This window comes from Notolepis coatsorum (genome assembly GCF_963971535.1).
Source record: "Notolepis coatsorum genome assembly, chromosome: 17".
NCBI classification, from domain to species: Eukaryota; Metazoa; Chordata; class Actinopteri; order Aulopiformes; family Paralepididae; genus Notolepis; species Notolepis coatsorum.
The window spans coordinates 110,027,920-110,100,008 of record NC_140181.1 but is presented as its reverse complement, the minus strand read 5'-3'; the positions used below and the strand labels follow the sequence as shown (position 1 = coordinate 110,100,008).

The 72,089-nt window shown below is 42.9% G+C and overlaps 1 protein-coding gene across 2 annotated transcripts; it reads right to left on the bottom strand.

The window, feature by feature from the left end:
• Positions 1 to 51,562: 51,562 nt before the first annotated feature.
• uqcrc2b (ubiquinol-cytochrome c reductase core protein 2b) lies at positions 51,563 to 70,945 on the bottom strand. Of its 2 annotated transcripts, none has more exons than XM_084332801.1 (14): positions 70,853 to 70,945; positions 68,613 to 68,705; positions 67,787 to 67,936; positions 64,927 to 64,991; positions 64,753 to 64,809; positions 62,123 to 62,247; positions 61,895 to 61,992; positions 61,708 to 61,765; positions 58,824 to 58,919; positions 58,363 to 58,562; positions 57,451 to 57,531; positions 57,215 to 57,291; positions 55,613 to 55,766; positions 51,563 to 51,954 (listed from the first exon to the last, which is right to left on the bottom strand). In XM_084332801.1, exons 1-14 carry the CDS (start codon positions 70,883 to 70,885, stop codon positions 51,871 to 51,873), a joined length of 1,371 nt encoding a protein of 456 aa, XP_084188927.1. In that variant the 5' UTR covers positions 70,886 to 70,945; the 3' UTR covers positions 51,563 to 51,870. The 2 variants fall into 2 exon arrangements, with proteins under 2 accessions (XP_084188927.1, XP_084188926.1); XM_084332800.1 differs by lacking the exon at positions 68,613 to 68,705 and adding an exon at positions 68,474 to 68,575 and having other exon boundaries at positions 70,853 to 70,907.
• Positions 70,946 to 72,089: the final 1,144 nt, after the last annotated feature.

Below are 72,089 nucleotides of genomic sequence, written 5' to 3'. Positions count from 1 at the left end.
CTAATTAGCACCATTACTCAGTAGTACTAATTTATATATTTTATACCCAGTTGAACCCTTTCACTGCCACACGACAGAAGGTTAACCCTTTACTATCACACAACCGACGGTCGCCGTGTTATTGCCGATCAACCAACACATTGTCGGAAAGCTAAAATCACCGCCGTTTGATTGACACCCTACTCAACCTATTATGTGCTTCCAATCTCGGGTTACAAGACCAAACAAACCAACGAGCGTCAGTTTCGGACAAGTGACCACGTCCGGTTTCGCCCGGCCCTGTGAACGGACCGGTCACCTCCGACGGTGAAAACGATTGACCGTTTGTACTTTAGCCAATGAAATTCTGGAGCCGACGGTATCTTACACAAGGGATGATTACTACGATAAAGGGAGAGGAGAAGAAGACGAAGAAAGGAGAATTACTCGCTCGCCCGTCACGCTCCGTGACAATGTATTGCACCCGACGGCCATTTTGGATAAGCGTACAGAATTATTACCGATACAATCATGAGAAGAACATGTGTAAAACACAGATTCTCTGTGGGATTGTTATCAGCTTTGCACTTGTACTAGATAAGACTTCAGGCTATGGACCCGTTGTGTTTTCCAGCTCATACCGCTCAGCTGGAACTCTTTTGCAGGCATCTGTTTGCAGACTAATTCAGACGTAGGTAAACAAAACTTTTATTTCAGTGTGTTGTTCAAACCTCTGTAACTCTTATTACATTAGCACTGTGTGGTTCTTCCTGTTGTGAAAGAAGGTTCAGAATGTTTCCTTTCGAAAGAGACCAGTACCTCACGCACAGTCACCCGCTCTGTTAAAATAGTCAACAACCCCTCTCACCCAGCAGCACACCACTTATTCCAGCGCATGCCCTCAGGTCGCTACAGGTCCATTCTAACCAGACACACACACGCTTCACAAACAGTTTTTTCCCCACAGCAGTCCGAACACTGAACACCCTGGCCCGCTCCCCACTTTGCACAGACGGGCAAGCATCTGTCACTGACTGACACTGTTACTGTGACTGTCCTATATGTATTTATGTATATATGTATCTATTGTGGGATTGGGAGGTGGGAGGGGGGCGTTTTGACGTTTTTGATGTTTGATGTCCGTTTCATGTTTGATGTAACCAGTGCTCAACAATCTGTACCGAAAACAATTACCACCAACCATTGTTGTGTGGCATTAAAGTATCTTGTATCTTGTAGACTCATGCATGTGCTATAAAGTGGTTCAAGAATAAAATCGCAAATTACTTTGGGTATGCAATCGACAGGGAGGAGTTTTATTTGAATCTAATCAAACTAATATGATGACTGAAACACCAGGGCTATTCATAGCCAGTCTGTTAAAGTCACATGCACGTCTTCCAGAATGTCTTCGTGGTCCAATTTGCAGCTGAAAAAGGCTTCAAAACGCCACGTCTTCAACAAAGGAAACGTTGCCTGATAAATAAACACCTATATTCTCAGTAAGTTGATGGGTTCTTCTTAGTAGGGGTGTGTAACGACGCGACCTCACAACGATTCGATTCGATTACGATTATTCAGGCAACGATTCAATGCATCATGAAATCTCTTCATTTGACACTACCCCCACTTTCAAAACCACTCTCAAAGAACACCTACTGGAGACTGCAATTCGAAACTGGCCCCTGTAAATGTCCTAACCCAACCCCCTCCAATGTACAGTAATTTACCTAGTATGGTTGTCAATATTCCAATGTACAGTTTTGCTTGTTTGTACAGTGTTTCCCCCACCCCCCCCCCCCGCCAACCCCCTACAATGTAAATTACCTAGTATGGTTGTCAATATTCCAATGTACAGTTTTGCTTGTACAGTTGTACAGTGTTTCCCCCCCCAACCCCTCCCTACCCAACCCCCCCCCCCACACAACCCCACCCAACCCCCTCCAATGTACAGTTTTTACGTCAAATGTATATACTCCCTTTTCTGGACTCTTTTTGTATCACAAACAATACTGTATTTGCAAATCTGGTATGTCATAAATGGATAGATGTAGCAGTACTGTCTATCTGTATGTCATGTATGTCATATATGTCCTGATGAATTGAAAATGGGGGACCCTGATGTAAACAAGACGAAAGTCTTTCTCTGGTCTGCATCCCCTTAACAATTGTGTGTATTGAGCTGTACTGTACTGTACCCATTCTGCAATCTGTTAATAAAGTTTTCAATCAATCAATCAAAACCACGATTCGATTCGATTAATTCAGTTAATTCCCCCAAAAAATTTGAATACACAAATGTGGCCGGTGGAAACTGATTCACTCGGCATGAATGGACTATAGGTCAATAAAAGCAATACACAAAATAAATAAAAAAAAATAAAAAAAAAATATTTTAGATTATAATCGATTCTAACACATTAGAATCGATGCCTTTCGATTAATCGATGCACCGTTACACCCCTAGTTCTTTGAGTTGTAGTTTTATTGCTTCTCTTCACACAACGTCGTGTTGCTGCTCGGAGGAGGACAGAAGAACGCCTCTACGCTGCTGCAGCGACAGGAACAGAAGACAAAGCCCACTCTGATGATGATCCTGAGATTTCAATAACCCACGGTTGCCACCGTCGTTCCTACTGTACGGTCGTTCACACACGCTGGTCTGTGTGCACTGCTGCACAGTAGTACTACGCGGCGCTCGCATCAAGACGTTGAAACACGTCTAATAATAAAGGTGTAATAATAATAATGTTCTTCTGACGTGGTCATAAAGACTAGACTCCACTCCTCTGATATGTCATAAATGTATAGATGTAGCAGTACGTCTATCTGTATGTCGTGTATGTCATATATGTTATGATGAATTGAAAATGGGGGACCCTGGGCATAAAAAAATATATTGTTTGGTTCCTGTTGGTCGTCAGTTAAGGCCATGGGTAGAGGTAAGGAATTCCTTTATTTAATTAAAATGTTCACAACAACATGGATGCATGTGTACTCTGCCAGCATGTTTAATATCCATAATACTAAAGGTTTGACTTAAGATTTTTATGAAACTTTATTGTAAAAAAAAAAAAAAAATTTAAACTCATAAAATAAATCGGGTCGCACCTAAATCGGCGGCAGGGTCGGTCGGCAACCGGAACCACAACCCATTTTTTCTTTTAGGACCCTGATGTAAACAAGACGAAAGTCTTTCTCTGGTCTGCATCCCCTTAACAATTGTGTGTATTGAGCCGTACTGTATTGTACCCATTCTGCATTCTGTTAAATAAAGTTTTCAATCAATCAATCAAGCCTCTCGCTGCCGCCGCTTCATAACGACATCATCACTTATGAAACATGTTGTTGTGTCAGAGCTTTCCGTCTCGAGTTCCCGTCATGTTTCACAGCGTGAGAGAGAGAGAGAGAGAGAGAGAGAGAGAGAGAGAGAGAGAGACCCAACGGCCTCCCGGATGACGGAGCGCCTCCCCTCCCTTCCCCTCCCCTCCCCCACGGGGGACCCGGCCGGGTCAGAATGCCAGGGGCCGCGGAGAGCAACACCCCCCCCCCCCCCCCCTTGGAGAGTCAAGGACTGACGTAAGAGCATAGGAGGAGGAGGGTTCTGGGCCCAGAGAGAGATGGCACCACATAGGGATGGGGGAGGGAGGGAGGGAGGGAGGGAGGGAGGGAGGGAGGGAGGGAGGGAGGGAGGGAGGGAGGGAGGGAGAGGGAGGGAGAGCGAGAGGGAGGAAGTGAAGCAGAAGGAGACAGAGAGAAAGAGGGACGGAGAGAGGGGGGGAGGAGAAAGAGAGGGAGAGAGAGAGAGAGGGAGAGAGACAGAGGGGGGTGGGAGAGAGAGAAAAAGAGAAATGAGGAGGTAGAGAAAGGAGAGCGATGGCACCACAGAGGGACAGACGGAGGGAGGGGGAGAGAGAGAGAGAGAGAGAGAGAGGGGGGGATGAGGAGGTAGAGAAAGGAGAACTGGTCCCACATCAGATGGTGAGTCACTCGTAGAAAAAATGACTCCGCTCTCAATCTGCCTAATGCCTGGTGGTACTGGGTCCAATTATGTCGGCTAACACACACATTCGCACATCCGCGCACACACACACACAGACACACACACAGACACACACACACACACACAGACACAGACACACACCCCCTGAGCCCCACCCTCCGGCACCGACAGAGAAAGCATCTGCTCTGCACTCAGCAGCTCAAGCCATTGTCTCGTCCAGTTCCTCCTGACAACCACAGAACGTACAGTACTGTATGGAGAGAATGGGGGGAAATAAATGAAACGCTTGCATGCCTTTCTCTCTCTCTTTTCTCTCTCTCTCTCTCTCCGTCTTTCACAAGGCATCACCCTGAGCGAGCCAGGAGCTTGTGTCACCCGATAGCAAGGGACCAGGGAGCGCAGTTAGCCCACAATCCTGTGCTGCGTCACACTGTCACAACACACACACACACACACACACACACACACACACACACACACACACACACAGCTGGATATATATATATTTATTGTATTATAATATTTTTTTTTAATGTATATTCCTGTAGTTTTGACCTAACCAGATTTATCATGACATGAGTGTTACTACTATGAACTAAAAACAAAGCCAAGAGAACACTTTTGACTCTTCAAAATAAAGTGACTATATTTATTTTTCCAAATAAATATAATTTGAGTCAATCACAAAATTCACAATCCGTCAAAGTCATTAACAATGCGTTTCCCTGAACAATGAGTGAACTAAAAACCAACAGGTATTGTGCTTTGTCAGTAGGGACGGGTACCGGTACCTGTGAATCGATACCGGTACCCAACGGTACCTTTTTTTTCGGTACTTTAGTCTCTAAAAAATCTACCTACCGCAGGTTGTAAAAAAAAATCCAAACTTCAAATAACCACATTTGCAACCGTTTTCGGCTTGCCATTCCCCCGACTGCTTTGTTGTTGAATCAAGTCAAATCCTAAGTAAGCATATAAATGGCTGCTTTTTTATATAGCGCTTTTATCCAAAGCGCTTTACAATTTGTTACTCACATTTTTACCCATTCACTCACCGACGGCAGAGGAAACCATGCAAGGTGCCAACCTGCTCATCGGGAGCAATTAGGGATTAAGTGTCTCGCTCAAGGACACATCGACACGCTGCCCGGGAATCGAACCGGGAACCTCCGGATTGCCAGACGACTGCTCTACCCCCCGAGCCACTGTCGCCCCTTTATATATTGTGCGTGTGAATGTTGACATGAAAAGAAAAAAGTTTAAAAAATTTAAAATTATCGGAGCTATCAATAATTGTATCGGGTTTATCGGGATGACGTCATAATAGCTGATATCGACCCAATAATTATCGTGCATCCCTAATAGTGACGGACTAGAAGCACTGCTATAGTGACGGACTAGAAGCACTGCTACTGTACAGTGACGGACTAGAGTAGAGCACCATTGACACCACTATGCTTTTGACTTTTAACTAGGAGGGAGGCATTAGCCTGTAACCACATACTGCTGGAAACTGATGCCACCATGGCTCCTCCTCCTATACACAGGATATCCTGTTCTTTCTTTCTCAACACATTCTTTCACGGCGGAGCAACAAAGTAGATGAGGCCGTTCCATACCTACCCCCTTAGGGATATTGTATGTATTGTATGTCTCTCTTAGTCATGATTCCTTTATAATGAAGATGGGTGATAATAAATTACGTCTTGTCCCCGTCTCGTTAATGTTAAAAGGTAGATAGTTGGGATTCTTGGACATTAATAAAGTTGTATGAAATACTTGCCGGTGGTTTTGTCGATGCAGAGCTATCATTAGCTCACTGACCCCGAGTCCCGTGGTCAGAGTTCTGGCCGGGTTCCAAGCGAACCCGTAAAGCAAACAGGGTCACGAAAACCAAAAGGTTTTAAATTAATACATGCCACATTACATGCAGGCAAAAGGATGACCCGTTTTCCACGGTCCTCCAGCATTTCCCAGTCTGCCATCACTTGACACTAGTAGCGATGCACCGATGTGAAAATTGTGGCCGATACGGATAACCGATATTAATATTGCTGTTCTGGCCGATACCGATATTTACCGATGTCGATATCTCTGTATAGAAAACACTTTTTTAGGATAATCAAATAAAGAGCTATTTTCCAAAACGCATATTTTTTTTTGTACTTTTGTAACTTATTTTCAGAAATGACTGATATTTTTAAAACTATTTAAGGCCAAAACATGCACACACACAAAAATGATTTATACTTTTTTTTTTTTTTTTTTTTAACATCAGCCCTATCTTGATATCGGACTGATATCGATGTGTAAAAAAACAGCCATGGCCGATATATATGGTGCATCACTACTTGACACTATTTGTTGTGTTATTACTCAGCGCTAGAGCCGGTTCACAGGTAATGCAGCCCATCAGCTGTTTCTAAATACTGGAGGGCTGGATGTGGTTGTGTGTTGGAGATGGGACCCCCTTTATCAGCATGTGGTGGTCTGGATTCAAACTTTTGGGGTTTTGTGACCCCGTTTGCCGCCCGTCTAAAGTAGGGATGCACCGATCCGATATTGGTATCGGTATCGGCCGCCGATATCAGTAAAATAGCTGGATCGGGTATCGGTAAAAAAAAAAATTAAATATCGTATTTTTATTTTTATTATTATTAATTTTTATAATAAATAAAATAAGAAATAACCATTCAGTACATTTATATCTATGTGTTCATTTGTTACATTTAGTTTCACCAAGTTAGGAAAGTGATGTTTTAAGTCAAGTCTGATGTTGCCTTGTTGCACAAAAGAATGATCCCAGTCTCTTCCACACAGTGACAGTGAGGCATACAGTTTATTAATTGAATGAATGAAGTTTATTTTCCGTCTTTGTTTACAACAAATCAAAAACACACTTGTGATCCTTTACAATTCTTAAAAACAAAATATATTTTAACACTTTGATTGCCTAAGGCTAAATTCATGATATACCATCCCTTGCCAGCTCTATTTGTCTATGGAGAAGTTCCCCTTCTTTGCAGGGCTATAACTTTTTAAATTCTATTGCTAAATTGCCATTATTAGGGCCCATTCAATGTCCTATATGTATTGTTCAGGGTGTATGAACGTTAAACTTTTTCATTCACATATTCATACTAAAATATGATCTAAAGTATAAGTATGTTTTCATCTCTTTCTGCAGCTTTCTCCAGAACGTGATTTATAGCCCCAAATGCATTATATTGATGATCAAATACAGTTTGATAGCAATCGGCGCGATATAAAAAAATCCAACTGGACGGACTTCTGGAAGTTACTACACGTCATCTGATGTTGACCCGATGGGCGAGGGGGCGTTTATAATTCCGTGGGCAGCGTTATACCATTCATCTAATGTGGGTCAAATGTTCATCATAGCAGTTAGTGTCGAACACGGTAATATTACACGCTAAAACTCACCCCAGTCTCCGCGGGCCGTTGGGCGACAGTTTTCCATTATGGGATGTCGAAATACCCGGTCCATTTCCAGGTTGTATAATACTATATACGTCCAAATCATGTTGTTTATCGAGTTATTTGCAACCGATCGATGTCCAGTGTATCAAGATGGAGTCCCGGGACCTATAGCGAGTGCCCGGAAGTAATATGGGTGATCAGCACTTCATCCACATAACTTCCTGTTTGGCGCTTCTGCCGATCGGCCACCAGATGGCGCTCTTGAACCGCTAGAGGATTGAGAGGAGCTCAGAACTGTGTGTGAAGGCTGCGGATGGAAAATATGATTCCGATCACAGATTTTTGAAATATTGATATTAAAGACGAGTTACGGCGTCCTCGGCAACTTGAGCATGGCGGGGAAGGACGCCTAAACACGTTTTCGGCACTTAAAGTGTTAATATAAAAAAAATACGTGGATACAATTTTTTTTTTTTTTACTTTTTTGGAAAATAAATTTGGACAATGAGTATCGGTATCGGTATCAATATTGGCCGATACCCAAACCCAGGTATCAGTATCGGGACTGAAAAAGTCGGATCGGTGCATCCCTAGTCTAAAGCTTCCCAGTTTGCTCGGAACCGGGCCAGAACTCCGACCACAGCGGACTCACTAAGTAAGTAGGCTAATGGCTTTGTATCGATTACAATACTGACAGGTATTTCATCCACCCTAATGTCCCAACTATCCCTTTAAATGTTCTTACTGTACATGAATTATGCATCAGTCTCTGTGTGTCCGTCCGTCCGTTCTTCTGTACACATCTCAGACACAGCGGTTCCCACACTGATGCAACTAGGAGGAATGACACATGTTGCTTCCAAGTCCTGTATTTACAAAATGACACGGATCGACTGTCTCTCTCCGCTCATCGTTCTCGAGCAAATCTAATGCCACCAAAACTTTGAGAGGGAGCGACGCATCTCTTGCCACTGTGCTACGGAATCCACAAAGTTACAGACTGGCTGAAAGGGGGGGGGGGGGCGCCACGTAGTCTGATCATTCATCCACCCCAATCATTCATAACATCATCTTATCCCAAGCAATACTTCCAGACACCAGCTGGTCCAAAACATTCGATGGAATTTGGGGGAATAACACCATCTTATCACTGTATAAACAAACACGTTTAAATGATCATGTAAAACGGCCTGGAAAAGGGTAAAGGGTCACAACAAATATATTGAGAAATATCTCCGTTTGGGCGGCTGATTGGCGCAGTGGGCAAGGCGCTCGCCTCTAACGCAGGAGACGCTGGGTTCGAGCCCAGCTCTCGGCGTTGCTACCGGCTTGGCCGGTCGTTCATACTAACACAATTGCCAAGTGTTAGAGGGTGGGAAAGCCGGTGGGTGGGGATTGGACGTTGTGGACAGCGACTCCTACAGGTCGGTTTGGTGACGCCGGTGTGGACGGAAGCAGGAAGTATCGGGGGCAGCGTGAGCCTCCCACGCGTTACTCCTCGCCACTGAGAGTTCGAGCTGCTGCGGTGAAAAGATGCGACAGGCTGCCTCCTCGTGTACCGGAGGGGACACGTGATGCAAGGCTTCTATCCTCACTACAACCGACCTGTGGGAGGTATAGTCTAGCAACGTTCAAGACAGGGGAGGGGAGAATTGGATACACGAAATTGGGATGGGAGAAAAATAGAACATGGGGAGAAAAAGTGAAGAAAAAAAATATATATCTCCGTTTTCAGGATCCGTCATCTGAAGAGGTTGAACTTGAGATCGATTGGTGTGAGATGTTCTTCTGTGGCCCGACGTGTTCAGAGGACAGTGCTTCTGAGCCGAGGTCTGTTCAGCAGCTGTTTAAGGTGTGTACTGTGGCTCTGTGTGTATCTGTGTGTACTGTGGCTCTGTGTCTCTCTGTGTGTGTGTGTGTGTGTCTCTAATTGGCCAAAGGGGGGCACAAATGTCAATAACAAGTCAAAATGTTAAACTTTTATCAAGCCATATCTACCACATACACAGTAATTTTTATCTCCTTGAAATTTGGTGCCCATATCTAGCGATCCTTGTGCTACAAATTTGCCTCTGGATGGAACCATCAATGTACACCATGTTGGGAGTTTCTGCCATTTTGCGGTTCTTGAAAATACTTTGAATTTTTTACTTTGTCAACATCACATTTGGTACACAGCCTCAGCAGACTGTGCTACACCTACACCACTGATTGGGGGACGGACTTTTAGATGCAAAACAACACCTCTGTGTCACTAACTCACTCATTCAGTCAGTCACTGATTCATTCACTGATTAAGTCATTCACTCACGCTTAGCCGTTCTGCCCCCTAGTGGCGGCTCAAAGGTACGGCACTTTCCGGTTCACATCTGTAACACTGTGTGTGTCCTTGTTTACTGTTGCCTTGTTTCCAATATTTTCACATAGATGCTATATTTTACATAGTGATGCTATGTTTTACATAAAGATGCTATATTTTACATGAAGATGCTATATTTTACATAGAGATGCTACTCTACATAACGGGCGACAGCGGCTCAGGATGTAGAGCGGTCATCCGGTAATCGGAAGGTTCACGGTTCAATTCCCACTCCTCCTGGTAGTGTGTCGAAGTGTCCTTGAGCAAGACAACCCCTAGCTGCTCCCGACGAGCGGGTTGGCACCTTGGCATGGTCGCCTCCACCGTCTGTGTGCGAATGTGTGAGTGAATTGTCAAGCGCAGGGATGGAGCTTCCTACAGGCGATATAGGCGGTTGCCTAGGCACCAAAAAAAATTTAAATAAAAAGTTATTTTCTTTTTATTTTAAATTAAAATTATTATAAATTTTTTTGCTCAGCGCAGTTTTGGCACCCTCCTCTATATCGGCAACCATTAATTTGGACATAAAACAAATTCTAACATAAGGGAAAATGAGCCAAAAATCTAAAAAGATCGGTCGGTCTGAGCCTCAGCTTTAGGTGTTCACAGTCAGAACATGCTAGAGCGCTGTGCATTGATGGGTATCGGTCAAGTGTTTATAGAATTGAGCGTTGAGGAAAGAAAGACTAACGTTAGAGAACTATGAAGAGGCAAAAGCCATCCGGCCATCCAGTATATGAAGCAAGCACAGGCACTTGTACACACCTTAAACCATGGAGGGAAATCTGATTTGGATGGGAAGGAGCTAGCTCAGGAGTTGGACAATTTGATGTGATTGATGACTTTGCAGCGAGGAAGGCCAGAAGGATTGCACTGTAAATGGAAACCAGTAGGAGCTACAGGCTAACCTTGAAGTGTGATGATAGGGAGTGGAATGTAAATAGTTCTTTAGACAAAGTGAATTTGTCATTTTTATTTATTTGTTTGTTTATTTAGCATATTATATTTTGATTATATATGTGTAACATATTTTACAATACATCATTTTCTTTTAAAGCAAATTTGCACGTTATTTTATTGTTTGTTATTGTTATTATTATTATTGATTGTTAGCTAAGTTGTTTGTTTTAATTCTTTAGTGTGCACTTTACATTTCTTCTTAATTTTCTTTGAAAGCAAATTTGCACATTCTTTTATTGTTTGTTATTGTTATTATTATTATTATTGTGTGTTAGCTAAGTTGTTTATTTGTTTTAATTCTTTAGTGTGCACTTTACATTTATTCTTAGCTCTTGTTCTTGCTTGTAAAAAATAAAGGTGCAGTACTTTACTGTATAACTGTTAACCCTTTCACTGCCACACGACAGAGGGTTAACCCTTTACTATCACACAACCGACGGTCATGAAAGGGGGGGGGGGGGGGGCGCAGTGGTGAACCTCGCCTAGGGCGCCAAATGTGCTAGGTACGCCCCTGGTCAAGCGCATAAATTGTCAAGCGTAGAGCTGCCGCGATTACCGCATTACCGCGGTATCGCTGTTACATCACGGCCACCGCAGAGTAGGCTGAATACCGCGTCACCGCTGTTTTTTATAATAATAATAATAAATTACCCTCCTCTCGTTGGGCTTGCGGCTCTGCAGATATACCCTACTTCTCTATCGAGGTTCCAAGCGACCCTATTGGGTACCAGAAAAGTCACGTGAAACATTGCAGACCACTGATTGGTCAGAAGAGAGACGCGTCACACGTTTTTACGTCCTGAATGTCAGATCATCACAACACGGCTAATAACGTTAGCTTTAACTCCGCCGGAGTGGACTACCATCGCTCTTCAGGAGTACTAAACGAGACATAATGATTTTACTGTCTGCAACGAATGTTATAATAAAAGCCCTTCGTTCTATACACTTGTCTGATTGAAAACTTTATTAACAGACCGCAGAATGGGACAACTCAGCACGCTCTGAGCAAAGAAAGGAACTGAGATATGAATAGAGTATTGCTTGCCTTGCTATCGTCCGGTAAATACGCTCAGTGATGTTATTGAGCGTATAACTATATAATGTTAATGCCACAAAACGAATGCCTTTATTATAAAGTAGTAACTTTATAGTAATAATAATAAGAAAGGGTCGGGGGGGGTAACCAGCCCTGCCCGCGACACCGAGTGAACTGCGCACGACCAGAGGGTAAACTTCGAATCCGTGTTTCACTTTCAATAACTAATGCGTGCTTGCCGAATCCCAAACAATATTCATGCTGCAAAGTCATCCTCTAAAGATAGACATTTAGACTAGAGGCAGGCTATATGCTATAAAGAGTAGACTACTACTAAAAAAAAATGCATTCAAACTTTTTTTTTTTTTTTTTTTTTTTGCGTGCGGTAATACCGCAGCGGTAGGAAATATTTAGCAAATTTGTGCGGTAAGGAAAACAGCAATACCGCGGCAGCTCTAGTCAAGCGCTTTGGATAAAAGCGCTGTATCTATATATCTATGTTCCAACAGTGAAAGATCATTAATCTAGTATCGGGAGATGGACAAATTAAAATCGCCGCAACTTTTTCCAGGCATCGAACCAGCAAACCTTTCAGTTACTGGTTAGGCTCTCCATCACCCGGCAATCCTGCCAACGTGAACGAACGACTTGTTTGATAGCGGTGTCTCCCCGGATAACAACGTACCAAGCAATAAATACAGAGGTCGTCGCCCACGGCTTTGGAGAGGGTGTTATCTGTGTGCCAAGGCCTTTGCAGCAACACGACACGCCATCAACCCGACTGAATGGTTTTAATAGAGGTGTCGTGGCATTGGGACGGACTGGCACTGATCCGGCTTCCAATGCTTGCACTTGGAACGGGGACGCACGTGGAGGTGTCCAGATATACCGCTGCTATATAATGACACAGGCCTTTTAGTGCAACACAAGTCCTTCCTGGTGGGGAGGAAGATCTGCAGCGTGGCGATTCTTTGAGGTCAAGGTTCAAATTGTTTTTCCATATTAGAATCCCATGCCCATCGAACGAAGCTTCGAAGTATTTAAGACGGCCCAATCACTACTATAGTGACGGACTAGAGTAGAGCACCATTGACACCACTATGCTTTTGACTTTTAACTAGGAGGGCGGCATTAGCCTATAACCACATACTGCTGGAAACTGATGCCACCATGGCTCCTCCTCCTGTACACAGGATATCCTGTTCTCTCTTTCTCAACACATTCTTTCACGGCGGAGCAACAAAGTAGATGAGGCCGTTCCATACCCCCTTAGGGATATTGTATTATGTATTAAATGTCTCTTAGTCGTGATTCCTTTATAATGAAGATGGGTGATAATAAATTACGTCTTGTCCCCGTCTCGTTAATGTTAAAAGGTAGATAGTTGGGATTCTTGGACATTAAAGTTGTATGAAATACTTGCCGGTGGTTTTGTGTCGATGTAGGCGCTATCATTAGCTCACTGACCCCGAGTCCCGTGGTCAGAGTTCTGGCCGGGTTCCAAGCGAACCCGTAAAGCAAACAGGCTCACAAAAAAACCAAAAGGTTTTAAATGAATACATGCCACATTACATGCAGGCAAAAGGATGACCCGTTTTCCACAGTCCTCCAGCATTTCCCAGTCTGCCATCACTTGACACTAGTAGCGATGCACCGATGTGAAAATTGTGGCCGATAACCGATATTAATATTGCTGTTCTGGCCGATACCGATATTTACCGATGTCGATATCTCTGTATAGAAAAAACTTTTTTAGGATAATCAAATAAAGAGCTATTTTCCAAAACGCATTTTCTTTTTTTTTTTACTTTTGTAACTTATTTTCAGAAATGACTGATATTTTGAAACTATTTAAGGCCAAAACATGCACACACAAAAAAATTATTTATACTTTCTTTTTTTTTTTTTTTTAATATTGGCCCTATCTTGATATCGGACTGATATCGTTTTTTTTTTTTTTTTTTTTTTTTACTTTTTTGGAAAATACATTTGGACAATGAGTATCGGTATCGGTATTGGCCGATACCCAAACCCAGGTATCAGTATCGGGACTGAAAAAGTCGGATCGGTGCATCCCTAGTCTAAAGCTTCCCAGTTTGTTCGGAACCGGGCCAGAACTCCGACCACAGCGGACTCACTAAGTAAGTAGGCTAATGGCTTTGTATCGATTACACTACTGACGGGTATTTCATCCACCCTAATGTCCCAACTATCCCTTTAAATGTTCTTACTGTAAATGATGCATCAGTCTCTGTGTGTCCGTCCGTCCGTTCTTCTGTACACATCTCAGACACAGCGGTTCCCACACTGATGATGCAACTAGGAGGAATGACACATGTTGCTTCCAAGTCCGGTATTTACAAAATGACACGGATCGACTGTCTCTCTCCGTTCATCATCGTTCTCGAGCAAATCTGATGTCACCAAAACTTTGAGAGGGAGCGATGCATCTCTTGCCACTGTGCTACGGAATCCACAAAGTTACAGACTGGCTGAAAGGGGGCCGGTGCGACGTAGTCTGATCATTCATCCACCCCAATCATTCATAACACCATCTTATCCCAAGCAATACTTCCAGACACCAGCTGGTCCAAAACATTCTATGGAATTTGGGGGAATAACACCATCTTATCACTGTATAAACAAACACGTTTAAATGATCATATAAAACAGCCTGGAAAAGGGTAAAGGGTCACAACAAATACATTGAGAAATTAGGGATGCACCGATCCAATATTGATATGGGCATCGTCCGCCGATATCAGTAAAATAGCTGGATCGGGTATCGGTAAAAATATATATATATCGGTTTTTTTAATAACAAAATAAGCTGTGTACTGTGTGTGTGTGTGTGTGTACTGTGGCTCTGTGTGTATCTGTGTGTGTGTCTCTGTGTGTGTGTCCCTAATTGGCCAAAGGGGGGCACAAATGTCAACGACAAGTCAAAATGTTAAACTTTTATCAAGCCATATCTACCACATACAGTAAGTTTGATCTCCTTGAAATTTGGTGCCCATATCTAGCGATTCTTTGTTTTACAAATTTGCCTCTGGATGGAACCATCATGTTGGAAGTTTCTGCCATTTTGCGGTTCTTGAAAATACTTTGATTTTTTTACTTTGTCAACGTCACATTTGGTACACAGCCTCAGCAGACTGTGCTACACCTACACTACTGATTGGGGGACGGACTTTTAGATGCAAAACAACACCTCTGTCACTAACTCACTCATTCATCAGTCAGTCACTGATTCATTCACTGATTAAGTCATTCACTCACGCTTAGCCGCTCTGCCCCCTAGTGGCGGCTCAAAGGTACGGCACTTTCCGGTTCACTTTATGCAAGAATGCTTCACATCTATAACACTGTGTGTGTCCTTGTTTACTGTTGCCTTGTTTCCAATATTTTTACATAGATGCTATATTTTACATAGTGATGCTATGTTTTACATAAAGATGCTATATTTTACATAGAGATGCTACTCTACATAACGGGGGCGACAGCGGCTCAGGATGTAGAGCGGTCATCCGGTAATCGGAAGGTTCGCGGTTCAATTCCCACTCCTCCTGGTAGCGTGTCGAAGTGTCGTTGAGCAAGACAACCCCTAGCTGCTCCCGACGAGCGGGTTGGCACCTTGGCATGGTCGCCTCCGCCGTCGGTGTGCGAATGTGTGAGTGAATTGTCAAGCGCAGGGGCGGAGCTTCCTACAGGCGATTATTTTCTTTTTATTTTAAATTACATTTTTTATTTTTTTTTGCTCGGCGCAGTTTTGGCACCCTCCTCTATATCGGCAACCATTAATTTGGACATACAAAAATTCGAACATAAGGGAAAATGAGCCAACAATCTAAAACGGTCGGTCGGTCTGAGCCTCAGCTTTAGGTGTTCACAGTCAGAACATGCTAGAGCGCTGTGCATTGATGGGTATCGGTCAAGTGTTTATAGAATTGAGCGTTGAGGAAAGAAAGACTAACGTTAGAGAACTATGAAGAGGCAAAAGCCATCCGGCCATCCAGTATAAAAAGAGAAGAAAAGAAGAAGACGAGAAACGTGCCAAGGTGAAAGGTATGCAATTTTGTACAACTTCCAAGACCTGCCACACCTTGAGCTGATGAAGCAAGCAGAGGCACTTGTACACACCTTAAATTATGGAGGGCAATCTGATTTGGATGGGATGGAGCTGGCTCAGGAGTTGGAAAATTTGATGCGATTGATGACTTTGCAGCGAGGAAGGCCAGAAGGATTCCACTGTAAATGGAAACCAGTAGGAGCTACAGGCTAACCTTGAAGTGTGATGATAGAGAGTGGAATGTAAATAGTTCTTTAGACAAAGTGAATTTGTAATTTTTATTTATTTGTTTGTTTATTTAGCATATTATATTTTGATTATATATGTGTAACATATTTTACAATACATCATTTTCTTTTAAAGCAAATTTGCACGTTATTTTATTGTTTGTTATTATTATTATTATTATTATTATTATTGATTGTTAGCTAAGTTGTTTGTTTTAATTCTTTAGTGTGCACTTTACATTTCTTCTTAATTTTCTTTGAAAGCAAATTTGCACATTCTTTTATTGTTCGTTATTGTTATTATTATTATTGTGTGTTAGCTAAGTTGTTTATTTGTTTTAATTCTTTAGTGTGCACTTTACATTTATTCTTAGCTCTTGTTCTTGCTTGTAAAAAATAAAGGTGCAGTACTTTACTGTATAACTGTTAACCCTTTCACTGCCACACGACGGAGGGTTAACCCTTTACTATCACACAACCGACGGTCATGAAAGGGGGGGGGGGGCGCGCAGTGGTGAACCTCGCCTAGGGCGCCAAATGTGCTAGGTCCGCCCCTGGTCAAGCGCATAAATTGTCAAGCGCTTTGGATAAAAGCGCTGTATCTATATATCTATGTTCCAACAGTGAAAGGTCATTAATCTAGTATCGGGAGATGGACAAATTAAAATCGCTGCAACTTTTTCCAGGCATCGAACCAGCAAACCTTTCAGTTACTGGTTAGGCTCTCCATCACCCGACAATCCTGCCAACGTGAACGAACGACTTGTTTGATAGCGGTGTCTCCCCGGATAACAACGTACCAAGCAATAAATACAGAGGTCGTCGCCCACGGCTTTGGAGAGGGTGTTATCTGTGTGCCAAGGCCTTTGCAGCAACACGACACGCCATCAACCCGACTGAATGGTTTTAATAGAGGTGTCGTCGTGGCATTGGGACAGACTGGCACTGATCCGGCTTCCAATGCTTGCACTTGGAACGGGGACGCACGTGGAGGTGTCCCGATACCGCTGCTATATAATGACATAGGCCTTTTAGTGCAACACAAGTCCTTCCTGGTGGGGAGAGGAAGATCTGCAGCGTGGCGATTCTTTGAGGTCAAGGTTCGAATTGTTTTTCCATATTCGAATCCCATGCCCATCGAACGAAGCTTCGAAGTATTTAAGACGGCCCAATCACTACTATAGTGACGGACTAGAGTAGAGCACCATTGACACCACTATGCTTTTGACTTAACTAGGAGGGCGGCATTAGCCTATAACCACATACTGCTGGAAACTGATGCCACCATGGCTCCTCCTCCTGTACACAGGATATCCTGTTCTCTCTTTCTCAACACATTCTTTCACGGCGGAGCAACAAAGTAGATGAGGCCGTTCCATACCCCCTTAGGGATATTGTATGTATTGTATGTCCCTTAGTCATGATTCCTTTATGATGAAGATGGGTGATAATAAATTACGTCTTGTCCCCGTCTCGTTAATAATGTTAAAAGGTAGATAGTTGGGATTCTTGGACATTAAAGTTGTATGAAATACTTGCCGGTGGTTTTGTGTCGATGCAGAGCTATCATTAGCTCACTGACCCCGAGTCCCGTGGTCAGAGTTCTGGCCGGGTTCCAACAAGCGAACCCGTAAAGCAAACAGGGTCACGAAAACCAAAAGGTTTTCCAGCATTTCCCAGTCTGCCATCACTTGACACTAGTAGCGATGCACCGATGTGAAAATTGTGGCCGATACCGATAACCGATATTAATATTGCCGTTCTGGCCGATACCGATATTTACCGATGTCGATATCTCTGTATAGAAAACACTTTTTTAGGATAATCAAATAAAGAGCTATTTTCCAAAACGCATTTTTATTTATTTTTTTTACTTTTGTAACTTATTTTCAGAAATGACTGATATTTTAAAACTATTTAAGGCCAAAACATGCACACAAAAAAAATGTATTTATACTTTTTTTTTTTTTTAAATATCGGCCCTATCTTGATATCGATGTGTAAAAAAACAGCCATGGCCGATATATATCGTGCATCACTACTTGACACTATTTGTTGTGTTATTACTCAGCGCTAGAGCCGGTTCACAGGTAATGCAGCCCATCAGCTGTTTCTAAATACTGGAGGACTGGATGTGGTTTTGTGTTGGAGATGGGACCCCCTTTATCAGCATGTTGTGGTCTGGATTCAAACTTTTTGGGTTTTGTGACCCTGTTTGCCGCCCGTCTAAAGTAGGGATGCACCGATCCGATATTGGTATCGGTATCGGCCGCCGATATCAGTAAAATAGCTGGATCGGGTATCGGTAAAAAAAATAAAAAAAATATCTGATTTTTATTTTTATTTTTTATAATAAATAAAATAAGAAATAACCATTCAGTACATTTATATCTATGTGTTAATTTGTTACAACCGACCTGTGGGAGGCATAGTCTAGCAACGTTCAAGACAGGGGAGGGGAGAATTGGATACACGAAATTGGGATGGGAGAAAAATAGAAAATGGGGAGAAAAAGTGAAAAAAAAAATAAAGAATATCTCCGTTTTCAGGATCCGTCATCTGAAGAGGTTGAACTTGAGATCGACTGGTGTGAGATGTTTTGTGGCCCGACGTGTTCAGAGGACAGTGCTTCTGAGCCGAGGTCTGTTCAGCAGCTGTTTAAGGTGTGTACTGTGGCTCTGTGTGTATCTGTGTATCTGTGTGTGTGTCTCTCTCTGTGTGTGTGTGTCTCTAATTGGCCAAAGGGGGGCACAAATGTCAATGACAAGTCAAAATGTTAAACTTTTATGAAGCCATATCTACCACATACAGTAAGTTTGATCTCCTTGAAATTTGGTGCCCATATCTAGCGATCCTTGTGCTACAAATTTGCCTCCGGATGGAACCATCAATGTACACCATGTTGGGAGTTTCTGCCATTTTGCGGTTCTTAAATACTTTGAATTTTTCCTCTATATCACTAACTCACTCATTCAGTCAGTCACTGATTCATTCACTGATTAAGTCATTCACTCACGCTTAGCCGTTCTGCCCCTAGTGGCGGCTCAAAGGTACGGCACTTTGCGGTTCACATCTATAACACTGTGTGTGTCCTTGTTTACTGTTGCCTTGTTTCCAATATTTTTACATAGATGCTATATTTTACATAGTGATGCTATGTTTTACATAAAGATGCTATATTTTACATAGAGATGCTACTCTACTCTACATAACGGGCGACAGCAGCTCAGGATGTAGAGCGGTCGTCCGGTAATCGGAAGGTTCACGGTTCAATTCCCACTCCTCCTGGTAGCGTGTCGAAGTGTCCTTGAGCAAGACAACCCCTAGCTGCTCCCGATGAGCGGGTTGGCACCTTGGCATGGTCGCCTCCGCCGTCGGTGTGCGAATGTGTGAGTGAATTGTCAAGAAGCGCATAAATTGTCAAGCGCTTTGGATAAAAGCGCTGTATCTATATAATATCTATGTTCCAACAGTGAAAGGTCATTAATCTAGTATCGAGAGATGGACAAATTCAAATCGCAGCAACTTTTTCCAGGCATCGAACCAGCAACCTTTCAGTTACTGGTTAGGCTCTCCTAGAGCCATATGAAATCCGCGTTCACGGAATCGCGGACGGAATCGCGGAATTGAGCAATAAAAATGGAATCAACTATAAAAAAATAAATAAAAAATTATATATATTTCTTTTTATATAAATGTTGTGAGACTTGTACAGCACTTTGTTCAACTTTGTCAGTGCTGTAAAGTTTAAATCTTAGACAAACAAAACACTTTGCTTTCATGAAATATTGTAAGCCGTCATTTGAGGCTTTATAAAAGCAGCACAACGAACACAAATCTGTCGGTGCCGAGTCCGACCTCATCTTAAATAACAAACAGCATTGCTTGTTGTAGTTAACAAAGAGAGGCAGAGTTGATTTTGCTAAATAAAAAAAATATATATCATTTATATATATATATTTTGTAATAATCAAATACAATTTTCATATTCGAATCCCATGCCCATCGAACGAAGCTTCGAAGTATTTAAGACAGCCCTATTAAATGGACTGTTATATCTTATTAAATTGTGGATATTTATTCATTCCCACTTATTAGACACTATTTCTGATGGTAAAATGAGCGTACAAAGCAAAATACAGAATTCTGAAATATTAAAACGGAAAAACCGGAATTTGGAGAAAAAAAAATTTGGAATTTGGAAAAAAATTAAACGGATTTCATATGGCTCTAGGCTCTCCATCACCCGGCAATCCTGCCAACGTGAACGAACGACTTGTTTGATAGCGGTGTCTCCCCGGATAACAACGTCCCAAGCAATAAATACAGAGGTCGTCGCCCACGGCTTTGGAGAGGGTGTTATCTGTGTGCCAAGGCCTTTGCAGCAACACGACACGCCATCAACCCGACTGAATGGTTTTAATAGAGGTGTCGTGGCATTGGGACAGACTGGCACTGATCCGGCTTCCAATGCTTGCACTTGGAACGGGGACGCACGCGGAGGTGTCCTGATATACCGCTGCTATATAATGACATAGGCCTTTTAGTGCAACACAAGTCCTTCCTGGTGGGGAGAGGAAGATCTGCAGCGTGGCGATTCTTTGAGGTCAAGGTTCGAATTGTTTTTCCATATTCGAATCCCATGCCCATCGAACGAAGCTTCGAAGTATTTTAAGACAGCCCAATCACTGCTATAGTGACGGACTAGAGTAGAGTACCATTGACACCACTATGCTTTTGACTTAACTAGGAGGGCGGCATTAGCCTATAACCACATACTGCTGGAAACTGATGCCACCATGGCTCCTCCTCCTGTACACAGGATATCCTGTTCTCTCTTTCTCAACACATTCTTTCACGGCGGAGCAACAAAGTAGATGAGGCCGTTCCATACCCCCTTAGGGATATTGTATGTATTGTATGTCTCTTAGTCATTCCTTTATAATGAAGATGGGTGATAATAAATTACGTCTCGTCCCCGTCTCGTTAATGTTAAAAGGTAGATAGTTGGGATTCTTGGACATTAAAGTTGTATGAAATACTTGCCGATGGTTTTGTCGACGCAGAGCTATCATTAGCTCACTGACCCTGAGTACCGTGGTCAGAGTTCTGGCCGGGTTCCAAGCGAACCCGTAAAGCAAACAGGGTCACGGAAACCAAAAGGTTTTAAATTAATACATGCCACATTACATGCAGGCAAAAGGATGACCCGTTTTCCACGGTCCTCCAGCATTTCCCAGTCTGCCATCACTTGACACTAGTAGCGATGCACCGATGTGAAAATTGTGGCCGATACCGATAACCGATATTAATATTGCTGTTCTGGCCGATACCGATATTTACCGATGTCGATATCTCTGTATAGAAAACACTTTTTAGGATAATCAAATAAAGAGCTATTTTCCAAAACATATATATTTTTTTACTTTTGTAACTTATTTTCAGAAATGACTATTTAAGGCCAAAACATGCACACAAAAAAAAATGATTTATACTTTCTTTTTTTCTTTAAATATCGGTCCTATCTGGCGTAGTGGGCAAGGCGCTCGGCACGAATGCTGGAGACGCTGGGCTCGCCTGTTCGAGCCCAGCGCTCCACATTGCTTTCAGTTTAGCTGGTCGTTCATACTAATACACATTGGCCGTATTAGGGGGTGGGAAACTGATGGGTGGGGATCGGGCGTTGTGGACAGCGACTCCTACAGGTCGGTTGGTGCGCCTGCGCAGTAGGATCAGGAAGTGTCGGGGGCAGCGTGAGCCTCCCACGCGTTACTCCTCGCCACTGAGAGATCGAGCTGCGCAGGTGAAAAGATGCGACTGCTGTTACCTCAAGTACCGGAGGGGACTTGTGCTATGTATGACTTAGTCCACATTGCAGCCGGCTTGTGGGAGGCAAGAAACAGCGTTCGTGACAGGGGAGGGTTGAATTGGATGATACGAAATTGGGATGGGAGAAAATATAGAAAATGGGAGAAAAAGTGGATAAAAAAAAATATATATATCGGCCCTATCTTGATATCGGACTGATATCGATGTGTAAAAAAAACGGCCATATCGGCCGATATTATATCGGCGGCCGATATATCGTGCATCACTACTTGACACTATTTTTTGTGTTATTACTATGCGCTAGAGCCGGTTCACAGGTAATGCAGCCCATCAGCTGTTTCTAAATACCGGAGGACTGGATATGGTTGTGTGTTGGAGATGGGACCCCCTTTATCAGCATGTTGTGGTCTGGATTCAAACTTTTTGGGGTTTTGTGACCCTGTTTGCCGCCCGTCTAAAGTAGGGATGCACCGATCCGATATTGGTATCGGTATCGGCCGCCGATATCAGTAAAATAGCTGGATCGGGTATCGGTAAAAAAAGAAAAAAAATATCGTATTTTTATTTTTATTATTATTATTTTTTATAATAAATAAAATAAGAAATAACCATTCAGTACATTTATATCTATGTGTTCATTTGTTACATTTAGTTTCACTAAGTTAGGAAAGTGATGTTTTAAGTCAAGCCTGATGTTGCCTTGTTGCACAAAAGAATGATCCCAGTCTCTTCCACACAGTGAGGCATACAGTTTATTAATTGAATGAATGAAGTTTATTTTCCATCTTTGTTTACAACAAATCAAAAACACACTTGTGATCCTTTACAATTCTTAAAAACAAAATATATTTTAATATAAAAAAAAAAAATACGTGGATTAATTTTTTTTTTTTTTTTTTTGGAAAATAAATTTGGACAATGAGTATCGGTATCGGTATCGGTATTGGCCGATACCCAAACCCAGGTATCAGTATCGGGACTGAAAAAGTCGGATCGGTGCATCCCTAGTCTAAAAGCTTCCCAGTTTGCTCGGAACCGGGCCAGAACTCCGACCACAGCGGACTCACTAAGTAAGTAGGCTAATGGCTTTGTATCGATTACAACACTGACAGGTATTTCATCCACCCTAATGTCCCAACTATCCCTTTAAATGTTCTTACTGTAAATGATGCATCAGTCTCTGTGTGTCCGTCCGTCCGTTCTTCTGTACACATCTCCGACACAACGGTTCCCACATTGATGCAGCAACTAGGAGGAATGACACATGTTGCTTCCATGTCCTGTATTTACAAAATGACACGGATCGACCGTCTCTCTCCGTTCATCATCGTTCTCGAGCAAATCTGATGTCACCAAAACTTGAGAGGGAGCGATGCATCTCTTGCCACTGTGCTACGGAATCCACAAAGTTACAGACTGGCTGAAAGGGGGCGCGCCACGTAGTCTGATCATTCATCCACCCCAATCATTCATAACACCATCTTATCACTGTATAAACACGTTTAAATTATCATGTAAAACTGCCTGGAAAAGGGTAAAGGGTCACAACAAATACATTGAGAAATATCTCCGTTTGGGCGGCTGATTGGCGCAGTGGGCAAGGCGCTCGCCTCTAACGCAGGAGACGCTGGGTTCGAGCCCAGCTCTCGGCGTTGCTACCGGCTGGCCGGTCGTTCATACTAACACAATTGGCAGTGTTAGAGGGTGGGAAAGCCGGTGGGTGGGGATTGGACGTTGTGGACAGCGACTCCTACAGGTCAGTTGGGTGACGCCGGTGCGACGGAAGCAGGAAGTATTGGGGGCAGCGTGAGCCTCCCACGAGTTACTCCTTGCCACAGAGTTCGAGCTGCTGCGGTGAAAAGATGCGACAGGCTGCCTCCTCGTGTACCGGAGGGGACACGTGATGCAAGGCTTCTGTCCTCACTACAACCGACCTGTGGGAGGCATGGTCTAGCAACGTTCAAGACAGGGGAGGGAAGAATTGGATACAAGAAATTGGGATGGGAGAAAAATTGAAAATGGGAAGAAAGTGAAAAAAATATATATATATCTCCGTTTTCAGGATCCGTCATCTGAAGAGGTTGAACTTGAGATCGACTGGTGTGAGATGTTCTGTGGCCCGACGTGTTCAGAGGACAGTGCTTCTGAGCCGAGGTCTGTTCAGCAGCTGTTCAAGGTGTGTACTGTGGCTCTGTGTGTATCTGTGTGTGTGTCTCTGTGTGCGTGTGTCTCTAATTGGCCAAAGGGGGGCACAAATGTCAATGACAAGTCAAAATGTTAAACTTTTATCAAGCCATATCTACCACATACAGTAAGTTTGATCTCCTTGAAATTTGGTGCCCATATCTAGCGATCCTTGTGCTACAAATTTGCCTCTGGATGGAACCATCAATGTACACCATGTTGGGAGTTTCTGCCATTTTGCTGTTCTTGAAAATACTTTGAATTTTTTACTTTGTCAACGTCACATTTTGTACACAGCCTCAGCAGACTGTGCTACACCTACACCACTGATTGGGGAACGGACTTTTAGATGCAAAACAACACCTCTATGTCACTAACTCACTCATTCATTCATTCAGTCAGTCACTGATTCATTCACTGATTAAGTCATTCACTCACGCTTAGCCGTTCTGCCCCCTAGTGGCGGCTCAAAGGTACGGCACTTTCCGGTTCACATCTATAACACTGTGTGTGTCCTTGTTTACTGTTGCCTTGTTTCCAATATTTTTATATAGATGCTATATTTTACATAGAGATGCTATGTTTTACATAAAGATGCTATATTTTACATAGAGATGCTACTCTACATAACGGGCAACAGCGGCTCAGGATGTAGAGCGGTCATCCGGTAATCGGAAGGTTCACGGTTCAATTCCCACTCCTCCTGGTAGTGTGTCGAAGTGTCCTTGAGCAAGACAACCCCTAGCTGCTCCCGACGAGCGGGTCGGCACCTTGGCATGGTCGCCTCCGCCGTCGGTGTGTGAATGTGTGAGTGAATTGTCAAGCGCAGGGGCGGAGCTTCCTACAGGCGATATAGGCGGTTGCCTAGGGCGCCACCCAGAGGGGGGCGCCAAAAAAAAATTAAAAAAAGTTATTTTCTTTTTATTTTAAATTAAAATTATAATCTTTTTTGCTCTGCGCAGTTTTGGCACCCTCCTCTATATCGACAACCATTAATTTGGACATAAAAAAAAATCTAACATAAGGGGAAATTAGCCAAAAATCTAAAACGTCGGTCGATCTGAGCCTCAGCTTTAGGTGTTCACAGTCAGAACATGCTAGAGCGCTGTGCATTGATGGGTATCGGTCAAGTGTTTATAGAATTGAGCGTTGAGGAAAGAAAGACTAACGTTAGAGAACTATGAAGAGGCAAAAGCCATCCGGCCATCCAGTATAAAAAGAGAAGAAAAGAAGAAGACGAGAAACGTGCCAAGGTGAAAGGTATGCAATTTTGTACAACTTCCAAGACCTGCCACACCAAGAGCTGATGAAGCAAGCAGAGGCACTTGTACACACCTTAAACCATGGAGGGCAATCTGATTTGGATGGGAAGGAGCTGGCTCAGGAGTTGGAAAATTTGATGCGATTGATGACTTTGCAGCGAGGAAGGCCAGAAGGATTCCACTGTAAATGGAAACCAGTAGGAGCTACAGGCTAACCTTGAAGTGTGACGATAGGGAGTGGAATAGTTCTTTAGACAAAGTGAATTTGTAATTTTTATTTATTTGTTTGTTTATTTAGCATATTATATTTTGATTATATATGTGTAACATATTTTACAATACATCATTTTCTTTTAAAGCAAATTTGCACGTTATTTTATTGTTTGTTATTGTTATTATTATTATTGTGTGTTAGCTAAGTTGTTTATTTGTTTTAATTCTTTAGTGTGCACTTTACATTTCTTCTTAGCTCTTGTTCTTGCTTGTAAAAAATAAAGGTGCAGTACTTTACTGTATACCTGTTAACCCTTTCACTGCCACACGACGGAGGGTTAACCCTTTACTATCACACAACCGACGGTCATGAAAGGGGGGGGGGGGGGGGGGGCGCAGTGGTGAACCTCGCCTAGGGCGCCAAATGTGCTAGGTCCGCCCCTGGTCAAGCGCATAAATTGTCAAGCGCTTTGGATAAAAGCGCTGTATCTATATATCTATGTTCCAACAGTGAAAGGTCATTAATCTAGTATGGGAGATGGACAAATTAAAATCGCCACAACTTTTTCCAGGCATCGAACCAGCAAACCTTTCAGTTACTGGTTAGGCTCTCCCTCCATCACCCGGCAATCCTGCCAACGTGAACGAACGACTTGTTTGATAGCGGTGTCTCCCCGGATAACAACGTCCCAAGCAATAAATACAGAGGTCGTCGCCCACGGCTTTGGAGAGGGTGTTATCTGTGTGCCAAGGCCTTTGCAGCAACACGACACGCCATCAACCCGACTGAATGGTTTTAATAGAGGTGTCGTCGTGGCATTGGGACGGTCTGGCACTGATCCGGCTTCCAATGCTTGCACTTGGAACGGGGACGCACGTGGAGGTGTCCAGATACCGCTGCTATATAATGACACAGGCCTTTTAGTGCAATACAAGTCCTTCCTGGTGGCGAGAGGAAGATCTGCAGCGTGGCGATTCTTTGAGGTCAAGGTTCGAATTGTTTTTCCATATTAGGATCCCATGCCCATCGAACGAAGCTTCGAAGTATTTAAGACAGCCCAATCACTGCTATAGTGACGGACTAGAGTAGAGCACCATTGACACCACTATGCTTTTGACTTAACTAGGAGGGCGGCATTAGCCTGTAACCACATACTGCTGGAAACTGATGCCACCACCATGGCTCCTCCTCCTATACACAGGATATCCTGTTCTTTCTTTCTCAACACATTCTTTCACGGCGGAGCAACGAAGTAGATGAGGCCGTTCCATACCCCCTTAGGGATATTGTATGTATTGTATGTCTCTTAGTCGTGATTCCTTTATGATGAAGATGGGTGATAATAAATGACGTCTTGTCCCCGTCTCGTTAATGTTAAAAGGTAGATAGTTGGGATTCTTGGACATTAAAGTTGTATGAAATACTTGCCGGTGGTTTTGTGTCGATGCAGAGCTATCATTAGCTCACTGACCCTGAGTCCCGTGGTCAGAGTTCTGGCCGGGTTCCAAGCGAACCCGTAAAGCAAACAGGGTCACGAAAACCAAAAGGTTTTAAATGAATACACGCCACATTACATGCAGGCAAAAGGATGACCCGTTTTTCCACAGTCCTCCAGCATTTCCCAGTCTGCCATCACTTGACACCAGTAGCGATGCACCGATGTGAAAATTGTGGCCGATACCGATAACCGATATTAATATTGCTGTTCTGGCCGATACCGATATTTACCGATGTCGATATCTCTGTATAGAAAACACTTTTTTAGGATAATCAAATAAAGAGCTATTTTCCAAAACGCATTTTTTTTTTTTTTTTTTACTTTTGTAACTTCTTTTCAGAAATGACTGATATTTTAAAACTATTTAAGGCCAAAACATGCACAAAAAAATTATTTATACTTTATTTTTTTTAAATATCGGCCCTATCTTGATATCGGACTGATATCGATGTGTAAAAAAACTGCCATATCGGCCGATATATGGTGCATCACTACTTGACACTATTTTTTGTGTTATTACTCAGCGCTAGAGCCGGTTCACAGGTAATGCAGCCCATCAGCTGTTTCTAAATACTGGAGGACTGGATGTGGTTTTGTGTTGGAGATGGAAACCCCTTTATCAGCATGTTGTGGTCTGGAGTCAAACTTTTGGGGTTTTGTGACCCTGTTTGCCGCCCGTCTAAAGTAGGGATGCACCGATCCGATATTGGTATCGGTATCGGCCGCCGATATCAGTAAAATAGCTGGATCGGGTATCGGTAAAAAAAAAAAATTTAAATATCGGATTTAAATTTTTTATAATAAATAAAATAAGAAATAACCATTCAGTACATTTATATCTATGTGTTAATTTGTTACATTTAGTTTCACTAAGTTAGGAAAGTGATGTTTTAAGTCAAGCCTGATGTTGCCTTGCACAAAAGAATGATCCCAGTCTCTTCCACACAGTGAGGCATACAGTTTATTAATTGAATGAATGAAGTTTATTTTCCGTCTTTGTTTACAACAAATAAAAAACGCACTTGTGATCCTTTACAATTCTTAATTTTTTATTTTTTTTTAACTTTTTTGGAAAATAAATTTGGACAATGAGTATCGGTATCGGTATTGGCCGATACCCAAACCCAGGTATCAGTATCGGGACTGAAAAAGTCGGATCGGTGCATCCCTAGTCTAAAGCTTCCCAGTTTGCTCGGAACCGGGCCAGAACTCCGACCACAGCGGACTCACTAAGTAAGTAGGCTAATGGCTTTGTATCGATTACACTACTGACAGGTATTTCATCCACCCTAATGTCTCAACTATCCCTTTAAATGTTCTTACTGTACATGAATTATGCATCGGTCTCTGTAAAAAAAATTTTTTTTAAACGAAATGTCCTGTAACAGACCAGATCTAATCAGCATGAATGACGGTAAACTGAGAAGTACCCGGATCGATGCTCTGGAGGACGGCCGATACTCCTTAATAAAGCGCTCCTATTGGTTCTGAAAGTTCTCGTGTTGGTGCCCCGTTCGGAGATGGAATGTTCCCAGTGACATCACAGAGTCAGAGGGCGATGGTGACGATATTAATAACTTGTTTGTGTTTGTATTGATTGGCAGTGAGTGAGTGAAGCTGCCCTCCGGGAAAGGAGCCTATCAGAACCAGGGCCAGAAGAAACACCCGTGACCTGCTGAGAACCTCTTGTATACAGTTTATGTGTTTAAACAATCTATGTAAAATAGCCTGAAAAGACAGGTCTATGTGATAATACTGATGATCTCTTCAAGGCTTTCCCTAAACCAGCGGTTCTCAAACTACGGGTCGCGACCCATTTTGGCTAAATATGCCTCGTTTTATAAATGTGTATTGAAAACATAGTGCTTACATTTTCTAATAAATATGCATGATCAACGTGTGCTTTTATTTTGATATTCCTTAATTCCACGTTGAAATTACGCGATACATTAAGTGTGGGGTCGCTATTTTTTTTTATTTAATTTTTTTAAACTTTTTTGGAAAATAAATTTGGACAATGAGTATCGGGATCGGTATCGGTATTGGCCGATACCCAAACCCAGGTATCAGTATCGGGACTGAAAAAGTCGGATCGGTGCCTCCCTAGTCTAAAGCTTCCCAGTTTGCTCGGAACCGGGCCAGAACTCCGACCACAGCGGACTCACTAAGTAAGTAGGCTAATGGCTTTGTATCGATTACACTACTGACAGGTATTTCATCCACCCTAATGTCCCAACTATCCCTTTAAATGTTCTTACTGTACATGAATTATGCATCGGTCTCTGTGTGTCCGTCCGTCCGTTCTTCTGTACACATCTCAGACACAACGGTTCCCACACTGATGATGCAACTAGGAGGAATGACACATGTTGCTTCCAAGTCCAGTATTTACAAAATGACACGGATCGACTGTCTCTCATCGTTCATCATCGTTCTCGAGCAAATCTGATGTCACCAAAACTTTGAGAGGGAGCGACGCATCTCTTGCCACTGTGCTACGGAATCCACAAAGTTACAGACTGGCTGAAAGGGGGGGGGGGCGCCACGTAGTCTGATCATTCATCCACCCCAATCATTCATAACATCATCTCATCACTGTATAAACACGTTTAAATTATCATGTAAAACGGCCTGGAAAAGGGTAAAGGGTCACAACAAATACATTGAGAAATATCTCTGTTTGGGCGGCTGATTGGCTCGAACCCAGCTCTCGGCATTGCTACCGGCTTGGCCGGTCGTTCATACTAACACAATTGGCAGTGTTAGTGGGTGGGAAAGCCGGTGGGTGGGGATTGGACGTTGTGGACAGCGACTCCTACAGGTCGGTTGGGTGACACCGGTGCGACGGAAGCAGGAAGTAGCGGGGGCAGCGTGAGCCTCCCACACGTTACTCCTCGCCACTGAGAGTTCGAGCTGCTGCGGTGAAAAGATGCGACAGGCTGCCTCCTTGTGTACCGGAGGGGACACGTGATGCAAGGCTTCTATCCTCACTACAACCGACCTGTGGAAGGCATAGTCTAGCAACGTTCAAGACAGGGGAGGGGAGAATTGGATACACGAAATTGGGATGGGAGAAAAATAGAAAATGGGGAGAAAAAGTGAAAAAAGAAAAAAAATCTCCGTTTTCAGGATCTGTCATCTGAAGAGGTTGAACTTGAGATCGACTGGTGTGAGATGTTCTGTGGCCCGACGTGTTCAGAGGACAGTGCTTCTGAGCCGAGGTCTGTTCAGCAGCTGTTTAAGGTGTGTACTGTGGCTCTGTGTGTATCTGTGTGTCTCTGTGTGTGTGTCTCTCTGTGTGTGTGTCTCTAATTGGCCAAAGGGGGGCACAAATGTCAATGAGTCAAAAACATTTAAAACTTTTATCAAGCCATATCTACCACATACAGTAAGTTTGATCTCCTTGAAATGTGGTGCCCATATCTAGCGATCCTTGTGCTACAAATTTGCCTCTGGATGGAACCATCAATGTTGGTAGTTTCTGCCATTTTGCGGTTCTTGAAAATACTTTGAATTTTTTACTTTGTCAACGTCACATTTGGTACACAGCCTCCGCAGACTGTGCTACACCTACACTACTGATTGGGGAACGGACATTTAGATGCAAAACAACACCTCCATGTCACTAACTCACTCATTCATTCATTCAGTCACTGATTCATTCACTGATTAAGTCATTCACTCACACTTAGCCATTCTGCCCCCTAGTGGCGGCTCAAAGGTACGGCACTTTCCGGTTCACTTCTATAACACTGTGTGTGTCCTTGTTTACTGTTGCCTTGTTTCCAATATTTTTACATAGATGCTATATTTTACATAGTGATGCTATGTTTTACATAGAGATGCTATATTTTACATAGTGATGCTATGTTTTACATAGAGATGCTATATTTTACATAGAGATGCTATATTTTACATAGTGATGCTATATTTTACATAGAGATGCTACTCTACTCTACATAACGGGCGACAGCGGCTCAGGATGTAGAGCGGTCATCCGGTAATCGGAAGGTTCACGGTTCAATTCCCACTCCTCCTGGTAGTGTGTCGAAGTGTCCTTGAGCAAGACAACCCCTAGCTGCTGCTCCTGACGAGCGGGTTGGCACCTTGGCATGGTCGCCTCCGCCGTCGGTGTGCGAATGTGTGAGTGAATTGTCAAGAAGCGCATAAATTGTCAAGCGCTTTGGATAAAAGCGCTGTATCTATATATCTTAACTTCCAACAGTGAAAGGTCATTAATCTAGTATCGGGAGATGGACTAATTCAAAAATCGCCGCAACTTTTTCCAGGCATCGAACCAGCAAACCTTTCAGTTACTGGTTAGGCTCTCCTAGAGCCATATGAAATCCACGTTCACAGAATCGCGGACGGAATCGCGGAATTGAGCAATAAAAATGGAATAAACTATAAAAAAAAATATATATATATATAAAAAAAATTATAAATGTTGTGGGACTTGTACAGCACTTTGTTCAACTTTGTCAGTGCTGTAAAGTTTAAATCTTAGACAAACAAAATACTTTGCTTTCATGAAATATTGTAAGCAGTCATTTGAGGCTTTATAAAAGCAGCACAATGAACACAAATCTGTCAGTGCCGAGTCCGACCTCGTCTTAAATAACAAACGGCATTGCTTGTTGTAATTAACAAAGAGAGGCAGAGTTGATTTTGCAAAATAAAAAATATATCATTTATATATATATATTTTGTAATAATCAAATGAAATGTTCATATTCGAATCCCATGCCCATCGAACGAAGCTTCGAAGCTTCGAAGTATTTAAGACAGCCCTATTAAATGGACTGTTATATCTTATTAAATTGTGGACATTTATTCATTCCCACTTATTAGACACTATTTATGATGGTAAAATGAGCGTACAAAGCAAAATACAGAATTCTGAAATATTAAAACGGAAAAAACGGAATTTGGGAAAAAATAAAATGGAATTTGGAAAAAAAATTACGGATTTCATATGGCTCTAGGCTCTCCATCACCCGGCAATCCTGCCAACGTGAACGAACGACTCGTTTGATAGCGGTGTCTCCCCTCCGCCGGATAACAACGTCCTCCCAAGCAATAAATACAGAGGTCGTCGCCCACGGCTTTGGAGAGGGTGTTATCTGTGTGCCAAGGCCTTTGCAGCAACACGACACGCCATCAACCCGACTGAATGGTTTTAATAGAGGTGTCGTCGTGGCATTGGGACAGACTGGCACTGATCCGGCACCCAATGCTTGCACTTGGAATGGGGACGCACGCGGAGGTGTCCTGATATACCGCTGCTATATAATGACACAGGCCTTTTAGTGCAACACAAGTCCTTCCTGATGGCGAGGAAGATCTGCAGCGTGGCGATTCTTTGAGGTCAATGAAGAAGACGATGGTGCAAAGTGGCAGCTGTGCTAAGCCGGTGGGGGAGGGGCTGAGGTGTTGAATAAAAACAACAAAAAAAAAAAAAAAAAAACGAAATGTCCTGTAACAGACCAGATCTAATCAGCATGAATGACGGTAAACTTGAGAAGTACCCGGATCGATGCTCTGTCTGGAGGATGGCCGATACTCCAATAATAAAGCGCTCCTATTGGCTCTGAAAGTTCTCGTGTTGGTGCCCCGTTCGGAGATGGAATGTTCCCACTGACATCACAGAGTCAGAGGGCGATGGTGACGATATTAATAACTCGTTTGTGTTTGTATTGATTGGCAGTGAGTGAGTGAGTGAAGCTGCCCTCCGGGAAAGGAGCCTATCAGAACCAGGGCCAGAAGAAACACCCGCCCCCCCCACTCACTACATTAAAGTGCCATTATCACTGAGGGGCTTCATGCTGCTTTACTCCATGTGTTAATAATATGAATCAACACCCGTGACCTGCTGAGAACCTCTTGTATACAGTTTATGTGTTTAAACAATCTATGTAAAATAGCCTGAAAAGACAGGTCTGTGTGATAATACTGATGATCTCTTCAAGGCTTTCCCTAAACCAGCGGTTCTCAAACTACGGGTCGCGACCCAAAGTGGGGTCGTGGGTATAGGTGACAGTACGCGCATTGGCAAGTAAAAAAAAAGAAAAAAAAACATTTTGGCTAAATATGCCTCGTTTTATAAATGTGTATTGAAAACATAGTGCTTACATTTTCTAATAAATATGCATGATCAAGTTCAACAACGTGTGCTTTTATTTTGATATATTCTTTAAATTCCACGTTGAAATTACGCGATACATTAAGTGTGGGGTCGCCAAAAAAAATCCTAAATAAAATGGGGTCGTGTGTATAAAAAAGTTTGAGAACCCCTGCCCTGAACAATGGTATTAGGGGCGCAGCGCCACTATAACAACACGCCAGCATGTGGTTTACATTTTATTTGTATTTATTTTTTAGTAAAAAAAATAAATAAATGTGCAGTGAAAGCTTGGGGCCAGCTTAGAAACAGACCATCATTGTCTAATACAATACGTGATCGCTCTGTGCTCTGTGCGTGTGAATCATGCGTGCGTTTTCGTGTTCAACGTTATATTGTGCAACCTTATACACTGTACTTTACATTTTTAGGTTGCAAGAAATTACAGCAAATGGCTCTCTTTATTGCAAATAGTTATTATATTATTATTTATTGTTTTGCCTCCCGAACGGGGAGGGGGGGGGGGGGGCGTATAGACCCCCTAGCTGCGGCTCTCTGCTCTTCTATAAACGTGTTTAAATTATCATGTAAAAAAACGGCCTGAAAAAGGGTAAAGGGTCACAACAAGTACGTTGAGAACGAAATATCTCCGTTTTCAGGATCCGTGATCTGAAGAGGTTGAGAGATCGACTGGTGTGAGATGTTCTGTTCTGTGGCCCGACGTGTTCAGAGGACAGCGCTTCTGAGCCCAGGTCTGTTCGGCAGCTGTTTATGGTGTGTACCGTGTCTGTGTGTGTGTCTGTGTGTATCTGTGTGTGTGTGTGTATCTGTGTGTGTGTGTGCGTGTTTTACTAGTGATCACAGTCTGTAGTAAGTGAACACTTATCCTGTCCCAGTCGCCCTCCCGCTGCTTCAGACTTCACAGCAGAATACTTGCGTAAAAAAGGAGAAAGAAATCCACCCTAAAGTAGCTGTGTTTCCCACAGGTTGAGAATGTACTGGTGAACTGGTGTACTGGTGAGCTGGTGAACTGGTGTACTGGTGAACTGGTGAACTGGTGTACTGGTGAGCTGGTGTACTGGTGAACTGGTGTACTGGTGAACTGGTGTGCTGGTGAGCTGGTGTACTGGTGAACTGGTGTACTGGTGAACTGGTGAGCTGGTGTACTGGTGAGCTGGTGTACTGGTGAACTGGTGTACTGGTGAACTGGTGTACTGGTGTACTGGTGAGCTGGTGTGCTGGTGTGCTGGTGAACTGGTGTACTGGTGTACTGGTGTACTGGTGAACTGGTGTACTGGTGTACTGGTGTACTGGTGAACTGGTGAACTGGTGTACTGGTGTGCTGGTGAGCTGGTGAACTGGTGTACTGGTGTACTGGTGAACTGGTGTACTGGTGAACTGGTGTACTGGTGTACTGGTGAACTGGTGAGCTGGTGTACTGGTGAACTGGTGTACTGGTGAACTGGTGTACTGGTGAACTGGTGAGCTGGTGAACTGGTGAACTGGTGAACTGGTGTACTGGTGAACTGGTGAACTGGTGTACTGGTGTGCTGGTGTACTGGTGTACTGGTGTACTGGTGAACTGGTGAACTGGTGTACTGGTGAACTGGTGAACTGGTGTACTGGTGTACTGGTGAACTGGTGTACTGGTGAACTGGTTACTGGTGAACTGGTGAACTGGTGAACTGGTGAACTGGTGTGCTGGTGAGCTGGTGTACTGGTGAACTGGTGTGCTGGTGAGCTGGTGTACTGGTGAACTGGTGAACTGGTGAACTGGTGAGCTGGTGTGCTGGTGAGCTGGTGTACTGGTGTACTGGTGAGCTGGTGTACTGGTGAACTGGTGTACTGGTGAACTGGTGAACTGGTGTACTGGTGTACTGGTGTGCTGGTGTGCTGGTGTACTGGTGTACTGGTGAACTGGTGTACTGGTGTACTGGTGAACTGGTGAGCTGGTGTACTGGTGTACTGGTGTACTGGTGAGCTGGTGTACTGGTGTACTGGTGTACTGGTGTACTGGTGAACTGGTGAGCTGGTGTACTGGTGAACTGGTGAACTGGTGTACTGGTGTACTGGTGTACTGGTGAACTGGTGAGCTGGTGAACTGGTGAACTGGTGAACTGGTGTACTGGTGTACTGGTGTACTGGTGTACTGGTGAACTGGTGAGCTGGTGAACTGGTGAACTGGTGAACTGGTGTACTGGTGTACTGGTGTACTGGTGAACTGGTGAGCTGGTGTACTGGTGAACTGGTGAACTGGTGAACTGGTGTACTGGTGTACTGGTGTACTGGTGTACTGGTGAACTGGTGAGCTGGTGTACTGGTGAACTGGTGAACTGGTGTACTGGTGTACTGGTGAGCTGGTGAACTGGTGAACTGGTGAGATGGTGAACTGGTGAACTGGTGAACTGGTGAACTGGTGTACTGGTGTACTGGTGTACTGGTGTACTGGTGTACTGGTGAACTGGTGAGCTGGTGTACTGGTGAACTGGTGAACTGGTGTACTGGTGTACTGGTGAGCTGGTGAACTGGTGAACTGGTGAGATGGTGAACTGGTGTACTGGTGAACTGGTGAACTGGTGTACTGGTGTACTGGTGAGCTGGTGAACTGGTGAACTGGTGAGATGGTGAACTGGTGTACTGGTGAACTGGTGAGCTGGTGGGCTGGTGGGCGGCGCGGCGCGTGACGGCGGCAGGGATGTCAGTCATGATGATATGAGATTTTCATGGTTTCATGATTATTGTGTGAGTGATGAAATACCACACACACAAATGTCAAGTTTTTTTTCCACCAATTATTATTTTTAAGATTATAAAAGATATTTTACATCGCCGGCCTATATGTATATCAATATCTTCCCTTTGAATAAATTAAGCTCAGGAATCAGGATTGTTAATTTAAACCTAATTAGCCTAATCCATGTCAAAATCAGTAGCCTATAGCAAACGTACACACATAGCACTCACGTGCACCGTGCACGCACACACACACATGAATGAGAATGGCTTATAGCAGACTTAATGCTTTTAGAATATTTCAGCGAATGAAGTGAAATATTTATTCTCATCAACTATCCCGTCGTTTTAACTGGTCCAGAGGACTGCTCCACTGTGAGCTGCTCCAGGGTCTGTTTAACTGTTTTAACTCAGAGGACTGCTCCACTGTGAGCTGCTCCAGGGACAGTTTAACTGTTTTAACTCAGAGGACTGCTCCACTGTGAGCTGCTCCAGGGTCAGTTTAACTGTTTTAACTCAGAGGACTGCTCCACTGTGAGCTGCTCCAGGGTCAGTTTAACTGTTTTAACTCAAGAGGACTGCTCCGCTGTGAGCTGCTCCAGGGTCAGTTTAACTGTTTTAACTCAGAGGACTGCTGCACTGTGAGCTGCTCCAGGGTCAGTTTAACTGTTTTAACTCAGAGGACTGCTGCACTGTGAGCTGCTCCAGGGTCAGTTTATGTTTTGGGACCAGCTTAGTTAACGTTACTTAGCAGTAGTGATGCACGATATATCGGCCGCCGATATAATATCGGCAGATATGGCAGTTTTTTTACACATCGGTATCGGTCCGATCAAGATAGATAGGGCCGATATTAAAAAAAAATAATAATAATAATAATAAATTTTGATATTTTTTTTTTCTTTTTACATGTTTTGGTCTTAAATAGTTTCAAAATATCAGTCATTTCTGAAAATAAGTTACAAAAGTAAAAAAATGCGTTTTGGAAAATAGCTCTTTATTTGATTATCATAAAAAAGTGTTTTCTATACAGAGAGATAGCGACATCGGTAAATATCGGTATCGGCCAGAACAGCAATATTAATATCGGTTATCGGTATCGGCCACAATTTTCACATCGGTGCATCACTACTTAGCAGTTAACGTTAGTTTAGGTTTTTTTTACCGTGACTTGGTCATACAGGGACGGCGAGGACGCAAAACGGGACACATTGGACCCGTCGCTCGCATCATGGCTGATGGTGGAAGTGCCACTGGCTCACCTCACACACAAACAGGAAACACATGGAAACAGCGTGACTCACAGAGTTGTCACAGGGCGATGCAGAACGCAGGGTTGAATATCTAGATATCATAGCTTCTACAATTGAAGGTCCGCACTGGTCTGTGTGCATTATTTATGAGATGACAATTTGCGAGTCATTGAAATTCTGATTTCTTCTTACTACCTGGGCACTGGTCCAATTTCCAAATCTACCCAGGCGGGCCGTCCAAGTAGAGGCTATGTATGGGAAATAGGGCTGTCTTAAATACTTCGAAGCTTCGTTCGAAGGGCATGGGATTCGAATATGTTTTTTTTTTTTTTTTATGACATTTTTTGCTAAATCAACTCTGCCTCTCTTTGTTAACTACAACAAGCAATGCCGTTTGTTATTTAAGATGAGGTCGGACTCTGCACCGACAGATCTGTGTTCGTTGTGCTGCTTTTATAAAGCCTCAAATGACGGCTTACAATATTTCATGAAAGCAAAGTGTCTCGTTTGTCTAAGATTTAAAAAGGTTTAAACGTTACAGCACTGACAAAGTTGAACAAAGTGCTGTACAAGTCCCACAACGTAAAAAAAAATGTTATACAAAATTTTAAAAATGTAAAAAAATTACACTTTTTTTTTTTTTTTTTATCTCGAAGCTTCGAATTAAAATAGAATCTCGGCCCCGAAGCTTTGAATTCCAAAAAAGAATTCGAAGGTCAGCCCTGATGGGAAACACTCGTTTTTGTAACGACGGGACAAACAAGTAGAATTCAATTTTTTTTCTACAATAATCACACGCGGCTCATTCGCTTCATGAATATGAAGAAGTCTCTCCTTTTAAAACGGAACACGAGAGAGACTCCCGTGATGATGTCATCAGGTGATGATGTCATCAGGAGACCAATCCTGGAGCTGCTCTGTAGACAGTGATGGAACAACAACTATCACAGTACCCATGGCGATTCTACTGGTTACATCTTATGATTCAGAACCGTAAAACACCACTTTTAAATACAACTCAGTTGGATGGAATACCTCAAACCCTGCACCAAGTATGTGTGACTATTAACTCAGTGTCAAATGGACCAAGTCCACAAAGTGTCTCTTGATGACGTCACAAAGTCAAGTCTCGATGCTCCGATTGATGTCCTGCTCAGGGAGACGGGTGTCCAACTGGCCAAGATCACTGGAATAAACATATCGACAAATTCTGTAATTGGGGTAGACTTTCGCTTTAACAACTAGTAGGAGGCACGCTAATGTGCACATACACACAGTTTACTGTCTCAGTTCCTCGCAAACATAAGTAAACACACAGTTTACTGTCTCAGTTCCTCGCAAACATAAGTAAACACACAGTTTACTGTCTCAGTTCCTCGCAAACATAAGTAAACACACAGTTTACTGTCTCAGTTCCTTGCAAACATAAGTAAACACACAGTTTACTGTCTCAGTTCCTCGCAAACATACGTAAACACACACAGTTTACAGTCTCAGTTCCTCGCAAACATAAGTAAACACACAGATTTACTGTCTCAGTTCCTCGCACACATAAGTAAACACACACAGCTTTACTGTCTCAGTTCCTCACAAACATAAGTAAACACACACAGCTTTACTGTCTCAGTTCCTCACAAACATAAGTAAACACACACAGCTTTACTGTCTCAGTTCCTCACAAACATACGTAAACACACACAGCTTTACTGTCTCAGTTCCTCGCAAACATACGTAAACACACACAGCTTTACTGTCTCAGTTCCTCGCAAACATAAGTAAACACACACAGTTTACTGTCTCAGTTCCTCGCAAACATAAGTAAACACACACAGTTTACTGTCTCAGTTCCTCGCAAACATAAGTAAACACACACAGTTTACTGTCTCAGTTCCTCGCAAACATAAGTAAACACACACAGCTTTACTGTCTCAGTTCCTCGCAAACATAAGTAAACACACACAGCTTTACTGTCTCAGTTCCTCGCAAACATAAGTAAACACACACAGCTTTACTGTCTCAGTTCCTCGCACACACACACACACACACACACACACACACACACACACACACACACACACACACACACACACACACACACACACACACACACACACACACACACACACACACACACACACACACACACACACACACACACACACACACACACACACACACACACACACACACACACACACACACACACACACACACACACACACACACACACAGTGCTTTGGGATCTAGAGAAAAGCAAGTGAACAGAGTGCGAGAGCAACAGGTCCATGTTAGTGAGACAACAATGGTCTCAGGCTTAGAGGTGTTGTCAGTCATCACCACGTGAGACACCGACCACAAGAGGCGGGGGCGCGGTGACAAGTGTCATGTGAGAAGTGGTGGGAGGAGGGAGCTTCGTTATCCGCTGCCATGGCGACGGAAGTTTAGAAAAGATGTCCTTTTGTTGTTGTAATTGTACAGTTGTAAATATACAGTAAAAATGTCAATATTGTAAATATTCCAATGTACAGTTTTGCTTGTACAGTTGTACAGTGTCCCCCACCCACCCCTCCTACCCAACCTCCCCCCCCCCCACCCACCTACCCAACCTCCTCCAATGTACAGTTTCTACGTCAAATGTATTTTTCTGGACTCTTTTCGTATCACAAACAGTACTGTATTTGCAAATCTGGTATGTCATAAATGTATAGATGTAGCAGTACTGTCTATCTGTATGTGACATGTCATATATGTCATATATGTTACGATAAATTGAAAATGGGGGACCCTGATGTAAACAAGACGAAAGTCTTTCTCTGGTCTGCATCCCCTTAACAATTGTATGTATTGAGCTGTACTGTATTGTACCCATTCTGCAATCTGTTAATAAAGTTTTCAATCAATCAATCAATAATGCACTGTGTTCACTGGTCTTCCCAAAGCAACCACTGGGAAGCTTCAGCTTATCCAAAACTCTGCAGCTCGATTACTAACTCGTACAAAGAGAAGAGAACATATCACTCCAGTCCTAGCCACTCTGCACTGGCTGCCAATAACTCACAGAATTGATTTTAAAGGTCCTTTTCCTGACATATAAAGCTCTTAATGAGCAAGGCCCAAAATACATAGCAAATTCCCTAGTTAGTTATCTGCCCTCAAGAACGCTACGGTCATCCACTACACAGGTTTATTAGACGCACCCAGAAACCAAAAGAGGATCGGAAGTACGGCATTTGCCAACTATGCCCCAAAACTATGGAACACGCTACCAACACGCATCAGGAACGCCAGCTCCATACACATTTTAAAGGAAAATTAAAAAGGTACCTAATATACAGTCTAGCTTACAAATAGTGTACCATGCCTTAGGGAAAGCGAGTATCTTATTGAAATGTTTTTATTATGCGTTTTTAATTTTATGTATTGATCTTTTACGGAAATGTGTTATTTTACTGTGCTTTGCCTATTTGCGGTACTTTTATTACTGTTGTCTTATTAATGTGATGCTTTACATATGCGTATGTTTGTGTACAGCACTTTGAGCTGCATGACATGTATGAAAGGTGCTTTATAAATAAATCTTTACTTACTTACTTGTTGTAGTACAATAAATAAATGGATTCAATACAAATAAATCATGGAAAATCCAATGAGAAGGAGCACGGGGGGAACCCTTGTAAATACATCAGAAGCGCAGTAGGGCTGGGCCATATGGCCTAAAAATAAAATCCCAGATATATATTTTTTTTTAAATCCGATTTGAATCGTTTTCTTTCTCGAGAGCTAAAAAAAAAATATATAATAAAAACGTTGTTTTTATTTGACACAAAAAAAGTATCAAACCAAGATGAATGACCCTATTGGGATTGAAGTGCAAACCTAACTTTCACCAATCTTCACTTGAAAATAAATTATAATATATATATAAAAGGTTACTCTTGATCAAACAAAGATGAATGTCCCTATTGGGATTAACCCTTTCACTGCCACACGACAGAAGGTTAACCCTTTACTATCACACAACCGACGGCGATGCTCCATCGCCGTCGGTTGTGTGATAGTAAAGGGCTAACCTTGTGTATTGTCACAGTGAAAGGGTTAACCGGCTGTCGTGTGGCAGTGAAAGGGTTAATAGTGCAATAACTAGCTTTTTCACCAAACTTCACTTAAAACAAATAAAAGGTGACTCTTGATCATCAAACAAGAATGAATTTCCCTATTGGGATTAATAAAGTGCAAATCGAACTTTCACCAAACATCACTTTTTGTACAATAAAAGGTGACTCTTAATCGATTTACATTTTTCAAAATCGGCCTAAATCATTCATTCGAATTAATCGATAATATCGATTAATCGCCCAGCCCCTAAAGCGCAGTGCAAGAATTGAATGGACTGCATTTATAAAGCGCTTTATAACGTGTGCCTCACATTCACCCAGTCCCTCACCCAGTCCCTCACCCAGTCCCTCACCCAGTCCCTCACCCAGTCCCTCACCCAGTCCCCCACCCACCCCTCCTACCCAACCTCCCCCCCCCCACCCACCTACCCAACCTCCTCCAATGTACAGTTTCTACGTCAAATGTATTTTTCTGGACTCTTTTCGTATCACAAACAGTACTGTATTTGCAAATCTGGTATGTCATAAATGTATAGATGTAGCAGTACTGTCTATCTGTATGTCATATATGTCATATATGTTACGATAAATTGAAAATGGGGGACCCTGATGTAAACAAGACGAAAGTCTTTCTCTGGTCTGCATCCCCTTAACAATTGTATGTATTGAGCTGTACTGTATTGTACCCATTCTGCAATCTGTTAATAAAGTTTTCAATCAATCAATCAATAATGCACTGTGTTCACTGGTCTTCCCAAAGCAACCACTGGGAAGCTTCAGCTTATCCAAAACTCTGCAGCTCGATTACTAACTCGTACAAAGAGAAGAGAACATATCACTCCAGTCCTAGCCACTCTGCACTGGCTGCCAATAACTCACAGAATTGATTTTAAAGGTCCTTTTCCTGACATATAAAGCTCTTAATGAGCAAGGCCCAAAATACATAGCAAATTCCCTAGTTAGTTATCTGCCCTCAAGAACGCTACGGTCATCCACTACACAGGTTTATTAGACGCACCCAGAAACCAAAAGAGGATCGGAAGTACGGCATTTGCCAACTATGCCCCAAAACTATGGAACACGCTACCAACACGCATCAGGAACGCCAGCTCCATACACATTTTAAAGGAAAATTAAAAAGGTACCTAATATACAGTCTAGCTTACAAATAGTGTACCATGCCTTAGGGAAAGCGAGTATCTTATTGAAATGTTTTTATTATGCGTTTTTAATTTTATGTATTGATCTTTTACGGAAATGTGTTATTTTACTGTGCTTTGCCTATTTGCGGTACTTTTATTACTGTTGTCTTATTAATGTGATGCTTTACATATGCATATGTTTGTGTACAGCACTTTGAGCTGCATGACATGTATGAAAGGTGCTTTATAAATAAATCTTTACTTACTTACTTGTTGTAGTACAATAAATAAATGGATTCAATACAAATAAATCATGGAAAATCCAATGAGAAGGAGCACGGGGGGAACCCTTGTAAATACATCAGAAGCGCAGTAGGGCTGGGCCATATGGCCTAAAAATAAAATCCCAGATAATTTTTTTTTTTAAATCCGATTTGAATCGTTTTCTTTCTCGAGAGCTAAAAAAAATATATATAATAAAAACATTGTTTTTATTTGACACAAAAAAAGTATCAAACCAAGATGAATGACCCTATTGGGATTGAAGTGCAAACCTAACTTTCACCAATCTTCACTTGAAAATAAATTATAATATATATATAAAAGGTTACTCTTGATCAAACAAAGATGAATGTCCCTATTGGGATTAACCCTTTCACTGCCACACGACAGAAGGTTAACCCTTTACTATCACACAACCGACGGCGATGCTCCATCGCCGTCGGTTGTGTGATAGTAAAGGGCTAACCTTGTGTATTGTCACAGTGAAAGGGTTAACCGGCTGTCGTGTGGCAGTGAAAGGGTTAATAGTGCAATAACTAGCTTTTTCACCAAACTTCACTTAAAACAAATAAAAGGTGACTCTTGATCATCAAACAAGAATGAATTTCCCTATTGGGATTAATAAAGTGCAAATCGAACTTTCACCAAACATCACTTTTTGTACAATAAAAGGTGACTCTTAATCGATTTACATTTTTCAAAATCGTCCTAAATCATTCATTCGAATTAATCGATAATATCGATTAATCGCCCAGCCCCTAAAGCGCAGTGCAAGAATTGAATGGACTGCATTTATAAAGCGCTTTATAACGTGTGCCTCACATTCACCCAGTCCCTCACCCAGTCCCTCACCCAGTCCCTCACCCAGTCCCTCACCCAGTCCCTCACCCAGTCCCTCACCCAGTCCCTCACCCACCCGGTCCCTCACCCGGTCCCTCACCCAGTCCCTCACCCAGTCCCTCACCCAGTCCCTCACCCAGTCCCTCACCCAGTCACCCACCCAGTCACCCACCCAGTCCCTCACCCAGTCCCTCACCCAGTCCCTCACCCAGTCCCTCACCCAGTCCCTCACCCAGTCCCTCACCCAGTCCCTCACCCAGTCACACACCCAGTCCCTCACCCAGTCCCTCACCCAGTCCCTCACCCGGTCCCTCACCCAGTCACACACCGGTGGGCAACACAACCATTTATTTATCCTTTATTTATCCAGGAATGTCCCATTGAGATACAAGATCTCTTCTACCAGGGAGTCCATGCACGGTGCCAACCTGCTCATCGGGAGCAGTTAGGGGTTCAGTCAGCGTCTTGCTCAAGGACACTTCGACACGCTGCCCTGGGGAGGAGCGGGAATCGAACGGGGAACCTTCTGATTACCAGACGACCAGATCTACCCCCTGAGCCACTGCCGCCCCCCATTAGGGATCACTTTGCATCGGACATTGTTGAGACACGTAGCTCTATAGATTGTATTTTAGTTCAGGTTTTAGTCGTCACAAATGAAATTGAAAAATGAAAACGACCCTTGCAACAATAAAACTCAATAAAATAAAAAATAAAAAATAAAAAAACAATGTCAAGTCCCTAATATAAATCTAAAAAACTAAGATCAGTGATGTAAACAAATGCAAAAACAAGAATCTGGACCATGGGTGCAAACTGGGTGCAGTGGCAATGCGCAAATGAGTAGCCTAGATGTTCAAATTAATGGGTTCAGGAGTAAATGAGTAACTATGAATGCATCATGTATGATGGTACTAGACAAGAGTCCTTGTTTAGGATCTGGATGTCTTGAGGGTAGTGGCCTCTCTTGGAATGAGAATGGAGAGAGAGAGAGAGAGAGAGAGAGAGAGAAGAGTCCATTGGCTGGGATCCTTCGCGATTCTTCTCACGGCCTTTAGCCCCGCAGCGCCCGGTATAATAGATGCCACGCAGGTCAGGGAGTTCACCTCCAGGCGGAGCGACCGACCGCACCGCGCACCACTCTCTGCAGGCAGGGCCTTGTGGTCCTGTGTGGCGCCGTTCTCCGACAGGATGCACTTTGTCATGATGTACACAAAGTGTGTGTAGTAGAAGTTCCTCTGGTGGGGCGTTCTGAACTTCCTCAGACGTCCTGCTGCGTCTTCCTCACCAAGCTGTCGATGTGTGTAGTCCAGGTCCATGTCAGGTCCTCTCAGATCTGTGTAGTCCATGGCAGGTCCTCTTAGATGTGAGTGTAGTCCAGGGGGGGGGTTTGTAGTTCCTCTCTGGTTTCCTCCGAAGGTCCACTATCAGCTCCTTTGTCTCGCTGTGTCCAGCAGGGCGAGGTTGTTTGTTTTTATGTTTTCGACTTCTGAACGTCGTACACACAAAACCGCTTCCAGGCAAGGCGATTTCCACCGTAATTGAGCTCTCAAGAGTGCCTCGGATTCTCTGAACGGAAAGTATTTCAGTCCCGGCGGACCTCATTATGAAACGCTGCACAGTGTACACACACATCCTCATTTACAAACAACACTTCTCCCCGGGCAGCAGGTGATTACTATTAAGAAGAGCAATTAAACCGGAGCAAAAGGCCCTTAGCTCCGTCGGATTTCACATCATTGTTCGCGGAAAGGGAATGAAAAGGTCTCAAATGTACAATGAAAACTAGTTGTACCGATGTTGAACCGGAGTCTAGAAGTAGTGTTGACGCTCTTGACTTATGGGGGGGGTGGGTGCAAGTCATATTTGTACCATTATTAACATCATGTTTGAAGTTGCTGCCTATTGTACTCCTGATTTTTTTTAAGATTTATTTTTTGGCGTTTTATCGCTTTATTTCTACTGGGCAGTCCAGTAGAGAGAGACAGAGGAGGAATGGGAGACCGAGTGGGGGGAAGACATTCGGCAAATAACGACGGGTTCGGGAATCGAACCCGGGTCGGCCGTGTCGCGGCTGAGCGCGCTATGTGGTTCGCCACTGGGGCGCCCCTGTGGTTAACCTTTACAAGGGGAGGAGACAGACGCGTGAGGCCACAGTGACCATGCCCTTTGACCCCCAAAACGTTTCCAGTTCATCCTTAAAGGAACACGCCAACTTTTGGGGAAATTAGCTTAGTGGCCATCTACCCCGGAGTTAGACAGGCAGATACTACATACCCTTTTCCTCTCTGTGCATGCAGTAGGAAGACCCACACCGTTAGCCTAGCTAGTTAGCGCCATTCACCGGAAGTAGGTTAGTCCAGCTAGCCTAGTTCCCAACAGTCACAAAATACACTCCAAAACGTCCCTGTAAACATGTTGTGACCTGTGTATTTACCTTGTGGAGAAATAAACATTTAAAATTAAGACATTTTCATTTTCCAAGCAGATACATACCAGATAACTATTTTTTGCCGAACCACTGCAGTGCTGCCTGGGTGCAGTGATTTCACGCATCACCTGAAAAGCCCTGTTGTAAACCTCAAATAGATCCGAGCGGAATACATACACGCACGCATACAGTCATTCATCCAAATGGAATATGACTGATATTTTGAGCTCCGAGCCTTGACATTTAGCCTTTATCTTATTTTCATACTAGCGCTCGTTTCCCTGTGTTTTTTCTTTTGTTGTCCTTAGCTTTATTCTATCTTTCAAAAAAATTCTTATGTACCCCAGTTGCTATTGCATGTACATATATGTGTTTTATTACACGTATATGTACACTACATACATATCAACTATTCGCCTGTTTTATTCTCCACCCATCGATCATCGATAGCAACACTATATTATCCCCGACATCCAAGTTGGGGGATCCCCCTTTGAACGGCCCTTCTAAGGTTTTTCTCCTCCACATCGCCTGTGGTGCTTTTTTCCTATTGCTGGGTAGGGGCCTTATTGAAAATGCTTGGTCACCCTTCGACCGGAGTCTAATCTATAGAGGAGTCAATCAATAGGGCCTTGCCTGAGAGACTCTAAGGGTGTACACTGGGTCATAGAGTCTAAAGTTGATCATATAGGGGGGGGGGGGGGGGGGGGCAAACCACACAGTGCTTAAAAAGTGAAAAGTGATTAGTAGAACCTTTAGATCAAGTCCAAGAGGAAGAGGCAACATCTTGCACCCACTCTCCACACTCTAGAACACCTAAACACACTTTATATTTATTGGTAAAGGATTTGCACTACAACTCGTACACCTTACTGTAAATTGTACCTAAATTGTACCTCATCCCATTTCTGCTTTGCACTATATAGTATTGTATATTAGTACATTGCATAGTATATTGTATGGTAACTCAGTTACTTCTATTCTGCATCGAACATTGTACATATGTATATACTGAACACTGTGACTTCTATTTTTACATACTATACTATTTTATTTCATACTTATCTTGTCTAGCACAGTCTCTGGAGCATAACAGTAAGAAGCATTTTGTATAAAAGTATTCTGTACTTCTGTATGACAACTATTAAAGAAACTTGAACTTGAAACTTAAAACCCTTCACCCCAGCGCTCTGGACGAGCTGCAGGCATCGAGAGAGAGTTGTGACTAACGTCCGTCCGGTTGGAGGGTAAGGAGGGCCTCAGCTGGGAGAACATTAATGCACGAATGACCTTCTCAAAGCCCCCAGCCCGGAGGAAAGGAGAGGTCTGCCTTTTGATATTCCTCCAACGCAGGAAGCAGGACTGCGCTACCCTTTTAACTCCCGATCATCAAAAGTTACTTTGCTGTCAAAAAAAAAACTAACAAAAAAAAAAACATCCCCAGGTTTAACACGGTGTTCCCCATTTTCTGAAGCCATGTTCCCCATTTTCACATTTCAGCCATAACTGCGAGCATCAGACAGTGTAAGCAGCACCGTAAATGTCCAACCCTCCCCCCCCACCCCCTCCTAATAGACGGTCTCCTCCCCACCGTATGTATATATTCTCTGTTAGGATCTCTGGGTAACAGTACTGTATTATTTGCATATCGTATATATATCACAAATGTAACAGTACTATATACCTGTATGTCATCATGTATGTCCCTATGCCATAAATGTCATGCTGTCATGTATGTCGTTGTGTATGTCATAAATGTCACTATGAATTGAAAATGGGGGACCCTGATGTAAACAAGACAAACGTCTTTCTCTGGTCTGCATCCCCTTAACAATTGTGTGTATTGAGCCGTACTGTATTGTACCCATTCTGCAATCTGTTTAAATAAAGTTTTCATTCATTCATTCATTCATTCATTCATTCAGCACTATTGGGCAGAGACTAGGAACTCAACTAGACCAGACGCAGAAAGTACTGGCAGCTCTGTAATTCACCAAAAGGTCACGACCACCCTGCATTGCAAATGCCCCACTGAGTGGCTGTGTGTCGTCTTCTACGCAACTCCCCAGTGTGACACAGGCCTGTTTAATGGAGAATACGACCACTAAAGCGACCTTGGGTTCTATGAAAGGCGGCTTAAGGCGCTATAGAAATTTGATCCATTATTAATACTTATACTTATAGACTACGCCAGTCACTCCATCCCTGTAAATGTCCTCTTCTTGGGACCAAGTAAGGTTTCGTCGATAATCCAATGTACAGTTACCCCACCACCCCCACCTCCAATGTACAGTTACCCCACCACCCCCACCTCCAATGTACAGTTACCCCACCACCCCCACCTCCAATGTACAGTTACCCCACCACCCCCACCTCCAATGTACAGTTACCCCACCACCCCCACCTCCAATGTACAGTTACCCCACCACCCCCACCTCCAATGTACAGTTACCCCACCACCCCCACCTCCAATGTACAGTTACCCCACCACCCCCACCCAACCACCTCCAATGTACAGTTACCCCACCCCCCCACCCAACCACCTCCAATGTACAGTTACCCCACCCCCCCACCCAACCACCTCCAATGTACAGTTACCCCCCCCCCCACCCAACCACCTCCAATGTAGTTTCCCCCCCACCACCTCCAATGTACAGTTCCCCCCCCCCTACCCCACCCCACCTACCCAACCGCCCCCTCCACCCAACCACCTCCAATGTACAGTTTCTAAGTCAAATGTATATACTGTCTTTTTTTAGACTCTTTTTGTATCACAAACACAGTACTGTATTTGTAAATCGGGTACGTAATAAATGTATAGATGTAGCAGTACTGTCTATCTGTATGTCATGTATGTCATATATGTTACGATGAATTGAAAATGGGGGACCCTGATGTAAACAAGACGAAAGTCTTTCTCTGGTCTGCATCCCCTTAACAATTGTGTGTATTAATTGAGCCATACTGTATTGTATTGTACCCATTCTGCAATCTGTTAATAAAATGTTCAATCAATCAATCAATCTGTCTGGGTCAAAGAGAATATTAAAATTGAAGGTCCAATATCTTAGCAGCCCCATGGCTGGATAAGTTGCATGCGCACTCATCACCACACACTTCCCAAATCTGGCACAGTGTTTGTCACCTGTCACAGCATCAGCACTATGTTGTGCCTGGCACTGGCTGGCAGGGACTGGCACTTGATGTATGCTGACGGGTGGGACGGGGGAGAACCTTAAGGGGACATTGTCATATTTGCACATTTTGGTGCAAAAAGCTGGGGGTTGCTTGTGCAACCTATATAGTTACAGTTTCTTTATACTTTTCATTCTGTAGTAGTAGTAGTAATCACCGTCAAGGCATGGGGGGGGATATCTGTTTGGGAATAATGTCACAATATGCATAGTGTAGTCGTGTACAGTTCAATAGTTTCAGCATGTCGGGAGGCGGTAGAGAGACAGCGACTTAAAATAAATCGTGACATAATGTTGTTGTCGTTGTATACAAAGCAGTTTTGGGGGAAAACTCAAACCCACATCGTCATGATGGCGTTACTTGATTGATTGATTGAAAACTTTATTAACAGATTGCAGAATGGGTACAATACAGTACAGCTCAATACACAATTGTTAAGGTTGATGCAGACCAGAGAAAGACTTTCGTGTTGTTTACATCAGGGTCCCCCAATTTCAATTCATCATAACATAATGACATACACGACTTACAGATAGACAGTACTGCTACATCTATACATTTATGACACACCAGATTTACAAATACAATAGAGAAGAAAGGGATCAAACTAAAGTTCACCTCACCTAACTTACCAGAGGACTCCCCGGTGTTGATCCAGTCCGGGTTGGCGATGCTGGCGATGGCGAAGATGTCCGCAGCGAGGAAGAGGCATCCTGAGATTATGGTGAGTTTATCCATAACTCATAACCATAACCGAGAAGACCCGCAGGGAGACGCAGAGGAGGTCCGTTTATTGTTTATTATTATTATGTTTATGCCTCGATCATCATCATCATCGCACCCCAACCCCAAAGAAAGGGAGACAGGGCAACGGGATCTCCACTCAACTGCAAAGATCCATGTCATCCTATGATCATCACGACCACGATACTCGTCTTTGGAAATATGGATATGGATTATTAATAATAATAATAATTATTATTTATTATTATAAAGTTACTCAAGGCCTTTGATGTTCTTCTTCTTCATGGGTATTTAACAGTGCACTCCCGCTGTGTTGTACATTTCCAGACGGCCAGTGCATCCTGGTGACGTTTTCATAAATAAAAATAAAAATAAAATAAAACACAAAGATTAAAATCGCATCAATACGTTAGTGCTTTATTGTAATAGCTGATTATTATTATTATTATTAAAATGGATTTATGCATTATGCATGCAGCCTTACCGTTTATTCCCTGGCTCTGAAGAAACCCTTCTTTCTCCACCTGGGAGCGTTTTTCCATAATTTTTTTTTAAGGCAAACATGAACCAAAAACATAGTCCATCTTGGGAGACGAATAGGTTGTTCTTCTTGTTGTATTTCAATGGTCCCACTTCGAGGTTGATTTGGTTATTTGTCCGCCGGGAATAGAGCGATCTGCAGCATGTTTTCTCGAGAGGAAACAGTGTTTTGGTTTGAAGCTAACTGCAGCAACACACACAGCGAGCCATGGACACAGAGGAACTATAGGGATCTCGCGAGGTTAGTACTGGGTAGACAGCGGCTCTCGCGAGAAGATCCCCCATAATATCTAATGAGATGATATCTAATTACATCACTACAAACTATTCAGCGACATTAACCCTTTTACACACCTAATGCGTTTAAGCATCAACATGCCATTATGAAAATGAACTTGAATGGGTTTATGGGTGAATATCTGTTTGTGGGTATGCTCAAAGTAAATATATAATAGTACAATTTTGAAGAGGACAACTAGGGCTTTCAAATGATATAAGAACAATTAAAAAATGTGATTATTATTCATTTTTTTCATATTTTATACACATTTTTATAAAAATAAAAATCTTGTCCGGCCACCACATTTCAACAAACAGATTCTAAATATCATCTACTGTTCAAGAGTTATGACAATTATAGTGATTAGTGGGAAAACTAAATAAAAAAAATTCTGTCTGAAAATTAACTGGGTTTATGATGAATATCCGTTTGTGCGTATGCTCAAAGTAAATATATATAGTACCATTTTGAAGATAACAACTAGGGCTTTCAAATGATATAAAATATCTGTATGATTATTATTATTCATATTTTTCACATTTGATAAGACATTTTTAACAAAAATCTTGTCCGGCCACCACATTTCAACAAACAACTGCATTTTAACTCTCTTCCGTGAAGCCAATTCCACCCTACACCAGACACTCAAACAAAAATATTATATATATTTTTTTATTTAGGGTTCATAAATATTGCATTTACATTCCAGCCTTATCAATGGGCTTTATCTCAAAATCTCTTATTTCAGAATGATCCATTCAGAATTCATTCATAGCGCAGAAGACAAATATATTACAACACAAAAACCAAAAACAGTTGCAGCTCTTTACGGTAGATAGACTTTATTCATCAATTTACATGGGCTATACAGTTCAAGAAGTGGGACAAAATGAGTGGGTCACTTTATTGATGCACCAGAGAAGGATCCACAGAAAATATATGAACGTCGGCTGGTGTGATGACATTACTATGATGGGTATTTATCATTATTATTATTGATTATTATCAAGAGCATTATGACAAATATGGACCATGTTTCTCTTCCAGTGTTGTGGGAATGGACTGGATGAAGTCTGCGTTGCCGTTAGAATCACAAGTAAATAAACAGTACAAGAAGAGGATCCTAGGTGTCAGATCTCATCAACGAAGGGTGTTTTTACAAGGTTGCCAGTGGACGCCATGGTCTTCTTGCCGGAGACAAACGTCTTTGCAGCCTGGAAAAATATAAGAGAGGTAAGAGAGAGTACCATCACTGAGCAATCACACAAACAAATAGTGACAAATGTGTGACTACGACCCTAGTGTCTTTATACCTGTATCACTGTACATGTACATATTAATACAACTCTGTACATACATCTGATTAGCACTACACACCCTAATTTATATACACATTTTTATATTTTTAAACCCAGTTTAATCACCTGTACATTGTATATTACTATTGCATTTGCACTCTGGTCGGATGCCAAACCTATTTTCGCTATACTATACAATTTGAATCTAATCTAATAAATATATATATTTATATATAGCACAATGCGAGATGAATCATGCCATGACCACTCCCGACATGACTCGAGTTGAATAAAATAAAGTTTTCCAAACAGACTTTCCATCTAATTGAGCTCAAATTAGCATAACCCTCTCGTTTCTACATCCCAATAACACCCGGCATCTCTGTGAGAGTTGCGATTTCCCGGAAGAGACTCTTGCTTCTCTCCCAGGTGTTCAATTCAAAACAACGAGGCAACGGAAGCAAAAAACACTCATTATTATCTTTTCGGTTGAGAGAGAGAGAGGGAAAGAGAGACACATTTGGCCACTTTTAAGGACACATGCCGACTGCTGAAATAATAGCTGTACATCCCGACAGCCGTCACTGATATATAGTGTCTGGTCAGTAACATGGGGTCTCCCAGTCCCTGCGCTCTGCAGTAAACAGACATCACTGATATAGAGTGTCTGGTCAGTAACATGGGGTCTCCCAGTCCCTCCACTCTGCAGTAAACAGACATCACTGATATAGAGTGTCTGGTCAGTAACATGGGTCTCCCAGTCCCTCCACTCTGCAGTAAACAGCCATCACTGATATAGAGTGTCTGGTCAGTAACATGGGTCTCCCAGTCCCTCCACTCTGCAGTAAACAGACATCACTGATATAGAGTGTCTGGTCAGTAACATGGGGTCTCCCAGTCCCTCCACTCTGCAGTAAACAGACATCACTGATATAGAGTGTCTGGTCAGTAACATGGGGTCTCCCAGTCCCTGCGCTCTGCAGTAAACAGACATCACTGATATAGAGTGTCTGGTCAGTAACATGGGTCTCCCAGTCCCTGCGCTCTGCAGTAAACAGCCATCACTGATATAGAGTGTCTGGTCAGTAACATGGGTCTCCCAGTCCCTCCACTCTGCAGTAAACAGTCATCACTGATATAGAGTGTCTGGTCAGTAACATGGGTCTCCCAGTCCCTCCACTCTGCAGTAAACAGCCATCACTGATATAGAGTGTCTGGTCAGTAACATGGGTCTCCCAGTCCCTCCACTCTGCAGTAAACAGCCATCACTGATATAGAGTGTCTGGTCAGTAACATGGGTCTCCCAGTCCCTCCACTCTGCAGTAAACAGACATCACTGATATAGAGTGTCTGGTCAGTAACATGGGTCTCCCAGTCCCTCCACTCTGCAGTAAACAGACATCACTGATATAGAGTGTCTGGTCAGTAACATGGGTCTCCCAGTCCCTCTGCTCTGCAGTAAACAGTCATCACTGATACAGAGTGTCTGGTCAGTAACATGGGTCTCCCAGTCCCTCTGCTCTGCAGTAAACAGCCATCACTGATATAGAGTGTCTGGTCAGTAACATGGGTCTCCCAGTCCCTCCACTCTGCAGTAAACAGGCATCACTGATATAGAGTGTCTGGTCAGTAACATGGGTCTCCCAGTCCCTCCACTCTGCAGTAAACAGTCATCACTGATATAGAGTGTCTGGTCAGTAACATGGGTCTCCCAGTCCCTCCACTCTGCAGTAAACAGACATCACTGATATAGAGTGTCTGGTCAGTAACATGGGTCTCCCAGTCCCTCCACTCTGCAGTAAACAGTCATCACTGATATAGAGTGTCTGGTCAGTAACATGGGTCTCCCAGTCCCTCCACTCTGCAGTAAACAGCCATCACTGATATATAGTGTCTGGTCAGTAACATGGGTCTCCCAGTCCCTCCACTCTGCAGTAAACAGCCATCACTGATATAGAGTGTCTGGTCAGTAACATGGGTCTCCCAGTCCCTCCGCTCTGCAGTAAACAGCCATCACTGATATAGAGTGTCTGGTCAGTAACATGGGTCTCCCAGTCCCTCCACTCTGCAGTAAACAGCCATCACTGATATATAGTGTCTGGTCAGTAACATGGGTCTCCCAGTCCCTGCGCTCTGCAGTAAACAGTCATCACTGATATAGAGTGTCTGGTCAGTAACATGGGTCTCCCAGTCCCTCCACTCTGCAGTAAACAGCCATCACTGATATAGAGTGTCTGGTCAGTAACATGGGTCTCCCAGTCCCTCCACTCTGCAGTAAACAGCCATCACTGATATATAGTGTCTGGTCAGTAACATGGGTCTCCCAGTCCCTCCACTCTGCAGTAAACAGCCATCACTGATATAGAGTGTCTGGTCAGTAACATGGGTCTCCCAGTCCCTGCGCTCTGCAGTAAACACAAAATAAAATGTCTGGAATCCTGTTCCCACTTTATGCAATCAGGAGAGACACTGCAAAAATTGTCTGGACAAAAATGAGAAATAAGAACTAGTTTTAAGCAAATATAAAATAATCTGCCAGTGCAGTAAGCAAATTTGGCTTGGCAAGATTCCTTAAAATAAGTTTAAATGATCTACAGTTCTCTCTCCTGATTTGGATAAAGTGGGAAACGGGATACCAGGAAATGTATGTTCCGTGTACTGCAGAGCGGAAGGACCAGAAGACCCACGTTACTGACAAAACACTCCATATCAGTGATGACTGTCGGAATGTAGAGTTATTTAACACTTATTTTAACAAACAAAAAAAAACACTTACAGCACCTTTAACATGGATTTATAGTCTCTATCATCCCTGGTTCACAAAAATTGTCCTATCGTCATGAAACAAAGTGCTTTGTTCTTCTTAAGAGTCTGTTCTATAACATTGTATATCAATTGTACCAGCAGAAGCAATGTTTAAAATTGGTCCCTAACTACTTTTAAAGAATGGATGGAACTAATGTTCCGGACAGCATCATATGAAAGGGTGACATAATATGTCACCCTTTCATATGATGCTGTCCGGAACATTAGTTCCATCCATTCTTTAAAAGTAGTTAGGGACCAATTTTAAACATTGCTTCTGCTGGTACAATTGATATACAATGTTATATTATAGAGTCGCAGGAAGAGAGGATATCTTCGCTGAGGTATGGGACAGTTTTCTACACCTGACTGAACGGTCTGGGGATGAATGATTAAGGTGGGGTTTCAGTATTATCAATGATGAGGGTGAAAAATGGGATCTGACCTGATGGTACCTATACTTTATATTTGTATTATGTATGTATATGCATTAACGTATATGCATCTTGGTTATATATGCACATATAGTAATGTTTTTTTTTTTTAAGTATTTTTTATAATTTCCATGTCTGTTTTTGGTATGTCTGTATAAGTCTTTTGTATGTTTTATATGTCTATACGAAAAAGAAAAAAAAATCTTGGAATTTGCATATTATGCTGTTGAAAGATATCTTTGAATATTTGTAACATTTGTGCAAAAAAATAAAAAAAAAAAAAAAAAATGGGTCCCCAACACCCCAATAAGAGTACACTACTACAAACCACTTACATTGGCGATATCGGATAGAGAGACGTTGTCAATGTCTTTGGTGATGTCGGCGGGAGACTGGTAGGTCCCCCCGGCCAGAGCCTGGGAGCCCATGGCCTCCAGCAGACCCTCGGACGTCTCCAGGGACATCAGGTACTGGGCCTTCAGCTGGGTCCTGGGGGAGGGGGGGAGGGGCACAGAGGGATATCGGTCATCGGCGGGAAGTAGCGGGAAGTCGAAAAAACAAAAACAGCAGAGGTTTTAACCCGTTCACTGCCACACGGCAGAAGGTTAACCCTTTACTATCACACAACCGACGGTCGCCGCGACCGTCGGTTGTGTGATAGTAAAGGGTTAACCTTCTGTCGTGTGGCAGTGAAAGGGTTAACCGGCTGTCGTGTGGCAGTGAAAGGGTTAACCTTCTGTGTATTGTCGCGGTGAAAAGGGTTAACCGTTTGGTGGTGGTGGTGCGGCGGTGAAAGGGTTAAGCTTGAGGTATAGGTATAAGCTATAGGTAATTGGCTGAGCGCTAAAAACAAACGCTAAACAACACTATTGTATTTGTAGATGTGAAATGTAATGTTGATAATGTCTGCAAAATGCAAATACAGTACAATTGTACAATATGTCCTGATTTACAATAGGCTGAAAAAGCCTATTCCGTGATCTACAACTTCCAATTCAAAGTTTAAGGATTTTACTTATCCCTAGGGGAATTTGTCTTAAGACATAAAGGCTGCCGCATGAAGAAGAAGACCGTTATGGTGCAGTAAAAGACATAAAGTGCTGCAGAGCACAGACATAAAGTGCAGAGCACACACAAGTGCAGACATAAAGTGCGTTCAAACACGTTCCAACGCAGACTCTCATTTCACACCCTCCTTATGACCCGAGTTTAGGAGATGCACTGATAAGAGGGATGAAAAGGGGTTTTCTTCTTCTAGGGGAGCTCCAGTAGCTCACAGCGTACCTCGAACGCTATTTCGGCGTCGGGGACAACCGTGCTCGTCACGGATCTGGGGTAGCGAGTTCGACTCCCGGACTAGCCGTATTTTCTCAGAGTGTCTTTCCCCCGATCTATACCCCCATTCAACCTGTTTCTGTCGGTCATGCTTGACCAGAAAAAAGGCGATAAACGCTAAAAGAACCAGCTGACTGGTCAAAGTTTAAAAAAAAAAAGAAAAGGGGTATCAGCTATTCAGGTGTCTTTTCCTGTATTTAAATTTGAAACCCTGTACACAGTGTCTACCTGATGGGAGCAGTTCGTATTCTGAATCCAGGACACGGGAGGAGGAGTCTGCGATCATCTTCCTAGCCTGTTTAACTAGTCTTCTGAAAGAGCATTTGGATTTTGGAGGGAGGGCACACTAATGTTGTGCTACTCTCTACATCACTAATGTGATACTACTCTAGATTGTATATTGTATTTATTGCATATTCCTCTTTTACTTACTTTTTTTTTTAACCGTATGAAGCAGCACACTCTCAGGGGCTCATACAGAAACAAGCATTTCACCGTAAAGTACATGTATTTTATTGTGACAACTAATAAACAAACTTGAACTCTCTCTCTACATCACTAATGTTATAATACTACTACACTAATGTTTGTCTCCGTCTTACTTGGCCCGGGAGAGATCAGCGGCTGTGACTTCACCATCGGCCACGGCCTTCACCTGAGCAAGAGCAGCCTTGATCACCTGGAGAGAGAGAGAGAGAGAGAGAGAGAGAGAGAGAGAGAAGAGGCCACGGATAGGTCAATCACCAGGTCAATCAGTGTTGTTTACTCTCCGCAGTCATCATTAATGACTCCGTATAGAGACGCAGTGGGGAAGGTGTGTCGACGGTGTACGACTCACATCACCCGCCACGGCGGCCTGACAGATGGTGTAGATTCCAAACAGACCGGAGTCCGAGTAGTTAGCGTTGAAGGCAGAGGCCTGCGGGGAACAACAACAACGGCAGTGGAAAAGGAAAGGAGTTTGTTTTTATAGACACCAACCAACCATGGACAATATATCAAAACGTCTTTGCACTCTGCTGCACGTGAAATCCAAAATGCAACCGAAAGAGAAGCTTCTATCCCCAGGCCATCAGGCTGCTCAACGAACAATAAACACTATGCAACAACCATCAAATGCACACAGCACACACACCCACACGCACACACTCACTTTAAACAAACAACACACTGCAGCACCCACTCTCCACACTTTAGATCACCTAAACACACTTTATATTTATTGATAGATAAAGGATTTGCACTACAACTCATACACCTTACTGTAAATTGTACCTAAATTGTACCTCATCCCATTTCTGCTCTGCACTATATAGTATTGTATATTAGTACATTGCATAGAATATTGTATATTGTATGGTAACTCAGTTACTTCTATTCTGCATCGAACATTGTACATATGTCTATACTGAACACTGTGACCTCTTTTTTTACTTCTATTTTACATGCTATACTATTTTATTTCATACTATCTTGTCTAGCACAGTCTCTGGAGCGTAACAGTAAGAAGCATTTTGTATAAAAGTATTCTGTACTTCTGTATGACAACTATTAAAGAAACTTGAACTTGAGTTGCAAAGGCGAACAGGTTTACACTACAAAGTATATACACGCTGAAGGACTCGGAGAGTTTATATATTCATGACAATAAAGATGAAACAGTCAAAAGGCCTCCTGAACGCCAGGCCGCGTGAATAACGTTTAACACCGAGACCCTTTCTTTCCGTTTGATTTCACGGCCGGCACTCACATCAAAGGGGTCGCTGGTTGCCGCGGCGACCCCCTGGATCAGTTTGTTGGTGGCGTTGGAGCCCCTCTTGACGTACGGGCCGGAGCCCAGGACCTGCTGCAGCACGCTGAACGCCAAGGCCTCCCCGGTGCCCACCGCCGCGCCCTGGCTCACCACGCAGGAGTGGACGATACCGCTGGTGTTCTGGTGACGCACCTCACCTGGGGGGGGAGGGGAGGAGGGGGGGGGGGAGGGAGGGAGGGAGGGAGGGAGGGAGGGAGGGAGGGAGGGAGGGAGGGAGGGAGGGAGGGAGGGAGGGAGGAAGGGAGGGAGGGAGTGAATGGAAAGCAGACAAGACAGACAGACGTAAAGATAAAAGGGCAAACTTTTATAAGCCGTAATTAGATTCCAGGATGAAAGCGTGGGAGCGGGCGGTTAACACGTGGCACCGACGGGCCAGGCCGGGCCGGGCTGGGGCTCACCTCCGCGGTACTGGGCCGTGGCCCCCGTGGTTCCCATCCCGCTGCGGATGTTGAGGAACTGCTCGCCCACCTGCCTCAGCACAGTGTGGTCCACACCTAGGGGACGGGAGAGAGGACAATGCTGACCACTGATGATCCGGTCTGTTTGGCAGGTGAGGTGTCGCTGTGTCCTTGTACGACACCTATGTGACTATGCAGTCTTTTCACAGCTACCGAGGGCTGCCATTCGATGTAAATGTCGTGTATTCCGAGTCATTCTGAAAACTTTAAATCAGTGGTCAACAACCTTTTAAGCCCAATATCACTTTTTTTTTGGTGAAGGCAAGATCTACCTATTGAAGCGTTGAGAGAAAAAGACTTGTACTTTAAACTAAATTACTTTTATCTGCCTGTATTCTAATTACATGCAATGCTTTGGTCCAACATTAAAACGTCAAAGTAGAACTGTAATATGTACTTTCTCAGTCAGTGCTAATTGCAGTCATCTTATGCAGCATCACTTGTCACATCAAAACAAAAGTAGAACTGTAATGTGGACTTTCTCATATTATTAACATTGACAAACATATTTACAATTAGCATTTTATAAAGTAGAACTGTAATGTGTACTTTCTCAGTCAGTGCTAAGTGCAGTCATCTTATGCAGCATCACTTTTCACATCAAAACAAAAGTAGAACTGTAATGTGGACTCTCAGGGAAAGATAAAAAAAAAATAAAAATTACATATTCTTTTTCAGGGAAAGATCTACAGGGAAGGTCTCAAAGATCGACCAGTCGATCAAGATCGACGGGTTGGTGACCACTGCTTTAAATGCTAACACAGAACCTCGGCACAGTTGCTAACAAGTTAAAGTTTCAAGTTGTCTTATTTGTCACGTATAAAGTACATGTACATTACAGTGAAATGATTGGTTCTGTATGAGCCCCGCGAGGTTGTGCTTCATACAGTAAAAAGAATAAAGACCAAAACACACTATACAAAATATACAAACTAAAGTACAAAATGCAAACAATGCAAAAATTAGGTAGAGATGTAGGGCAAATCTTTTCGTAATAAATAGATGAAATACATTAGCTGCTGCTAAAAGCTACAATGTGCAAGATGTTCGTTCACCTGTTAATAAAATGTTCAATCAATCACCTGCGCGGTGATTGATTGAAATCTTTATTAACAGATTGCAGAATGGGTACAATACAGTACAGCTAAATAGACACAATTGTTAAGGGGATGCAGACCAGAGAAAGACTTCGTCTTGTTTACATCAGGGTCCCCCATTTTCAATTCATAATGAATTGTAAGTAAGGGTGCAATTAGCACCGTGCAATCCATTCTTTGTGGATCCCGCCCTGAGTTTCATTGACCAGCGTAGCAGCAGTTTCACATCGATTAGTGGTCGGCTCTACAAGGTCCACATTCAACATGGTTCGGCAATAAGGACCACGTAGACCACATGTGTCAGACTCGAGCCTGTGGGCCAGAAACGCCTGTCATTTCCAGCTGCCCCGAGACTTTGGCCAGCGGTCTCACCTAGGTGCAATTCAACTGGCCTGTGATACAAATCAAACGCACCTCGGTCTCCCTGCGTGGCGATATAAACTACTTTTCTAGCACCTGTATCATGTTTTATTGAATAAAGATGTATCAACCCAGCTTTTGTGGGCCATTGGAGGACCTGATATTACAGCCTTCAGTTGTACATTTAATTTTGCTTGTTAAAAGCTCGTCATTCAATGGTTTTCACTTGACTCGAGCCGTGGTATTACTTGGTTGCATCTGATTTTACTTTATCAAGTGGATTATTGCTAGTTCATCATCCCTACTCTGAAATCAAATCAGTGGAATTGATTGTTTTAAAGATAAGTGAAAGCTGCCGTAGAGAGACACGCTGAGGTGAGTGTTTTCTGTGTGTTACGTGCGTTTTAGGGCTGCTCGATTATGGCCAAAATCATAATCCCGATTATTTTGATTGATATTGAAATCACGATTATTAAACACGATTACTCATTGATTTGAGAGAATCATAGGACGACGACTGAATTAGTGTTATCTTTCTCCTCGACCAAAGGCTGCCTTTCTGTCATCAAGTTACCAAAAACAAGCGTTTGGGCTTGAGGTTTGAAACTGGATTAATCGCCCAGCCCTAGTGTGTGTTGATTCCTCCAGTTTAACTTCAGTTTAATTTCACACACCTGCTCTGCTGTGGAAATAATTGTTTTGCAGAAGCATACACTGAATAGATAAACAACATGACCATTTAAGCAAGTGACCTCAGGAAAATGCACCCTTTTTTTTTAGGTATTATTATGTGTCCGGCCCGTAAAAATCATCCGTATTTTTCATTTTGGCACCCTTGGTAACGAGGTTGACACCACTGTAGACTAACCACTAAATAACTAGTAAACTTCATGTTTATTCCAATGAAGTGGATGTAGCAGAGCTGGCTGTGAAACTTGAGAATGGAATATCTCTCAGGGGCGCTCCAGTAGCACACCATATAGCGCGCTGAGTCGCGGGTTCGTTTCCCAGTCCCGGCGACCATTTGCCGCATGTCTTCCCTACCTCTCTTCCCGTTCTCCCTCTCGATAAAAAAAATAAAAAAATTGAATATCTCTGCAGGGCTGCTACACTGGTCAATGAAAGTCAAGTGTGTCAACGACAAGACGTATATCCTGGATAGAAAATCCAACCAAAGCATCTCACACATTGTAGCTTCAAAGGAAAACTGGCATTTCTTAGAAGTACATTCGTGACATAAATCACTCAGATGATCTGGATCTTTATCTTTCTGTATATCCTGCATTTCTTTTTTTTAAGTTAATTTCTATAAATAAAAGGTTCAGTAATCAGGTAAATTCGTTTGACTAATGATTGACCAGCCTTACCAAGTCCAACAAGAGCCATCCTTGCACTTGTGAAGTTATTCTGAATAAAGTGGTGCATCTAGAGTGTAGAGGGGGAAAAAAAAGTATTAATCCATGAATTACTTTAAATCACGTCATAAATACACTACTACGATAAAAAATCCATGCAAGTACAACCGAGAGAAGACAACATCTGAAAGCGTCTCACGTGGTCAGACTGGACGTGGCCGACCATGTAGTCGGGACAGTACAGGGCGTTGGAAAGCGCGTTCTTGTAGGCGGCTCCGTGGAGACTCTCGATCACACCTGGAGGACAGGAGGCGTGGACAGAAAAAGTCGCCTCGGATTACGCAGGGAAAGACGGAAGGTGAATCGGAAGGTTATAATTCTGGTTATAAAAAATTAAGAGTGGATATTTTTATCGAGTGCTGCTGACCGATCTCGGGGCTCTGCGCGGCCATGGCCTTGTCCCTCTTCACCCTGGGGGTGAGGTCTGACACCTCCCACGGCCGGAACTCTGGGGCCGTCGTCACGTTGATCAGGTACTCCATGACTGTGTCGCTGTAGGAGGGGAGACGGTGGAGCCGGTGACGGGTCAGGGTGGTGGTGGTGTGTGTGTGACTCAGACACAGTATGCTACCACTATGCAGGGGTTTCCCTAAACAATGGTATAGGGGCACAGTGCCACCATGTGTTTAAAAAAAATACATTTCTTTTTTTAAACTTTTTTTTGCAGTGAAAAAAATTCATCATTGTCTATAATATGTGATTGGTCCTCTGTTCCACTGTGTGTGTGTGTGTGTGTGTGCGTGTGTGCGCGCGTGTATGCATGCGTTTTGTGTTCAATGTTAAACAACTGTGCTAACCTTATACAGTGTTATTTATACAAATAAATAACTTATTTTGAACTTACCCTTGTGTTTGCTACTTTATTGAAATTATGTTCGACCCCCTCCGGACCCCCCCCCCCCTCCGGACCATCCCCTGGTCGCCACTCAGCACCACCTTGTTTTTGCGAAAGCCCTGCTAATGTATAATACCATTGATAGAATATACTGCCATCATATTATTATTATGTTCTATTCTATTTTTTATATTTTATAAAATATATATTTTTATATATTATATATATATTATATTATTATTTATATTTTACATTATTACTATTATTTATATTTATATTATTATCTTTTTTCCTGACTGAATTACCCCAAGAGGATTAATAAAGGAACACTTGACTTGACTTACGCTAATTATTTAGCTAATATCGCTGGCTAGTAACAGCACAATTTACTAAATTATGGAGGCTTTTTAATCGTCAAGGTAAGATTTACATTTACATTTAGTCATTTAGCTGACGCTTTTATCCAAAGCGACTTACAAGTTCTGTACGACAAGCCATCAGGAAGGGCACAACTCTATCAGCTGAGCAACAATGTTCATCAAAGTGTTGAGTGCTACAGTGTAGGTTAGTTTATTAGGACAAGTGCATGACAGTACGGTTAGTTAGGGTTAGATTTTTTTATTTTTTTTTTAATTCAGATAATGGTTGAAGAAGTGCGTCTTTAGTCGACGGCGAAAGATTGGACGTGATTCGGCTGTCCTAACTGGGGTGGGTAGTTCATTCCACCATTGTGGGGCAAGGACTGAGAATAGGCGACTTCTCTTTGATGACCCTCCCGGAGCTTGGATAGGAGTAGGTCTGAGGCGGCCAGAAGATGCAGAGCGTAGGGGTCTTGAGGGTGTGTAGTTAGAGACCATTGACCGGAGGTAGGCGGGAGCGGTTCCCTTTGCCGCACGGTATGCTAGGTCGAGGGCCTTGAAGCGGATTCGTGCAGCAATGGGGAGCCAGTGCAGGTCCCTAAGAAGTGGGGTGACATGGGCCGACTTCGGTAGGTTTGAGATCAGGCGGGCTGCTGCGTTCTGAATGAGTTGAAGAGGCTTAGTGGCAGTGGCCGGGAGGCCAGCTAGCAGTGCGTTGCAGTAGTCGAGGCGGGAGATGACTGTTGATTGGACGAGGAGTTGGGTGGCTTCTTTTGTCAGGAAGGGGCGTATCCTTCTGACGTTGCTCAGGAGGAATCGGCAGGTTCTGGTCGTCGCTGCGATGTGAGCAGAGAAGTTCAACTGGTCGTCGAGGACAACACCAAGGTTCTTGGCGGTCGGGGACGCAGTCACAGCTGCATTCTCGACTGTGATTGAAAAGAGAGGATTTGTCGGGTGCTCCAGTAGCACACCATGTTACCGCGCTGCGTCGCGGGACTCCGTGCTGCGTCACGGATCTGGTTGACTCCGAGTTCGATTCCCGGACTCGCCGTCATTTGCCGAATGTCTCCCCCTGCTCTCTCTCCCGTTTCACCCTACAACTGTCGGTCATGCTTGACCAGAAGAGCGATAAACGCTAAAAGAAAAAAGTAAAAAAAAAATAAAAAAAAAAAGAGGATTTGTCACGATCAACTGAAGGGGTATGGCTATGGAACAGTTTGCCGCAAAAACCCGATCAGGCTCAATAGCTTCAGCACCACGAGCGCAACTACTCTGTAGGACGCCATTGTTGTTGTGATGTTGGCTGAGAGTTTGCGCATGCGGGATAAGGGAGAGGTGGGCCAACGCGTCATCGGTTCAGGAGAAGCCGCGTATCGCTTGTAAATATGGTGACGCAACGGGGGGGGCGTCTCCAGGCGTCTTCAGAGTTGCGCACTCTGGAGGGTGGTATCAAAAAGTACCGTCTTCAGGCTGCCCGAACGCAGTTCCGTGTGGCAGAACGACGCAAACGATCAAATACTTTGCCTAAAACGACCCAAAATCGTTTTAGTGTGGACATGGTCTAAAGCTGTGCGTTTCTGCTGTCAGGTTGTGCTCTTCTGATGTGCAGCTCATGATCATTTAGAGTAAACTGGTAAGTTGTACTTAGACAGCATATTATATACTGGTGTCGCAAAATTACGTGTGTGTGTGTGTGTGTGTGTGTGTGTGTGTGTGTGTGTGTGTGTGTGTGTGTGTGTGTGTGTGTGTGTGTGTGTGTATGCATAGCATAAAGACATATTCAGATATCATCCCTATACTCACATGTCGTCTCTCAAGCAATCGACGGAGTAGATCATGTTCTCTCTGGACGACGTCACACTGCAGAGAAACCGCACACAAACAAGACATCCAGGTTAGAGCTCCATCCCATAATGTACACACCACACTGTTGTTCCACAGGTTTGCATTGTGACAATAATGACATCGTTCACCGACCCCAGACTGCCGCCCACCGCCTCGACACCCCGGCAGATCTTGAAGGCCGAAGCCCCTTTGGTTGTCTGGAAAAAAGGAAACAGAACTTACACACGTTTTCTTCCCAAATACATTATAGTATGCAAGTATTGAGAAGAGAAGCACGTTCAGTCACAGACTCATACCCACCCCCACCCCCCCACTTTATACCAGCGGCCATCAGGCTCCACAACAGTGGGCAGGGACCGCTGCCAGACATTCAACTACTAGGCAAAAGGCGATGACCGGGCCTATAAAAAGGAGATTGACTCATTTGGTCCACTGGTGCGATGCCAACTTCTTGGAATTAAACATAAAAAAACCAAGGAGTTGGTCTGGTCATCAACTTCAGTAGGAAGAAGGTGAATGTCTCTCCTGTCATCATTAGGGGGCAGGAGGTTGAAATAGTCCAGTCCTATAAATACCTTGGCGTTCACCTGGACAGCAAGCTGGACGGTAAGCTGAACACAGATTCTGTGTTTAAAAAAGCCCAGTCTCGGCTCTTTCATCCGAGAAAACGTCGTTCTTTCGACATCAGCAGGTCACTTCTCTATGTGTTCTATCAAGGTATCCTGGCTAGTGTCCTGTTTAATGCTGTTCTCTGCTGGGGGGGCAGCATCACTGTTTCGGACAAAAAAAAAATTATAAATAAAATCATTAAAAAGGCTGGCTCAGTGATTGGCCTCCCTCCTGAGTCCCTGGAGATCACCATAGCCGAGCGAACTAGAACTAAACTGAACACCATGTTATCCTTTGAAGGCCACCCACTGTTCAGTATTTTCGATGCTCTGCGAAGCTCATTCAGTTGTGGTTTGTTGATGCCTCAATGCTCTACTGAGCGAGTTGAGAAGGTCCTTTGTTCCTGCTGCGGTAAAAAAAGAAATTACGAACACCGATAGCACTGTGTTGAGAGGCTCTCCTACTGTGTTGTGTATCCTGTAGTGTATTGTATCATGCAACCGTTTCTTTCATGTTTGTATACGTGTATTCGCTCTGGTGGAAAACCATGTTTCCCCTCGGGGATTAAGAAATAAACCATATACCATACCATAGGAAGTTCGGAACTTCTATCACAGAGTGTGTCTGACTCCCACCTAAACAGACTATCTATTTAGATTATATTATACAGTATATTGTAACTATATTTATACTGAGGGCATACATACCCTCACCTTGACCCATTTACACTGCCTATATACTGCCCATATGCGTATACTCAGTCATATTGTTATATTGTTTACGCTGTCTATTTATATTTTTACTTCTCCACTGTACTATCATTTTATGACCTGTATCAAGTCTTATACTATCACATGTACCTCCCCTCCCCCTCCCCCACGCTGCTATGATGCCCGCATTTCCCCAAGGGGATCAATAATAAAGGAATATCTTATCTTATTGTCGTAGCTTTACAGCGTCTGGGAGGAGGAGGAAAAACGTATAGGGCATCCACAGGCTTCGAGCCAGCTAAACATAATTCAAAGTTAGTGGCAAGGGATTAAACCGAACTGCGGCCACTATGTCTCTCACTAAGTCATCTCGACGGCTGTTTGAAGTCCTGCTAAGTGCACAGTGAATAAACTACATGCTAGCAGAGAGTGAGACATTTAAAATGTAGGGCTGTCAGTTTATCGCGTTAATTAGATTAATTAATTACACAGCAAATTATCACGTTATGTAAATTAACTAAAAATTAATTACAAAAAAAAAAAAACATCCATTCCATAAGAACGTAGACTACACATTTACAGACTTTTTTTTTTATAATGCCATTTGCATGTTCTTGGTATCTGATTCTAGGGACATAATGTCTCTCAGGGAATGTATTCCCAGTGTCAGAAATACTGTGCTTGAGTAAATTGTAATGAACCAAATGAGAATATCAATTAAATTATTTTGTATCTTTGACTGTGAATAACACCGTGCTCAAATTGACCAGACCTGAAAAATCTAAGCAAATTAATAGATAATAATAATAATAATAATAATCTTCATTTATATAGCACCTTTCATGCACAGAATGCAGCTCAAAGTGCTTAACAGAGACATGTCTTCTTTAAACAAGTCAAGAAGAAACAACACAATAAGTCAAGAAAAAGAACAAGTATACCATAAGGTCAAAAAAAATTAAAATAAATGAAAAATAAATAAATGCAACACTCCCAGACATACCCCACGCAAAGGTAAAACCTAGCAATAGGAAAAAATGCACTACAGGCAATGTGGAGGAGAGAAACCTTAGAAGGGCCTTTCAAGGGGGGGGTCTCCCTTCTTAGATGTCGGTGATAGTAGTGTTGCATGTTGCATTAAAAACAGGCGAACAGTTGGTAAGCATGCACCCATGTGTGTAGTGAAACACAGATGAGTGCATGCGATAGCAACTGAACATTTTGAAAAATTCAATATAGAGCTGATAGTGATAGCAACTGAACATTTTAAAAGATTAAAGATAGAACTGATAGCGGATCTATGGAAGATGATTAAACAGGTTTTGTAGATACAGTACTGAATTCTTCCATCCGGACACATGCAATTTGAAATATGATTATAGAATATAGAATATCAGGCATAAAATGGTTATGCGATTAAAATGCGATTAATTCGATTAATTAATTAGATACATTTTTTTAATCGCCTGACAGCACTATTAAAATGTTAATGTTTTTAACAACGACAGACGTGTCGAGTTATCTGTAGCTTTGGTCTTCAGACTAGCACCACATTGGGGGGAAATAAGGCTAGGAGTTTATTGTTTGTGGTTTTCTAAAAAGCTGGACCCACTGCTGCTGAATAGACGTCGTAGGGGGGGAAGGGAGGTAAACGGTGTATTTTGGTATCCTACCAAGTTGGCAGCCAGCCGGAGGAGGTGGGTGACCCCCTGGTTGTCGGGGGTCTCATAGCGACAGCCGGCCCTGACGAAAACGCCAATCTTGGATGCTGGGGAATAGCTGTCCAGCGACGCGATCACCAGCCCACTGGGCAGCTTGGTCACCTGGAGGGGAGGTCGGATGCATGTTCGAGGACAAGGCTAGTCACAAACTCACCATGTGAATACACACACAATATAAAGTACTAGTAGTTTCACCGTTCATATGACATTCATATTCACATATTCACCGTTCATATGACATTCATATTCACATTATTCACCGTTCATATGACATTTAGATTAAAATCCTATTAACAGATGAGACGCTCAGGACATCAATGACAAATCTACTCAAGCCTACGGTTATAATGAAAAAGGTTAGCAAAGGCACTTTGACGTGTGTACTGTACCATGACTGATATACTTTACTTATAGGAAAATATGATTGATGAATATGAATTGATTGAATTTGGTTGATGCCAAAAATGATCAAGACATCAAGCAGAGAATAGGACCAACGCGCACTATACATCTATTTTCGAATCACAAACAAATAAAAAACACAGATCTCCTGATTCTCAAGCACCCACCACAACATAAACACAGTTCCAGCCCAGCCCACCCAACTACCAACCCCCCCCCAGCAACTCCCCGACATACATGGACGTCCTGGGAAGAGAGGGCAGCGCCCGGTGAGAGCTTGAGGCCGGCCAGGGGCTCGCTAAGGGGCCGGCCTTTTCTGGTGGTGGCATAGAAGCGTCTCTGTGGAGATTAGAGAGACAAATCAACATCCACTGACCTGAACTTCCTGCTGTTGAAACTGTATGTGTTCCACGGCCCCCCCCGTGACCTCCAACTTACGGGCAGCCTGGGCCTGGGCATAAAGCCTGTTCTGAAAATACCAGAAAAACATACAAAGTGGAAAATCATAACTACTGGGGTCCCAGTCAGGGGTGTAAAAAGTACACAGAAATTATACTTAAGTGAAAGTATGGGTACCGTCTCAAAATCGTACTGAAGTAAAAGTCTGGCTAAAAACACACTTGAGTAAAAGTTAAAAAGGTTCTACTTTTAAATGTACTTAAGTACTAAAAAGTTAAAAAGTAAAAAAAAAAAATATTCTGGGGCAATGAAATGTTCTGTTCCGTCCTCTTCATCACTCGTACTATCGTTTGTGGCCATCTTCTGTAGCTTGTCACTCTTGACTGTCTATTCTTCTGATAGCAGGTGTTTAATCAAAGATCCCCGCTTTCTAGTCTTGCACAAGGACCAATCGGCATGGGTAGGGGCGAGTTCATTTTCCATTGATGGGGATTTGATTGGCTGTTTTTAAATAAAGTGCGGCCGCAGGATTAATAACGTTAATGTTAGTTCGGCCAGAGAGTTAGTTCGTTAGTTCGGCCAAATATACTAATTAAAATAGTTGGACCAGCGAGATTTGTACTTTGTACTTTGTAGGTCTGCATTTTAAATGTAAGGAGTAAAAAGTATGTTTTTTTTTCTCTGAAATGTAATTGAGTAAAAGTACAAGTATACAAACCTAATAATACTTGAGTAAAGTACAAATCCCCCAAAACAGTACTTAAGTATTGTAACGAAGTACAATTACTCAAGTACTTTACACCCCTGGTCCCAGTGACTGACTGAGGGAGGAGGCAATGACGGAGCATTTTGATGAGAACGAAGAGTAACGTTGCAGAGATAGTCAGACTGGGCGGTGTCTATGATCACCAACCTGATGTCCACTCTGATGTGCTTTGCTATAGCGACTCGACAGGTTCCATGCAGGCTAGATGATGTTTGACGCCAGGCTACAGTTAAATGGTGACCTTCCTAGAATGTGTAGGTTATCAGCTGTGATCAATAATATGGCATTGCAGTAATTATGCAATACTTGTAGACTATCAGGCCAGCTAAATCGCTGCAAGGCAAGACAGTCACGAATGTTGAGCAACTGGATTATTGGACTTGATTGATTGAAAACTTTATTAACAGATTGCAGAATGGGTACAATACAGTACGGCTCAATACACACAATTGTTAAGGGGATGCAGACCAGAGAAAGACTTTCGTCTTGTTTACATCAGGGTCCCCCATTTTCAATTCATCATAAAATATGATGGCATTGCAGTAATTATGCAATACTTGTAGACTATCAGGCCAGCTAAATCGCTGCAAGGCAAGACAGTCACGAATGTTGAGCAATTGGACGTCGTAGGTATCCGATCTTCAATGATCAAATATCATTAAGCCATCCTATTTTTTTATTCGTCCCTATTGAGCAAAATATCACCTTTGCTTCTAAAGTGTGTGTCGTGACCTAAACTGAACTTGTTGTGGTGCATTCCGAGTCAATCATCACAGCGGTGTCAGCCGTCAACTACATTTGACTTTGTAACGTTTTACAAATACACAGCAATCAAAGGAGCGTGTCCGCACATTTGTTTTTGACCTCATTTGGACACCTGGCAGGTGGTGATAATAAGGTGCGTAATGGGGTCATAATAAAGATGGAGATGTGCTTTGACAGACAAATCCTTATTCTTTAGGTTTACTACGTTAAGTAAAAGTAGGTGGTGCTGTTTTGACAGTTGATCGCTTCGCTTCCTGACATCACAGCTGTGATTGATTGATTGAAAACTTTATTAACGGTTTGCAGAATGGGTACAATACAGTACAGCTCAATACACACAAGTGTTAAGGGGATGCAGACCAGAGAAAGACTTTCGTCTGGTTTACATCAGGGTCCCCCATTTTCAATTCATAGTGACATATGACACACACGACATACAGATATACAGTACTGCTACATCTATACATTTATGACATACCAGATTTACAAATACAGTACCGTTTGTGATACAAAAATAGTCTAAAAAAGAGAGTATATATACATTTGACGTAGAAACTGTACATTGGATTATGGCCCCGGGAGATATCTTTCATAACTAGCGGGACCAAAAACCTCATGACAGGGTAAATTAATGCTCGCTAAATATAGACAGCTATTCATAAAAAGATTTCCAAGGCAGGTCTTACCGAGATTTGACTTATTCCCCGGATCCCCTTCATCTCCCCTCTATGATCCTCTGGCAGCCAGGATGATAACAAAACAACATGGCTGCCTGGAGGATGTCCTACCCAGGATGCCTAGCGCGGTGAACTCTTGCTCTTTCTGTGTTTGTTTGAGAGTTTGGAGTGCGCCCCCTGCTGGCTGGAAGAAGAATGGGACATTTATGATGATGATGATGAATAGTTTATTTTCGGTCTTTGTTTACAGATCAATCAAAAACACACTTGTGTGGACTTTCAAAAAAAAAAAAAATAATAATAATAAATAATCACAAATGTACATATTCAAAGTAAGCTCACACACAAAATCCAAACTCAATGACCGAAAAAAGGAATAGGCTGAAGCATAATGCTTATTTTTGCCTATCCTTTACAATTCTTAAAAACTAAATACACTTATAAGAAAGAAAAACTTAAAATATGCTGCAAGATATAAATTTCTTCTTCTTTAAAAAAAAATAAAAAATTGTATTGTACATTACATTGTATTTGTACATTACATATATTTCGCTTTTTTTCCTATTTTATTTTAATTTGTTTAACCGTGTGGGATAATCTATACAGTTACATAAGTCCTGTGTATGTCCTATAACTATAAAGAAGAGCAGAGAAGAAATAGTGATCATGGTGATGTTCCACAAGGAAGCATATGTTCCTAATTTATGCAAATTACAGGTCGTCAGCTTGTGACTGCAACTTGTTCCTGGTCTCTGACAAAAACAAGTTGCAGGTTGAAAAAACCCTCAGCTCGGAACTAGGCAAAATCTGCATATGGCTCGCTGATAACAAACTATCATTACACCTGGGTAAAACAGAGTCCATTCTCTTCGGTTCAAATAACAAACTCAGCAAGACCGACGGCTTCTCAGTTACAGTGGGTGACAATATTGTCACAAGAAAAGATGAAATTACCTACCTGGGTTCCATCCTAGAGGCTAATCTTTCCTGTGACAAAATGGCATCCAATGTAATAAAAAAAAGTCAACCAACTAACTAGATTCTTGTACCGGATCTCCTCTCTGGTAAACAAGAATACCCTGAAGACTCTGGCAGGAGCACTCATTCAAGGGTACTACGACTATGCTTGCACCTCATGGTACCAAAGCACCTCAAAGGCGCTAAAAACAAGATTACAAACATCACAAAACAAACTAGTCAGACTACTACTTGACCTTACCCCTAGAACCCACCTCACCCCTGCACA

Excerpts from the sequence above, each read along its gene's own strand:
- uqcrc2b (XM_084332800.1), bottom strand. The coding sequence starts at position 70,885 with ATGAAGGGGATCCGGGGAATAAGTCAAATCTCG. Across the intron at positions 64,992-67,786 it reads TCCGGCTGGCTGCCAACTTG|ACAACCAAAGGGGCTTCGGC; the intron begins GTAGGATACCAA and ends CCTTTTTTCCAG. Across the intron at positions 61,993-62,122 it reads CGCGCAGAGCCCCGAGATCG|GTGTGATCGAGAGTCTCCAC; the intron begins GTCAGCAGCACT and ends CCTGTCCTCCAG.